This window comes from Coptis chinensis, chromosome 3, assembly GCF_015680905.1.
Source record: "Coptis chinensis isolate HL-2020 chromosome 3, ASM1568090v1, whole genome shotgun sequence".
NCBI classification, from domain to species: domain Eukaryota; kingdom Viridiplantae; phylum Streptophyta; class Magnoliopsida; order Ranunculales; family Ranunculaceae; genus Coptis; species Coptis chinensis.
Window position 1 is genome coordinate 102,826,716 of NC_141458.1, and position 71,938 is coordinate 102,898,653.

A 71,938-nucleotide genomic window follows, 5' to 3' on the forward strand; every position below is an offset into this window, starting at 1 on the left:
AACATATTCTGGAAGTGGCACATGAGGACTTAAGCCAGAGGGATGAGGATCCATTGAGTCGTTTCCGCCAAAGTAAACTACAACCAAGTCAGGTTGTATAGCTGCATCCTTTGGAAAAACTTGATGGACAACTTCGAGAGCACGCCGTGAGTTCCAACCATTGTACCCTCGTAATATTATGTCAGCTTTACGGCTGTAGATGTCTGCAAGATGTGCTCCCCATCCACCATTGCTGTAGCTTATCTGAACAATTGAAGATCCAAATAGCACGAATTGAGGCCTTTTTGGTGCTGCCATCTTTATTGATCGATCTATCCACAGGTGGATAATACAGAAGTCGATGGATTGATACCTGACTGGCGCTACAACTGTTTGTCTCAGTTTTAGATGTTTATATAGCAATTGGAGTATATAAACGGGTTATTTTCTTAGAAGGTTGCTGCAAGTACCGAAGACGTCGTAGACCTCTTCATTTTCTTGGTTTTATCACTAGCATATTAAACAACCCCCGTTCGCAAACTGGAATTGCCTTTAATTTGGTTGTTTCTAACCGAGGATATTCTGATACGGACTAGATCCTGTTTCGGTGGATGTGTGATCCAACAATCTGAAAATCAAAAACAAACTCACATTCTCAATGTTGGATGTGTGATGTTTTTTATTTTTAGACCATTGGATCACATATTATTATTAATAGTTTGCTAATTGTTACTTTATAGCGCATAATTGACGCACCCTAAAAACAAGTTCTCAATTTATTTTATAGTTTTATTTTATTTTCTTTATTTGGTGCAAGTACCGACGTAGACCACTTTATTTTCTTTTTCTTGGTTTTATCACTAGTAAGGGTGGGGATACCCGATTACCCATAACTGAATGTTCTGATTATAGGTCTTAAAAAATTAGATCCATTTAAAATAAATAATAGGCCATTAAAAACCGAACCAATAAATAATCGAAACTGTAAAACCGAATAGTAAACAATCTATAGGTATCCGAACCAAAATTGAAACCGATTATTATGATTTTGATATATAAAATTTAGTATTATATTACATTTAAAATAATCAAATTTATATATTATAATATAAAATATGTTTTTTACGTGTAAAAGTCTATTAAATATATATATAGCATAATAGTGAATGTGTGTTGTTAAATGTATATTTTATAACAATACATTAAACAAGTGTATCATAGATGTTAATAATAATGTCAACGTGTATATTATGAATTAACTAATATATTTTATATTTATTACTTATGTACGCACATATATATTTAAATATGATACACATGCTTGATATATTGTGGTACATGCACTTATTATAAACCAATATGTAGTGTACGTTCATGTTAAAAATTAGTGATTATCGAGATGTAATTGTAAGACGCATGTACTCGCATGTTTGATTTAAAATACGAGTTAATACACACAAATGTATATGTATGCACGTAAAATATATCAAGATAACAAATATATGTGATTATACGTGTACACGATCGAGTTAATGCAAAGAAACAAATATATGTATATACACATAAAAAAATCAAATTTTTTGGAGTTAAATATTTGATTATTTTAATTTCTATATCAAAGCTTGAAATTATCACATGAATGGTAAATGTTTTAGCGTGTATGATTGATATATGTTTATAGATGGGTTATTTAGCTTTTAGCCCCACTTTATATATGGATATTAACATTTGGCTCTCCTAAGTTGCTAAATTTGGTTTTGGCCCCAGTTCTGTTAGTTGAATCAGTCAACTTTAACTCCACCGCATGTATTCTTTAAAATGGCAATTTTACCCTTCTCGTGACTTGCATGTAAAATTGTAACAAAATATTCTATTGTTTCATTTCGATTCGAAATTCCATTACATTTCGATTTCGAAATTCTATTGTTTCTATGGTTACTATTCATCTTCTTCTTGGACCACCTCAAATGGGTGTCAAATGTCAATCACCAGTAGTCGACCTCCTCAAATTGATAACTGGTATCAATGATCCTCTTATATTGTGGATAGTAGAATCTAGAAATAAAAAAACACATTCAACATACAAATTGAAAGATTGTGATTCCACCAACAAAAATGAAAGCTTCTCTCTCCTCAAGTACACAATATTCCGATTTTTTTTATGATCAAGACCCCAATCAATTCTCATTGTTTTGTTGCTGATATGATCTTGGTGATGTGGGAAAGATCTATGATTTTTTGGTATTGAATCATCCGAAGTACACAGCTGAATTTTTTGCTTAACGTAGTTGATGATAATCTCTACACCACCAATTCCATATTGATAGTGTATTATTTAGTGTGAGTTTCGGATATATATTAGTGTGCATAGTTCAAGAGTGTTGATCATTTTGTGTCAAATATTCATTTTGGTGAGGTTGTAATTCTAAACTGTTGAGAAATGTATAGCCTGTATTACTTGGAGAATGAAGATGAATAGTGATCAATTAAGGGAGAGCATGAGTGGTTAGATTGGGTTAGAAGGACGGTCCAGACGAAATCAAGTGTATTTTCCTAGATTAAATTGTATTCGTTCGATTGTTATGATCTTGACCGTTTTGATTAAGGCACGTGTCTGTTACACTTCAGTTAGTGGACCCTTTTCATAATGGCATATTGGTAAATATTGTTAAGGGGTATTTGAGCCATTACGAAAATAAGAGAAGATCAACTCATAGTCAACACAAAATTGACTGATTCAACTAACAGAACTGGGGCAAAAAACGAATTTAGCAACTTAGGAGAGCCAACGCTAATATCCATATATAAAGTGGGGCCAAAAGCTAAATAACCCTTTATAGATTGATGTAAATATGATTGCTAGTACATTACTAATTATACATAAAATATTATTATGTAGGAAAAGAAAAAAAATAAAAACTAAGTTTTAGTGTTTAAATGATTGAAATTGTTTAATAATCATAATACATAATAAATACCCGAATTAGAACCGAAACCGATAAGAAACCGTGGGTTTTGATGGTTTTGAATTGGGTTCTATAATTCTCATACTAAAACCGTTGAGAACCGAAACCGATAAAACCGTAAATAATAAAACCCAAACCAAAATCGTTAAAACCCGACCCAAAATCGAACCGTTGGCACCCATAATCACTAGCATATTAAACAACTCTTTCACAAACTGGAATTGCCTTTGATTTTGTTGTTATTAGAACTTATTACTAGTTTGCTAGTTGTTATTACTTGTTATAGCATCATCAACTCACTGCCTAAAAACTAGTTTTAATGTGACAGGTAGTAATTGTTTGGCAATTTTGGTCACCAACACGCTGCTAAAATCTCATTTCTATTTTAGTCAATTGTTAAATTCACAACCAAAATATTCATAATTTTAACAGTGGGTCGGACGGGACAAAGTTTCCCGTCTCACAACTCACAAATGGGATGGGTCAAGTTTTGTTGTCCAAACTTTTTTCTATTTTTCTTAATAAAAAATTGAATCGACTAGATTTTGTACTGTTGGAGGCCAAAATGAATTGGCGCCAAGGAAATGGAGGGAATAATGAATGGGACAAGCTAGTTTACTCGTGTAAAAAAAAAAAAAAAATTGGGCCGAGACAAGTATTCCCATTCGAAATAGAAACCAATTTTTTTTTAAAAATGCGTTGGTACATAACGGGATTTTAGCAATTTTTATTGATATAAAAAACCAGTGCTATCAGACCTGGCCTGGCCCGGTGGTTTGACCCGGTGAACCAGCGACCCAGTTACCAAACTGGGTTGGGTTACATAGTAAATTTCTTAAGCAGTTGACCCAGGCCAAACCCGATTAACTCGTCCAATTTTCTTGTAAACCGCTTTAACCTGGACGGTTTAGTCCGGCGGCCGATCCATAACTAACTTTAGAAATTATAAAATTTTAATTTATTGGTACTAAGAATCGAACCTTGGGTGACTATTAAACAAGCTAGGATCTCTACCATTACACCACAAACAACTTTTATTGGAACCTTGATTTATTGGAAAATGAAATGGCTCTAAGACCACCTGGGCCACTAATGAAGTTGTGAAAATGTATATACTAAGTGAATTATATAATATTTTCAACTTAAGTATTGACCCACTGGTTGAACCAGTGACCCACTGATCAAACCGGTAACCCAATGACCCAGTTACTTTGCTAGGTCAGTGTCCGGGCTGGGTCTGATAACCATGCAAAAAACTGATGTGCTTCAATTTGTTATAGCAGTGCGTTGATGATGCTCTCAGATTTTGTTGTTAACCCTACTTACTATATTTCAATCCAAGCTAAGTTGAGTACTTGAACATACCTACCTAGACATACATTTAAAAAGTGGCAGCTTATTTGATTCTTCTTGCTTCTGGCTTTGTGGGATACTGTTATGTTTGTCATTCTAAATGCGTGCCATGGAGGGGGTAAAACAAAGGAAAAGGAAAAGGAACTCTGGAGTCTTTGCTGGATTGTGTTGAAAACCCAATGAAGTCTTTCAAAGTTGGATTGCATTATAAATCTAGCAACGCCCAAAGTAATATAAAATTTGAATGAGAAAAGAAAAGCAACTTGTGAGGATTGCTTGGTTCTATAGGAGTAAATAAATCTAGCTGCTCACGCTGTTGGCTATAGGTTACAAATCACTTGGCACATGGGAAATATTGTTGATGAGAAATTGCAAAATTATTCATTTTGTCCTTGTCAACCAGTACACTTCTCTATCACTAATTTTATTCTAATAGCTAGATTAGCGTTGATAGATTTGTTATTATACACGATCAATCCAATTAAAGATAGGCTCTGAGGAAGTGCTATGGCCTATGGGTGACTTTATGACGCACCCCTCATTTTAATATTTTGTAATACGACGATGATATCCAGTTATATGGTTCAGCTCAATAAGTTCAAATTTGACCGGGGGGACTCGTGACTCGTGAGTGACATCAAATCATATAAAATTGGGTAATGCGGGACAATAAGCATCTCCTTTGTTTCAAAAAGACCTCCAAAAAGGTCTGAGTTAAGAACTATTTCCATCATTCCATGCCCTCAAACTGGCAAGGTTGGTGTTAACTGTTAAGTACGAAATTAAACTGTTGCAGATCAAGCCAGACACAACTTTGAGTTGCATGTGAGCTCTGGCGTCCAATTTTCATAAAATTTCTTTAACCATCCACATAAAATTGTTGCGTACTTGTGTGGTAGCAGGGCCCAACTGAGATAGCTGCCTAGCTCTGAGTCCATATTTGGAAGTCACTTTTTCGGTGAATATTGCAATGTTGAAATTAATGGGTTATTGGGTTTAATGATTTCCCACAAGCATGATCTTCATGATGGGGCGGCATTTTCACATCTAGAAGAATTGCGTAATCCACATGTTTTTTTCTCCATATATGAGACTATGAGTTAAGCGTGCATTTTGGCGCGTCATTTTCATTTTGAATAAGATGGCGGCCAAAAACAAAACAAAAACAAGAATGCAAATGAAGCATATCTTGTCGGTGGATCCAAGCAGAAAGGCAAATAACAATGACCCACGTACATTTCAAATTTTAAAACATACAAGAAAGCTAACCACATGATGTCCAAGGGAGGGAATATCCTTATATCCATTCAACTTATATCAAATTTTAGGTTAGGAGTCGTTCGCTTCAAAGAAACTTCTAACACCGGCCGTTTGTCGCAAATATATACGTATTGTAAATTTGTAATCAGGATTATATTACTTCTATTTTTTTTCTTTAACGAAAAAAAAAAATCTATATCTGCATCTGCCATCTTATTTATTGTCGTCCATTTTTGGCACGGAATAAACTTATCCGAGTCCACAATTAAGAAAATAGTAATCAAATTTCGTTTCGTTCACATTCAATGGTCTTTTACTTTTTGCAGTTGGTGCACCTTTGAACGTAAATACTTAGGAGTTAAGAGAATGTGCCTCCACGCGTAGATTTTTCTAGCAACCATTACAGAAAACATGAATAACACCATAATCAAAATAAGAATATAATTTCCACAAGCAAAGCATATCATATTCCTACCTCCCATGTGGAAAACGAGGACAAGGCAAACTAAAAACACACACTTTATTAGAGTTCCCCGATACGCCGCCTCACCTATGTTTTTGAGTAGAAAAGACAAAAGCATTATTTTTTCACATTTTTCCAATTTGTAAAAAACAAGGTCCCGCTCCCCAGATAAGAAAAATCGGACGATTCATTTCTCGGTAACATTTTTAGGGCTTTCCTTTTCAATTCTCCAATTGTTTCTGACTTCAAATGTTTCTGCTTCTCTACTCTTCAGATTAGTACAAAGGTAAGATTCCATTCAAGGGGCGTTTTTTTTTTCCCTGCTTGTTGATTGAATCATGATTTAGGGTCTTTTACTATTGTTTTCTTCTTCTTGCATGTAGTTAAATAGTTCAATTAGTTGAATTAAGGAAGGGAATTGAATTGTTGAGCTGAATTATGATATTTAATTGTGTAAAAAAATGAATCTTTTTAGTATATTTGTACTGAAGTGGTGTTTGTGTTGATTTTTGGTAGAAGAAATGCTGTCCAAGGTAGATACTAAGAAGAAAAGTGGTGGGGATGGGAGATTATTACAAGAAATTGAGGCATTAGGCCAGGCCCTTTATTTAAACAAAACAACTTCATCAAAACGATTAGTTTCTGCTTCTGAAGTTCGGTCTAAATCGGCTGGGAAAGCCCATTTGGCTGAATCAAAGTCGAAATCCAAGTTTGTTAAGGAAGAAACATTGCCCAAGGATAAGAAGTCATCGTCGATATGGAATTGGAAACCTTTGAAAGCTTTGTCTCATATAAGAAATCGTAGGTTTAATTGTAGTTTCTCTCTACAAGTTCATGCAATAGAAGGGTTGCCACAGAGTTTTAATGATATTAGTTTGTGTGTGCATTGGAAGAGGAGGGATGGTATGTTGCATACTAGACCAGCAAAGGCTTATGAAGGATTGGTTGAGTTTGAAGAGACGTTGACGTATAAGTGCTCTATTTATGGTAGTGGAAATGGGCCTCATCATTCAGCTAAGTATGAAGCCAAGCATTGCTTATTGTATGTAGCGATGGTTCATGCTCCTGATCTTGATTTGGGGAAGCATCGGGTTGATCTTACAAGACTGCTTCCTCTTACTTTGGAGGAATTGGTAGAGGAGAAGAGATCAGGAAAGTGGACTACCAGTTTTAAGCTCTCAGGAAGAGCTAAGGGTGGTACTTTACATGTTAGTTTTGAGTTTTCAGTTGTTGGGGATGATGTCGTTGGATCACACAGTAACAGAGATGCTCCTGAACCTGTGAAGTTGATGCAGAATAGAGTAAGTACTGCAAAATCTGTAGGGACTTTTGATAGAAGTAATTCTCGGGGGGTGCTTCGACGTGCTGAAAGCATTTCGGGATATTCTAATCAAAGGTCTCATCCCACATCTCGATCTGTAGATGTGAAGGTACTTCATGAAGTTTTACCAACAGCTAGGTCAGAGCTTTCCAGTTCAATGTCTGTTCTGTACCAAAAGCTTGATGAAGGGGAAGTGGACACTTTCACTTATTCTAAGCCTGAGTTTGAGGTATTTTCTGAACATGTTGAGCCTCTCAAACCGAAACCTGAGGTCGAGGCGTTCTCTGAACAATTTGAACCTTTAAAACAACAGCCTAAGCTTGAGGAATCCACTGAACATGCTGCGCCTCTCAAGCCAAAGATGGAGTATGAAGCAGTTTCTGAGCATGCCAAGCATCTCAAACCAAAGCCCGAGTTCGAGGTATTCTCTGAGCATGTTGAGACAGAAAAACCTAAGCCTGAGACTGAGGGATTCCCTGAGCATGTTGAATCAGAGTCATTGTCTAGGTCTCAGCCTCAGATGGATAACTTAGCTCACGAGTGTGAGGAAGCAGACTTTACTGTGATAGAGAAGGGGATAGAAGTTTCCACAAATGAGTCGGTGAGATTGGGAGTAGGATCTGAAAACACTGGTGATGATACTATCATGCTCACTACTGAGCCCAGTGAACTCAACAACTGTGATTTGGTACATGTTGAAATGGACAACAATGCAGATTGCCAGGTTGAACACTATGCTAACTATGAGGAGGAAGCTTCTATTGATGATCAAAATACCAAAGAGCACCTCCTCAAAGATGAACTTACCATTGAAGAATCTAATTCCACATTTCAGGATTTGTCAGTTTTTGATTCAGCAGAATTTGATTCTCCACAAGCTAGTGCGCAAGAATATTACTTGGATACGAAATCAAATTATAAAGCGAGTAAAGTGGGAAAGTCCCTTAGCTTGGACGCTACTGAATCTGTTGCGAGCGAGTTTTTAAATATGCTCGGGATAGAGCATAGTCCTTTTGGTTTGAGTTCAGATAGTGATCCTGAATCTCCAAGAGAGCGTTTATTGAGACAGTTTGAAAAGGAAGCCCTATCTGGTGGCAACTGCATCTTTGATTATAATATTGGCAGGGAAGAGGTAGCCGAATATGGTTATGATGCTCCAACTGGATCTGAGTGGGGGAACGATTCGGAGGATTTTGAGCTGTCATCACTTGTTCAAGCTGCTGAGGCAGAGCACCACAGAGCAGCAGAGGTGATGAAAAGCAAAACAAGAGCAAAAATGCTGGAAGACTTGGAGTCGGAAGCTTTAATGCGGGAGTGGGGCTTGAATGAGAGGGCCTTTCAGAGATCTCCACCTAACAGTGCCGGTGGATTTGGGAGTCCGATTCACTTTCCTTCTGAAGAGCCACTTGAATTGCCTCCTCTTGCTGATGGTTTGGGTCCCTTTGTTCAGACGAAGGGTGGAGGATTCTTGCGGTCTATGAGTCCCTCGCTTTTCAGCAATGCTAAGCATGGTGAGAACTTGGTCATGCAGGTTTCTAGTCCTGTTGTGGTCCCAGCGGAAATGGGGTCTGGTATTATGGAGATATTACAGCGTTTAGCCTCTGTTGGAATTGAAAAGCTTTCTGTGCAAGCTAATAAGTTAATGCCGTTGGAAGATATTACTGGGAAGACAATGCAGCAGGTAGCTTGGGAAGCTATACCTAGTTTGGAGGCACCTGAGAGGTTTGTAGTTTATCTTTTGTCTTCCACCGTTCCCCAATTGTATCAGCATTGCTTTTTGTTCCTTTAATATGACGAGGTTTTGATCAACTCTTTCTCCCTTTTCCGATTAATTATGTGACACAGGCAGGTTTTAATGCAGCATGAATCAGAGGCTGGGACTGCATCTGGTGGGGCAAGGAAAGGTAAATGCAGTTCGTCTGGAAACAGGTCTGGTCATATGAACTCAAGCTCGATAAGGAATGATTCCGGTTCAGAATATGTATCTGTGGAAGACCTTGCCCCTTTGGCAATGGATAAGATAGAAGCTCTTTCTATAGAAGGTTTGAGAATACAGTCTGGTATGTCTGATGAGGATGCACCTTCAAACATTAGCCCCCAAGAGATTGGAGAAATATCAGCACTTGAAGGAAAGAGAACCCACATAAGTGGATCTCTTGGTCTGGAGGGAGCTGGAGGATTGCAGCTATTAGATATTAAAGATAGTGGCGATGATGTGGATGGATTGATGGGTCTGTCAATAACACTTGATGAGTGGATGAGACTGGACGCAGGAATAGTTGATGAAGAAGATCAAAATAGCGAGCGAACTTCCAAGATCCTTGCAGCTCATCATGCGACTAGCACAGACTTGGTTAGTGGAGGGTGGGAGGGAGAAAAAAGAAAGGGCAAAGGTTCTAATAGGTGTGGTTTGTTAGGGAACAACTTTACAGTGGCATTAATGGTGCAGCTTCGAAATCCCCTACGTAATTATGAGCCAGTTGGGACTCCAATGCTTGCTTTGATTCAGGTAGAAAGAGTGTTTGTCCCTCCCAAACCCAAAATATACTGCACAGTCCCAAGAAGAAGAAATAACGAAGAAGAAGATGATGACACTGAACCATTGGCAGAGGATGCGAAAACTGAGGAAATGAATGAAGAGAAGAAAGAAGAGGAAAGCGTTGCTCAGTTCAAAATCACTGAAGTTCATGTGGCTGGTCTGAAGACTGAGCCAGGAAAAAAGAAACTATGGGGTACTTCAAAACAACAGCAGTCCGGGTCTCGTTGGTTAGCGGCCACTGGTATGGGAAAGAGCAATAAGCATCCATTTATGAAGTCGAAATCTGTTGTGAAATCATCATCCCAGGCAACAGCAGCAACAACAACAACTGTGCAACCTGGTGAGACGTTATGGAGTATCTCTTCTCGTGTTCATGGTACAGGAGCAAAATGGAAAGAGTTGGCTGCATTGAATCCACACATACGGAACCCCAATGTTATTTTCCCAAATGAGAAAATCAGGTTGTGCTGAAGCCGTCTTTTGTTTTGCAGCCTGATTGAGACCTCTGCGACATGAGTACCATCAGTCCATCAGTCCATGTTGAATGACACCCTTAGTACATAGCAAGTGTCTTACTTCCTTGAGTTAGCTTTGCCTGATAGAATTTACCCAAGCTGCTTTGGGTTTGATGGAGCTTCCTTGTACTTAAAAATACAGTCAAATGGTCCATTGATTGCAAATAAAGGGTAAAGGTCCAAAGTTCTTGTTTTGTCATATTGTACATGGATTATGTTCTGAAGAAGATATATAAACTGGCTCTGGTTGTTTTGTTGCAGTTGTAATTTGTAACTGGAAATTTATTTTGTTGTGATTTGTGAATGATTGCAGTTTTCTTGGAATGAATCAATGAACCACTTCCTTTTGGCAGGAAGATTAGTGTTTGACCTATGAATTCTGCCCAATCAAATTTTCCCAGGATGCTTTGAACATTCCAAATGTTTCCAAACTGTAACCTTCAGTTTTTCTGTGCTAGCAGATGAACAAAATTTTTGGCGCCAATCCTTTTGGTACAGACAAATTGGCTTGATGTTAGTTCCTCTGCATGGTTCGGTGAAAACTTTGAATTGGTTCCTTCTCTTTGTTTCTTTTATGCAGTGAGGTTAAGGCTGACGAAATCTGTCATAATGTGTGCTATAAGGCTTGGACGCAAGACCTGGCGATTTCCCCCAGTTGAGGGCTTGGGAAGAAATCTGTGACCTTCTATTGTTGTGGTAGCACACTATAAGACTTGTCGAGGTAGCCTCGATCTCCGGAAGTCTACTGGGTATATATTACGTGATATCATATTTTTTTTATTTGCACCAATGTCCTGTCTCTTTTAATAGTTTAAGAATGTAATGGTCCTTTTATCATAGATCCAACACTTGAACAGAGCACGCAAAACACATTTCAAGTCGTCAGCTATAATGCTGCCAGAGTGAAAGCACAGTAGCACACTTTATCAGGACAACTGGACAAGGACTTCAAATTTGATCTTATGACGGATTCAAGGGTACCCAGTCTTTCAGATTCAGCAAGTACCGTTCAACTGTGCGTGAGATTTTGGAGCATTTCCAGTGTACTTCTACATTCAGCTGTGTTCCTCAACGATAGTTTAAGTTAATTGATGAAAATACTTCATCACTGCTTTGTGTAGTTGATCTTTTATGCTTCACAATACCTATAGCGAAGCGTAACTACAGTTTACAATGAGACAAGTCAAAACAGAGAAAAGCATATTGCTTATATGGACCTGCTTAACTGTGTAAAAGATCAGAGAAAGACTGATTGACTTCCAAGTTTGAACAAAGATTATTCTAAACAAACAGAAAAACAAAAGGCGCAAACTCATATTCTTAATTCCAAGCCTTAAAAGCACATAAACAACATTCCTAAACAAACGAACTGGAACAAAGACACAGAAGATCTAAGCACATATCACTCATGAACCATAATATTCTAAGATCTAAGCAATCTTCACTTCAATAGTCTTGGGCTTCTTTGGCTGAGGTGGTGGAACCTTCTCAACAGTCACATTAAGCACACCATCTCGACAAACAGCAGAAATCTTCTCCGTATCCGCATTATCTGGCAATGCAAACTTCCTCATAAACTTCCCAATCCTCCTTTCCATCCTCAGATACTTAGCCCCTTGTTTCTCTTCTTCCCTCTTTCGCTCACCAGTGACCACAAGCACATTGTCTTCCTCCAACTGAACCTTGATATCACCAGATTTCAGTCCCGGCATGTCGATAACAAACACATAGGAATTCGGGTACTCTTTAATGTCTGCTGGTGTTGCTGCCATTGCCATTGCATCTCGAACGTAAGTGCGTGTTGGTGCATTGGATGACTTCTCGGATTCATCAGACATGTCCATCATTTGGTGAAGAGTTGAGAGGAGTGGGGCCTCAATGAACCTCAAATCCATGTTGCTTTCAAAGAAACGAATGTGACTTTTTTGAGTAGTTGATTTGTTTTGTTATGATTGAAGGATGAGTGAGAGGTATGGTTTATATACAAGTGGAATTTTGGAATAAAAATTTCTAGAAGTTGGAAGAATTTGTTATAGAACTTACTAGAAGCTAGGTCGTTCATTCGTTCTAGATGTTCGGGCCCAGAAGACAATAGAAGGTTCTACATAGTTCTAGTTCATTACTAATGCATTATCCTTTGGGCCGGATCCGTAAGTTGAAACCAACCAAGGGCCAATACACCCTTCAAAATTTCTGGTAAGATCCATCTCGCATCGTCGATATCAGTATCATCAATTTCAACGGTTCTGAGTTTCTTTGTTTGAAGTGACGTTTCTAAAGTTTTAATCACGCAGTTCTTCGTATTATTAGTTTTGGGTTAACTAGTATTATCCCCCACTAGATGAGCCAATTAGGATTATCCCGGAAATTAGAGTCTTTCTCCTAAATACACAAAAAAAAATAGTCAAAGTGGGTTTACCAAAATTTTTTGTGTGTATTTAGGGAGACCCTAATTTCCCATTTAGTGGGGGAAAATCTTAATTGGCTCATCTAGTGGGGGGTAATACTAGTTCACCCTTAGTGTTTTTTTTTTTGGTAACTAAAACTCTTCTTATTCGTTATTTCGAGTTATATTTACAGTTTTAACTATTTGAGTTCCAAAATAGATGGTTGGAGTGACGAAATAAACACTTCATTTCCGATTTCCGAAATAAACAACATTTAGAATATAGAATAAAATGAAAACAAATATATTAAGCTTTACAACAACGCAATCTTAAGCTAAGTGGGTGTTTGGTTCTCATTTTTTTTTTTCAAAAGATTTTTAAAAAAGTATTTAAAAAAAACATTTAGAATATAGAATAAAATGAAAAAAACAAATATATTAAAAAGTGCTTTATCATAAAACAAGTTTTTGGGACCAAAAAAGTGTTTTTGGATGAAAAACTATTTTTTTTAAATAGAAACCAAATACTATTTTTAAATTAAAAACAAGTTTTACCAACACTTTACGCAATCTTAAGCTAAATAGGATCATTTTACAAATTACTAGTGCATATGGGGTACACAAGATGGGTTCAAGAAATCTTGCCAGCAAAACGATCGAGCGTTATTACTTGTTAGAATATGTCAACAACTACGCCACTATTGGTTGGAAACCAAATTTAATTTGTGTATATATATGTGTTGATGCACTTTGTTGGCAGGAGCTTCAACAATGGTTAAACATCTATTAAATTTAATGAAAGAAACATCTAAAATTAGAGTTCAAGCCTTCAAACACAAAGAATGTACAATTATCTTAAAAATAATATTCAATAATCTTGAAAAATCTGGGGGTTGACGAACAGTAATTTTGATGTACGTCCCAGAGGCATTTTGGTAATTCCTCAATTTTTATTTTATTTTATTTTTTTTTTTTTTTGTTTTAAAAAAAAAATAATTTTAGGTCTCTAAACTTTATATAAACTACAGAACAATTCCTATTCTTTATGGTAATTACGGGACAGTCCCCTATATTTTATGATAACTATATATCAGTCACTACACTTTATCTAAATTAGATATTAGTCCCTAGATTTTGTATAAATTACAAAAATAGTTTTATACTTTTCTACCCAAATATAAATTACAAAAAACGTTGTCGTATGAATTGCCAGGGGCACTAGGTTATGCATGCCAAATTTTAAAGATTGCAAAAAACATTTTTTTTTTAATACTCATAGTACAACCCCCCTTGTTTAAAACACAAACTGTATGAGCCCAATTCCTACCCCTTAACATCCAATGTCTCCCTCCTCTCTTCCTCTGCCGCCCCCCTTTTTCCTCCTTCCTTTTTCTTCCCCCCTTTCTTTTGCCCTCCTCTCCCTCCTTTAGGTCAAAATCCCTCGACTTTCTTCTTTCTCTGGGCCCATCTCTATGGCCTCATACCATATGAGGCCCACTCATAACTTTGGGCCCATCTATTGGGCCCAATATCATTCGAGGCCCACTTGTCTCTTTGGGCCTATCTCTTGGGCCCAAGACCCCCGATGCTCACTTGTCTCTCTATCGCTCCTCTTACCTGTGACGTTCATGGTCATGAATATGGCTCACTCAGATGCCCCCTCTCGGGTCCGTTGATGAAGACGCGGACCCGGAAAGACCTTTGACCAGAATAGGCGCCAAAACTCAAACAAATATTCCTAAGACGTGATCTTTCCGGAAAATTTCAGCGTCTCCTCCTCAGTATTTTCCGCGATTTCATAAACATAATAACCTCATATAACCTCGAAAATTTAATAAGGGTACAACCAAACCACCTATAGAGCCTCATATCTCAGTTGTAAACTCAACTACGAAAAATATACTGATTCATAAAACTGGTTACTTAACCACCTCGACGAACGCCAGGAATGACTAGAAATAACGACGCCCATAGCAACAAACATCTACCTTATAACGCCACTCATTCTATCCTTGCAATTCCCGCATCTGCCTATTTGTAACCAAATGACATACGTAAGGGTCCAATATTAAACATATCCCCCAGATCACACCAAACACGTTCCAGCATATGCATGTGGTTGGGAAATAAAACAACAATCCACATCTTGAACATAAAACTCTACGAGGTGGGTATCTACGTAGGGAAGCCACTCGGCACCGCTGCTTCCCTTTCGGGGATCAAGCCATAGGTTGTTCTTCCCTCTCATACTAATACACCAGGCTACCAAACTCAAAATATACTAGGTCCCATACGTATTCAACGCCACAAATAAAATTTAACAATAGCCATGCACAACCTACCCCCTAGCTACAAAAGCCATAAACAATGAGCTGTAAACTCCTGTACATACCGTACCATTAGAATATGAAATGGGATGATTAATAAACCGAAATAAACAACCCATCCTCTACGCCGGCTCCATCCTTTTGGCGGGCGCGGCATAGAGGGGGCGGGTGCTTGCCGATGTTTTTGAGTGAAGGGTCAAGGAGGAGCGGACTGCGCTTGTTAGGATCCATGCTGAGAATGTCGCACTAACTACTCCCTAGATTGCGATGCTTGTTAAAGGTCTCGGAGGAAGCACCGACGTATGCTCGGGACCGCAAATTCGGAACCCCACCTAACACAAAGTGCTGCTGCCTTGGAGATGTTGGTGGCAGCTCATTTTTCCCCCAAGTTGAATTCAAACCTCATCGTCCGCGGTGGACTCACCCCTCCCGCTGCCATGGAGATGTCGAGGGCAACTTAGTTTGCCCGGCAACTCAGCTTGCCCCCGAGTTGACTATGGAGATGTTGGAGGCCGCTGAGTTTGCCCGGGCCACTCAGCTTGCCCCCAAATTGACCATGGAGATGTTGGAGGCCGCTGAGTTTGCCCGGGCCACTCAGCTAGCCCCCAAGTTGACTATGGAGATGTAATTCAGCTTGTACTCGTCTGATCTTGAAAGCTATGTAACTGCACACTAAACAAAAGGCATAAAAGTACCATAGTATATGAAGCTGAGTAACTCTCAAACCATTCTCCCACTTTTTGTCATGAAAGGCAAAGACAAAAATAAGCAAAGTCGGGAACACATCATAAAAATAAATCGAGAAACATGCATTGAGAGGACGCACTATTTCGTGTTGCTTAAGTGCGGAGGCGAACAAGGCCTGAATGGCTGCAAGCTGACAGGAGACATATGAAAGTAACATAGTCTGGCTTCGGACCCTCATTCTGCAAATTGTGGAATAACAAGAGTGCCTCCCTACCAAGACCATGAATTCCATACCCAGCTATCATAGAATTCCATGAGATGATATCATAGAGTTCGGACATCATGTCCACGGAGGGCTCATCCCCCCTCCGCTCTCTAGCTTAGAAGCAGCTCATTTCCATCTCTTCATCTTTCTCTTTTTCTGTAACCTGAAATTTTCATATTAGAGGTTGCACAAATAATACGTGAGTTTTAACGAAGAACATTAATTCAACACAAGCATTTGCATACAAATATACCGGCTATCATATGCTCCAAACGATGTACCATCTGTCTTATCCTGAGGTGTACAACCACGTTTCTCATTCATAGTCCGCGACCTCCTAGAGCGAATAGGTTTGCAGAATACGACAAGGTCTGGGGACAACCCCAATATGTCCCCCCATACATCTCTGCCCAAGATGGGAAGAAAGCTTGCTTGCCCCTAGTGTAACTCTGGTTGACGGCTGAGTCACTACTCGTTTGTCTATTATATACATGATGGCAAAAGAAACGAGTTACCTGCCGCGGTGTATGTCTCTCCACCTTTTTCGTAATCATCTTACCATCCGTATTCGGACGCTTGAAGCTGTTGATCTCTATCCCAACCTATTGTTCTTATCCTTTCTCTACCTCGAACTTCCTCGCCACCTATGTTGTCGAACACTCTTGCTCAAGCTCTGAAATTGATTACAAAGTACTCTGGTTGAAGGTTGACTATATGATAGGATGCCGGCACTGGGTTCATAGTCGCGGATCTGCGGATGGAACTACTGACCGTGGTTTGTATTACATTCTATTTGATAACGCACAGAGCATATCCAACTGCCCAAGCTCTATATTTACATGTGTGTATGCGGATGGCTCCTCCCATCTGCCCTCCTTCGTATGTGCAAGCTTAGCTAAACCTTGTACTAAGTTCCCCCGCTACTTCCTTTTAACAGTACTCTTCATTTGAAAGTTGTTTACAGTTTAATCTCTCTCTTGCTTCCCATCCTTTCACTGTCTCCCAGTATTCCTCCTACTCTTTTCAGTTTCAAGCTACTTTCACAAAGAAGGGGTAAAGCAGCACATCTTTGTTCATAATCACCTCTGCTGCTTGCTACCCCACTACAAACATATCAGTTAATGCGACTAATCAGAGTCCGAGTCCATAGAAAAATAAAGTCTTGATTTAACAGGTTAAGAATCGGAAGGATCGAGTCGAGCTTTGCCTTTTCACCATTTCCTTTTCGGACTTATTATCATTCAATTTTATAAGCAAAGAATCGTTGTTAGCTGAAGACTCCATCTTATCCTCCTCCAATCTAAAGTCATCCCCCTCCAATTCAACCTCAGGCCTCAAAGTTAGAGCATTAGAAGCATTTGTAATTGTTGATTCGCCATTTTCACAGGCACCGCCACCAAGTCTAAGAGAAATCCAGTCCTCACCACGTAAACCATTAGCCACCAAGTTTAAGAGAAATCCAGTCCTCACTATGTAAACCATTAGCCACATCTTGTTGTTCCCTCAAATTAGACTGCACTTGTGCAGCACTAGGACGAGAAGAACTACCCCTTTTCATTGAACAACAGATATCACATTAGTATCATTGAACAGATCTTTCAAAACTTGAGGAAGTTTATAGCCCGAATAGCCACGACTAGTTCAGTAATGAAGATCAGGTAGCTCGTAAATGAGACACTGGGAACCGATACAGAGTGTTAAGTATTCATAAGGGTTGTTTTTGACACCTTTCTTGCCAATTCCAGTTCCTTCCAAAGATAGAAATTTGACCCTCCTGCAAATACTTGCAAAAGCGAACATCTCATTATGCATTCCCCAACAGTCCTGAATAACAATATCACGAATAGCAACGCAAACCAGAAACAAAGCATTGGCACTCTCTTTATCCCTTATCTGACACCGCTGCAAATGCAACGTTTCAATTGTCAGACAAGACCCTAAATGCTCAATTGGTCTAGGACTAGGATCAACTTTCTTACAAGAAATACGCCTCAAAGTCTTTAAATTCCCACAAAACGACAAAGTAGCAATCCACCCAGCATCCATCTATCCTATGATCAATAAATGTAATCTCTTCCAACATATCGCAACACTGCCCAATTGCTCTAATCCCATCATAACTCCATTCACAACCACTCAACTCAATCTTCACCAACTGTTTACACCCATTAGCTAATATAGTCAACCCAATATCTGATATCACCGAACCATAAAACCCGTCCACACATCTAACCAACTTCAATATCTGCAAAATTCTTACACTCCACAATCCCTTTCAACGCTAAATCCGTACAATCCTGTAACTCCAACGAGAAACTTTTCTTAGTGTAGTTGAGTTCACTAGAAACTTGAACACCAACGATAAGTGGTTGGGTTTTCTTCTTTTTGTTATGGTAGGTTTTTTGGACTTGGGTTATCCATTTTTTGGTAGTGGTTTCATTGTCTGAGAAGATTGTTAAGATACAGTTTGGACTGATGGTTACAGTGAATGATTCGTGATCATCTGTGAAGTATGTTTCTGTTTCGTTTGAGCCTGTTTTCTTCATTCTTTTCACTTCGGTTTCCATGGCTATGATTTTGTTTAATTAAAACTTGAGAAAGAAGAAAAAAAGTTTTTGGCAGAGGTGGGATCTGATCAAACGGTGGGGAGAGAGTGAGGAAAGTTGGATGAGAAGGAAGTGGTTGAGGGGAAGACAGGTGATGCAGAGAGCTTCCGCCTCTTTGATGCGATAGAAAATACAAAAGAGGTAATCTTCGCTCCCCACAGACGGCGCCATTGTATGAGCCCAATTCCTACCCCTTAACATCCAATGTCTCCCTCCTCTCCTCCTCTGCCGCCCCCCTTTTTCCTCCTTCCTTTTTCTTCCCCCCTTTCTCTTGCCCTCCTCTCCCTCGTTTAGGTCAAAATCCCTCGGCTTTCTTCTTTCTCTGGGCCCATCTCTATGGCCTCATACCATATGAGGCCCACTCATAACTTTGGGCCCAATATCATTCGAGGCCCACTTGTCTCTTTGGGCCTATCTCTTGGGCCCAAGACCCTCTGATGCTCACTTGTCTCTCTATCGCTCCTCTTATCTGTGACATTCATGGTCATGAATATGGCTCACACACAAACAACAAACTAATTAATGAAATCGAAACTAGTCACTAAATCTTCAGCTAATAACTAAATAAGAAATAAGAGACAATTCAATCGTCATCATGGTTTCAAAGCTATTACATCAATCTCCCTGGCTTGAGATAAACTCAGCCTCAAGTTTGGAGTTACGAAAAATCCATTAATGTCCCAAAGCTCTATATTTTCATATACGTCATATGGATACCATATATATATATATATATATATATACGTCATATGGTTTTGCGGATTATGTATTTTGAAGTGTCGAGAGTCAATTTCACCTAAGTGGTTTTGTTTCGGCATTTAGTGTTGTAAAAGTAATTAGATAAACAAATAGAACAAAATGACAGATGAAGAATGAAACTTCTCCGGCGTCCCTACTCACAGAATTCAATGACTCACAAACGTCCGTAGTGGTTAAGGCTTGAATGAAAGAGATGAGTTTAGGACTCACAAAGTAAATGTCTCATTGATTGGTGTGTTGACCGAGCTCCATGATTGTGCTAGATGATTTACTTCTATAAATGACCATAACTGCTTCGGTTAGGTCGTTGGTACGTTCTGCTAGAGTGGTATGAGCTGATGGAGAACGACCTGGTGTATGAACACGTGTGTAGTGCAGAATGGAAGGTACTTACACAACCCCTTTTATTTAATCCGTTCTTTGAACAGCTGTGATGTAAAAAGGGAAGGGTAAAATAAAGTTTTTAAAGCACGTGTCGGATAGCTTGTAGGTTTAGTTCTGAAAAAAAATGTGCGGGAACTGTTGGACTGGATTCATGGGCCCGAAATTACAGCGATTTGTGGGCGAGTAATGATTGTGTTATGTGGGAACACGAAATGTTTTGTATTCTCTCGAGGTTTTGGTAGCTGAGGGGTTTTGAACGTGCTAAGGTGTTTCTTCTCCTTACTTTTTCAATCTAGAAAAACAAATAGAACGAAAGAAAGGAGGAAAAGAAAAGAAAAAAGCTTTTCCCATCTTTGGTATCAGGTGCGTCTTTTGATCTTGTAAAGTTTGACTTTTTGTTTATTTTAAAACTCGTAATGTCTGCTACTAGTGATAGTTTGAGTGGGAAAGTTGATGTTGATCAGTGGAGAGAGAGAACTTTGAGTGGAGATGATGTTGAAGCTAGGGTTCGTAGTGGAGATAAGGCTACATCGTCTTCTTCAGTGGAGACAATGGCTGAGGAGGTGGATCCTAGGTCACTTTATGCTGGTATGAAGGAGGATTTCGGTTGGGTGAATGCCGACCTGGCCATATACGACCTAGGTGGAGAGAGGAGGTTGTTTAATGATGACTACGTCCCTTAGGATGGAGGAGTGGTGGTTTGTTATGGGTAGCTGAAGGCTGGGATAAAGTTGCCGCTTTCCCGTCTTACTGTTGAGGTTTTGAATTATTGTAGAAAAGCCCCATGTCAGTTCGTAGGGAATAGGTGGAGAGTTTTCCATGTGTTGGATTTGTTGAATGAGCGGGGATACAATATCCGCTTAGGGGATGTGTTAGAGCATTTCTCTGTGAAGAGATTGGTTGCACTGAATTTTAGTTTGCAGGTCGTAAGGGGGAAGTCGTTTTTAATTGTGGGGGTGAGTAATGAGGACTGGGGGCGTAGGCCTTTGTTGGTTGTGGGTGATTACACCCCCTCTGGGTGTGAACTGAGTACCTGCTCTGTAAATTGGGATGGTAGGTAGTTATTTTGTAGGTCGTATGCAAGTATTGTACTTGATGTGTTGTACACTCTGATGTTTTTGTTTATTTTTGTGCAGAGGTTTCCATTTAAGGTCGTTCTCAGCTTAACGTTGTAGAGAAGTTTGCTTGTTTGAGTTGGGAGAAGAAACGAGCTATCTTGGGGGAGGTTGCCCACTACTTTAAGAAGCGTGGAGGGGAGAAAATCAACCGGAAGAAATTAGAGCATAAGAAGAGGGCTCGTAAGCTTGTTTTTGACATATCTGATTCTAGCTCGGCCGGTGAGATAGAGAGGGAGAGTCAGAAAGTACTACCTGTTTCTGGAGTGAGATCGGCTGGAGGAGCTTCTGATAGCCATTCTGCTTTAGTGATGACGTCTGGAGAAGTTGCAGAAAGCTGTTCTGCATCCAAACGCTCTGAGGTTGTGGATGTTGAATGCTCTGGTCATGGTGGTGGGAGTGCTGTTTGTAGTGGTGATGCTCCCACTCAGTTCTGGAGGCCTAATTTGAAAAGGCGCTCTGAAGTGGTTGAGACGGAGGGGTCGAAGAAGTCCTGATCTGAGTTTGAGGAACAATCTAGTATTGATGGAGGTCGTTCTTCTGCAGGTCGAACTCCATTGAAGAGGATGGATCTGAAGGAGCTTGCTGTTGATGTGGGGGTTGCTGATACCCTGGGCAAGAAGAAGGCTAGTGAGACTGAGCCATCTGCCCAAAAGTTGAAAGGGTCAAGGAGTACGATCCCACGTGGCAAGAGTGCTGATGAATTTCTAGATAGGCTTGTCACCTATGAAGACCTAACGAGTGGGTTGAATAAGTTTGTAAAGAATGGGGATTGTAGCTTCAAGAATTATTTAGTTGCTGGAGGGTTGCTGGAGAGTGTTGCTCTGGATGGAGATAGGTTCCAGCTGGAGACTGGGAAGGACTTGGAGATGAATATTAAAGATATGGATCACTCCCTGTGCTTTGCAAGTGCTTATTTTTTTTATTGTATTGTTTTTCATTTTTACTACTTTGTGATTCACTTTTCTTGGTGTCAGGTCTTGGCTATGTATAGGAAGCTGAAAGAGATGGCCCTTATCTCCGACCTGTACAAAAAGGAGTTGGATGCTACCAAGGAGGCCTATGACAAGTTGCTCGCTGTTCAAGATGGGGAACGAGCTGAAATGTCTGGGCTGAGGACCCAGGTCGGCGATCTTGCTGGGAAGGTGGCCTTGCTGCAACCCTCTCTTGATGCTTCGAAGGTGGAGGTGCAGAACTGGATCGGTAAGTCTAAGAATGCGTAGGTCGTTGCTGAAAGGGCTCAAAGGGAATATAACGACCTGGTCGACTTGGTGGAAAATGGTGATACTTACGTGCTGGTGGATGATTACCTGGATCTACAACTTAAGTATAAAACTCTTAAGAGGTTGGTTGAAAGTGGGGCTGCAACAGTTGCTGTGGAAAGCACTGCTGCAGATACTAGTAGACGACCTGATCTACCATCCGACCTTGAAGTTGCTCCAGTCATTCAGCCAACTGAGGAGGTCTCCACAGAAGTTGTGAATGTGAGTGGTGATTCAGCTGGGGACCCTGTTGGTGAAGAGGGTGGCCCGTTAGAGCCTTTGAATGTGGAGAATCTTTCCCATGTCCTCTGACTCTGCCTTCTTTGCTCTTGATTTGTTTGAATGGCAATGAATTATTTTTCATACTTGCTTTAGTTGATACTGATAACTAATACTGATAACTTTGATTTTTTTGATGATGGGGGTGATGAGGTCGTTTTCTCAGGATACCTGGGGGTCTCTAGTATCCAACCAAATTTTGTAAGTAGTAAAGTATTTAAATTACTTACTTATTCTGCCCAGATATTGTCTTTGAATTTGTTGTGGATGTGATTCTTTTATTGCTGTTTGATTCATTGTATGATGACATGTACTGCATAGTGGTAGTCCTAATGACTTGTTGTATTATGGTAGATCATCTAATTGTTTGGCACACGACCTAGTTAGATGATCGTAGCTATCACCTAGGTCGCCTTTTTGTATTTAATTGGGTCGTTCCTTTTGGGGGAACTTCAATTGACTGATAACTAACCTTTAATTGGTAGTTACAGTTGAGCCAAGCTTAACCTTGTTCAAAAGGTTTTAAGTTGACTGTGGGTCCTTTTGGGGTCCCATATGTTTGAATTTTACTAATAATTGCGTGGAATTTACAGTTGAATCATGCTTAACCCTGGCCATGCGTTGGTGTTAAGTTGATTTAGGGTCATTTTGGGGGACCTTGGGTTAGATTGATTGATACTTTTACCACTGTGTGGTAATTGTAGTTGAGTTGTTCTTGACTCCGTCTTTGATGTATGACCTGACATTGTGATGTCCTAGGTTGGATGGCGTAGTGCAAGTTGCGTGATACTCATGTAATGCAAAAGATAACATTTGTATGCACAGTGCTAATAAAGTTTTATTCATATTGACTAATATGTATGGAGAAAACTTTATTGATAAAAATGCTTGAGGAGAGCTGTGTTCCAAGGTCGGGGAAACACATCACTGAGCTGAGTTTTAATCTAGTATGCTCCGTTTCCCACGACTTTGTCAACGATGTAGGGACCTTCCCATGTTGGGTCCAGCTTGGCTGGAGCTAGAGTCTTTTTGAAGACTAAATCACCATCTTGGAAAGCTCTTGGGATGACATTCTTGTTATAAAGATCGTTGGATTGTTTGATGGTATCGAGCTAGGGATATTGCAGCTGTTTCCTTTCGCTCTTCTAGAAGATCAATTTCTTTTACCAAGATGGTGTCATTATCTCCTGATTCGACGATGTCAGAACATGTGGTTGTGATTGTGAGTTCTGATGGTATGACTGCCTCTGTTCCGAAGCAAAATGTGAAAGGAGATTCATTAGTACTGGCTCTGGCTGTTGTTTTATAAGCCCATAGAATGTTCTCGAGTTGCTCTGGCCATTGGTTTTTCTTGCTCTCCAACTTCTTTTGGAGATTTTCCTTGATTGCTTTATTGGTAGCCTCTGCTTGACCATTGCTTTGTGTATATCTAGGTGTAGAAAATGCTTGAATAGTACGCCATTTTTGCAGAAATGCATTGACTTGTGAGCTAACAAATTGAGTTTCGTTGTCCATGACAAAGGTGTGGGGGAGACCAAATCTTGTGATGATATTGGTCCATATGAAGTTGATGACATGGATTTCTTTGACTTGGACTAGTGGGATTGCTTCTACCCATTTGGTGAAGTAATATGTGGCTGCTAGGACGTATTTGAGTCCTGTTTTCTTTTGTGGGATAAATGGTCCCATGATATCTAGCCCCCACATATGAAAGGGCCATGGGCTGGCTATGTTGATTAACTCTCGTGCTAGACTTAGATGGTTGTGCCCAAATGTTTGACATTGGTGGCATTTGAGAATGTATGTCTTTGCCTTGATGTGCATGCCTGGCCAATAATACCCTTGAGCGATTGCTTTGTGAGCCAGAGATCTTGCTCTTGCATGGTTGCCACATTCGCCTTTGTGAATCTCGTCAAACATGAGTTGGCCTTCACATGGAGTTATGCACCTTAGGTGAGGTCCACCTGCGGATTTGCGGAACAATCGTTCATTGATTACGGTGTATTTGGGAGCTTAGAATTTTATGTCACGAGCGTTCTTTTCTTCTGCTGGGAGTTTCCCATGTAGGATAAACTGCAGAAATGGGCCCATCCAAGATTGAATGATCTCTTCTTCGGATGAGGGCTGAAAGTCTGTGAGGCTGTTGACACTTTCTTACTGGTATGCAGGGCTCTCCAGGATGTCAATGTAGACCATGGTTGGACATGTCTCTTGGGTTTTTGAGGCTAGGAAGGCTAGACTATCTGCATGTTTGTTGTCCTCTCGAGGAATGTGTTCCAATGAGAATGTTTTGAACGAGCTGATGATATCATTGACTACCTGGGCGTATTTGGCCAGGTTTACTCTGTTGGTGACATACTCTTTGGTGAGCTGCTTGACGATTAGCTGTGAGTCACTGTGAGCTTTGATCTTCTGGACTTATAGCTATTGTGCCATGCAGAGGCCTATAATTAATGCTTCGTACTCCGCTTCATTGTTGGATGTTGCGAAGTCGATCTTGATTGACTTTTGTAGCTGTGTTCCTTCTAGTGAAGTTAACACAACCCCTAGTCCACTACCGCTGTTGTTGCATGCTCCATCTACATAGAGATGCCATGTGTCTGGGGTGGATGGTTGATGAAATGAAGTAATTAGCTCGGGTTCCCAGTTTACATCTTCGACGGGGAAATCTGCAAAGAAATTAGCAACGACTTGACCTTTGCGAGACGTTCTAGGAACGAAGTCGATGTGATGTTCTCTGAGTTCTTCAACCCATTATTTGACCATGCGGGCTGTTTTGTTGCTAGAACTCAAGACCTGTTTGATGGGTACATTTGTGATGACCTTGATGCTGTGGGACTGGAAGTAAGGTTGGAACTTCCGAGCTAAGTACATAACAAAGCTAACATTGCTTTCTCCATTGGGGAGTAATATTTTTCTGAGTCGACCAATGTCTTGCTGGTGAAGTAGACTGGATTTTTGACTCCTTCATCTTCGCGAAAGAGAACCAAGCTGATAACAAAGTTGGTAGTTGCAAGGTAAAGTCTTAGTGTCTCTCCTTCTGTTGGTTTGGACAGGATGGGAGGAGTTGATAGGTAAGCTTTCAGGTCGTTGAATGTTGTTTGGCATTCGTCCATCCATGTGAATGCTGCTCCCTTCTTCAGTATTTGTAGGAACGGTCTGCACTTGTCAGATGCACGTGAGATGAATATGTTGAAGGTTGAGACCATGCCAGATAACTTGTAGATTTGTTGCTTGGAAGTCGGTTCTGGAATCTCGAGGAGAGCTCGTATTTGTTCTGGATTTGCTTCGATGCGCCTTTGTGAGACGAGGTATCCTAGGAATTTCCCTGAAGCTACCCCGAATACACATTTTGCTGGGTTGAGCTTCATTTTGTTTTGGCGCAGTCCTTCAAAGGCTTCTTGTAAGTGAGAAATGTGATCTTTATCCTTTTCACTTTTGACTACCATGTCATTTATGTAGACTTCCATAGTGTCGCCCAGCAAGTCTTTGAACATCTTTGTAACTAGTCTTTGGTAGGTCGCGCCTGCATTCTTCAAGCCGAATGGTAGGACATTGTAGCAAAACGTTCCTTATTTGGTTATGAAGGACGTCTTTTCCTGGTCTTCTTCTGCAAGTGGTATTTGGTTGTACCCATTGCATGCGTCCATGAATGAAAGGAGTTCATGGCCACAAGTTTGATCTATAAGAATGTCAATTCTTGGTAGGGGGAAGCTGTCCTTGGGGCAGTGCTTGTTGACGTTGGTGAAGTCTATGCAGAGTCGTACCTAGCCGTTCTTCTTGGGAACGACTACGATGTTAGCTAGCCAGGTTGGGTATTCAACTTCTCTGATGAAACCCACATTTTTTTAGCTTTTCTATCTCTTCGTTGATGGTTTTCTGAAATTTGAGAGCCAGGTCGTTGTTTGATAGGCTTTACACTTGGATTGACATTTAATTTGTGGCAAATGACCTGTGGGTCAATTCCAGGTATATCGATATACGACCAAGCAAAAAATATCTTTATTGAGAGATAAAAATTTGACAAGTTGCTCCTTGAGCTTGGGGTCTAAATTAGCCCCGACATAGACAAATTTTGGGCATCATTTGTGCCCAGATTGACTTTTTCTCTAGGTTCAATTTGTGCTTGTTTCCCTTTGAGCTTGTCTGCTGCCGCTGGTGGAGGGATGGAAGCTTGAGGATCTTACTTCTTTGGGACGTCTTTGCTTGCTACGACCTGAGTTTTGGGTGTGGTTGTTGTGCTGACGTTGCTATTGCATCGGTGAGCTTTTAGTTGGTTGCTTCTGAGCACCATGAAGCCTCGGGGTCCGGGGAATCGCAGGGCCTGGTGTAGTGTTGATGGAATTGCTTGGATCTTGTTAATCCATTGACGTCCTAGAATGGCAGTGCGGTCTCCGTTGAACCCATAGAGCGGTGCATTTGACTCTATCATCACCGAGTCTGGCAGGTGCATGTCCTTGTATGTTGATAGAAAAGTATGTCGCACGAGCTGCCTGGATCGATGAAAACTCTTTTGACTGTCCACCCGTTGATTTTTACGTGCACTACCAGGGAATCATTGTGGGGTAGGCACTGCACACCTTGTCTAGATCGTCCTCCGTGAATGTTATGGAGGTTGTTGACTGAGAGCTGGTAGGAGTGATGACTTCAGCCTTATGGGAGAGATGGTAAATCTCCTGAAGTGCTCTTACCCTTCTGCGCTTTTCCCGACCTGATATTTCGTCATTGGAGGTTGATAAGTGCTCAAAAAGTGCTATTTAACCCTCGATTATGCCTCTTGTTTAGCCATCTTAGTGGACTAATAGTGTTTATAGGTTGTGTTTTAAGATTCTACAGGTGAAAAAGAGAGTTTTGTAGAATATTAGAGAAAATGGGGTAAAACGAAGCAATTCGGAGCATCAATGATCACATGGGAGGTCCGTGGACAATCATGGAGAAGGCCAAGGAATCGGAGCTATTAAATATGCGACTTGGACCTATTTTAAAGTCTATTTGGAAGCCCAAGGCCAAAGGATTCGTTGCTTGGACCAAAGCCCGCAAAGAGGATAGAAGGATAGAGCGTTCGGCTTATACGCCCGACGATGATATCGATCGGCGTCGATTTGGTTTGTTGCATTAACGTCTTCGAGAGATCGGCGACGCCGACGCGTTGATTAAGTCCGGGGCGATGGATAATGCGCCCGCACTCGCATGAATCGATTAATCGTGAGCCAATTCCTTCTCGTTTTGAAGATCGAAGTCGGACTCTTCGAAAATTTGAAACCTATTTGTATTAGGAAATAAATGACGGTTTGGAATGCTTCTAGAACTCATTGTAACCCTATAAATAGAGGACCTAAGTGCCTCATGTAAATAGCCAATTCACTTATATTCTTGTCTCCTTAACTTGAGGCAGAGAGAGATTAATAATAAAAGATCGGTTTTAACTAGAATGAGTCTTAATAAATTAGTCTTTCTAGTCTTATGTTCTTTAACTCTTCTTCTTCTCGCTCTTCGTGTTCTTCCTTCTATATGGAAGGCTAATCTTCTCCTTCAAGGGAGGAGATGAAGCCAGCTGTTAAAGGTTTAATGATTCTTCCGGTTTATGGTGTTCTTCAATCGGTGGTTAGTTCTTTATGTTTTTAGTTATTAGTTCCATTGCCCACAAACTGGGGATGGAAGTATAGATTAAGGTTTTTATTTATTACAATTGAATATCATGCTAGTTTAGGGTTTTATTTATTGCAATTGAATATTTGCTAGTAACATGCTTTTATTTATTGCAATTGAATATAATGTTAGAATAGTTTTATTTATTGTAATTGAATATTATATACTATTATTCTCTACTTTTCTTCTAGTTGTGTAGTGTTTTAGAGTAAGGAAAGTATTCCTTGTGTTTGCCTTTTAGATGGTGATTCATCAAATGAATAGCCCAAGCTCACATAAAAGGAAAGAAGATACTAGTAACATGAACATAGGAACAACCTTGAGTAGAGTTAATTGTTAACGATGTTTCATCCAAGAGGGCATCGCACTCGCCGATTACTTTGTAGTCTACTTGGGAGAACAACATGAAGCAAAAAGTCATTGAATCAAAAGCATTACATGGATTTGAATCTCTTGAATCTATCTCTCATATTCTTTTCTCCTTATTTCCAATTATTAGCTTTAGTATAAGTTTAGTTAGTTTAGTTTAGTTTAGCATTAGAATCTACAATCTCTACAATATTAGTTTTAATCCCTCAACCCCTTTCCAAATTCCATATCCCTTCATATAAACATACACTTAAAAGTGGAACGATACCCTACTCATCCTTTACTTATTGAGGGATAATTAGGTTTTGATACGCTTCTCTTTTGTTCAACGACCATCATCATCTATCTACATCATCCATATAATATCTACATACACACAAAAAGAGGCTAGGTCAATGATCGAATGCCCGTGACGGTTGAAGAACGCCTTACGATAAATCGAAAACCCGTGACGCATTGATTAAGTCCGGGACGATGGATAATGCGTCCGACGCATGAATCGGGTTTCAAATAATCGTAGCCAATTCCTTCTTCGCTTTGAAGACGAAGTCGGACTCTGAAAGAAACCTATTTGTATTAGGAAACAAATGACGGTTTGGAATGCTTTTAGAACTCATTGTAACCCCTATAAATAGAGGACCTAAGTGCCTCATGTAAATTGGCCAATTCACTTATATTCTTGTCTCCAGGCTTTTAACTTGTTAGATTAATAATAAAAGATCGGTTTTAACTAGTCGAAAGTCTTAATAAATTAGTCTTTCTAGTCTTATGTTCTTCAACTCTTCTTCTTCTCGCTCTTCGTGTTCTTCCTTCTTTATGGAAGGCTAATCTTCTCCTTCAAGGGAGGAGATGAAGCCCTTTTTAGGTTTAATTATTCTTCGGTTTATGGTGTTCTTTAATTCCAAGTTTCTTTATGTTTTAGTTATTAGTTCCATTGCCCACACCGGGGATGGAAGTATAGATTAAGGTTTTTATTTATTACAATTGAATATCATGCTAGTTTAGGGTTTTATTTATTGCAATTGAATATTTGCTAGTAACATGCTTTTATTTATTGCAATTGAATATAATGCTTTAGAGTAGAGTTTTATTTATTGTAATTGAATATTATACTATTATTCTATACTTTTCTTCTAGTCAAAAAGTGTAGTGTTTTAGAGTAAGGAAGTATTCCTTGTGTTTGCCTTAGATGGTGATTCATTGAATAGTCCCCAAGCTCACATAAAAGGAAAGAAGATACTAGTAACATGAACATAGGAACAATCTTGAGTAAGAGTTATTTGTTAACGAAATGTTTCTGTTTCATCCAAGAGGGCATCGCACTCGCTCGATTGTCCGATTGTAGAAATCTACTGAGAACAACATGAAGCAAAAGGTCATTGAATCAAAAGCATTGGTGGATTTGAATATCTTGAATCTATCTCTCTCATATTCTCTCCTTATTTCCAATTCTTAGTTTTAGTATAAGTTTAGTTAGTTTAGTTTAGTTTAACATTAGAATCTAAAATATCTACAATTATAGTTTTTAATCCCCTCGGATCCCATTCTTTCCAAATTCTGCCCTTCATATAAACATACACTTAAAAAAGAAGGAACGATACCCTACTCATCCTTTACTTATTGAGGGATAATTAGGTTTTGATACGCTTCTTTTTGTTCAACGACCATCATCTATCTACATCATCCATATACCACATCTAAACACACAAAAAGAGGCATCAGTAATCATGTTTATTACTTTTTCCTCGTCATTGTCGGAGGAGTGCTGCCTCCTGTTGTGTCTCGAACGACTTGGAGATTTAGATCGTCGGACCGCTCGCGCTCCCGCTTCATTATCTCATGTTTTTCGACCTGGCAGGTCGCTCGTGGCTGCAGCTCCACTAAACAACTTATAGCGTTTGACATCCAGTTTATGCTTGAGGTCGCTTTCTGGTAGGAACTCTTTCAATTTGCCCTCCAAGACTTAGTGCTTGAGGCTCTAATATTCATTGGTGTCATGGTGGTAGAGCTTGTGAAAATGGTAGTATGGACGTTCTGGTATGGCGATCACCTTATTGATATTGGGTTTAAAGTACGGTGTTGTATAGATCTTCTTCAGGATCTGGCTCGGTGTCCTGGAGAAGTTGGAGAATTCTCTTTTTGTGTAAGATGGCTTGTTGGAGCTAGGGCCCTTGTTGTTGTTGTTGTTGGTGCTGCCCGGGTAGTGTTTGTTTTCTCTGGGTTCTCGCTTACTGCGAGAACTTCTTTGCCTTTGTGCTATGCCCACCACTCTTCATACTTGATGTACTTGTCAATTCTGTGATATACAGGTCGTCTAGGCGATCTGGTTTGTTGCATATCAGAGATCCTGCCAGGTCGGAGTCATCTAGGAGAGCGTTGGTGAATGCAGAAGTTCCAAAGCTATCCTTTAAGCCTGGCTCCATTGAGAGGAGCTCCTTCTTGAAACGTCCTATGAACTCGCGGATCGTCTCGCCATGTGCTTGTTTTAGTTGAAACAAGGAGTCCAGGTCGGTTTGTTTCTTCATGTTGTGGATGAACTCTGTTGTGAACGTCTCAGCTAATTTGTCAAAATTGCTGATTGAGCCCGGGTGAGCGTGTAGAACCATTCTAAAACTCCGTCCTTCAGGTTGGCTGGAAAGAGTTTGCACTTCAGGTAGTCGTATTCTGGAGCGCTGTAGAGTGTGAGAGTCTGGCTGAAATGAGCTACGTGCTGGCCTAGACACGAGCTACCGTCGTACAACGGGAATGTTTGTTGGATGAACTCTGAAGGCGGTTGTTTGTGACTGATCTCCGTTGTGAATGGTGACGCCTTGTATGTCTGGAGTATCTTTTGAGCGATCTAGATCGCGCTTGTCTTGTCGTTTGACTTCTCCAACTTTTGTGCAAAGTCTTCTAACCTTTGGTTGATGGTAGTGGTGAGGGTTGCGATGGCGTTGTTCTCTACTGCATTTGGAGTGTCGTTGTTGGCGTTGGAGGTGGTCTGTTCGCGCATCGTCTGGTTTTCTTGCTGCAAGGTGATGAAAGCTTCTTGGAGTGTCTTCATCTGTTCTGCTAGCATCTGAAGTGAAGGGTCCATGGTGGTTTTTATGACTAGCTTCGTGGGCTTTAGAAAAGAGTGTGTGTTCTTTTCTTAAGGAAACGAACCGGCAGACGGCGCCAATGTAGATGTTTGGTGTTTATTGGACAACGATCTGACGATTTATGTGATAGGGAATGGCTACACTAATCTCGGGATAAGAGTTGCTTACGTATCAAGTTTCTTGGGATAAACTTGAATCAAGCCTTATGTAGTTCATCTCTCTCTATTTATAGATATTTGAGCTGCCCTTCCTTATTTGCTTCAGGCCGTTATCAAGTGTAGATCCATATTTTGTGCTATCTTGATGATTTGACATTACTCCTACTGTTACAAAGTAAATATCTCATTGATTGGCGTGTTGACTGAGCTCCAGGATTGCGCTAGATGATTTGCTTCCATAAATGGCCGTAACTGCTCCGGTTGGGTAGTTGGTACGTTATGCTAGAGTGGTACGAGCTGATGGAGAACGACCTGGTGTATGGACACGTGTGTGTAGTACAGAATGGAGGGTACTTATAGTGCCTATTGGTTCAGGTGCTTGCATGCGCAAACTTTGACTGAGATGTGGTGCTTGAGATGTCACGGAGTCTTGGTTTTCTCACAGCCTCACAGGAATGGAGTTAGAGATTCTACTGGAGGCCCACGTTCAGGCTGGTCCATATTATTACATAAAGCCAGTTAACTGGCACGCGTCTATACGTGGCCACATCTGCGGTATGTTGGTTTAGGCTGGGCAGCACAAAAATCCAACTTTCGGTCAGTGGCAATCTCATAATTGTTTGCAAAATTGAGGGCATTGTACAAAATTAAGGGAGAGGTGTCTGAATTTCACTGTACAAATTGATAGTTTTACCCTTCCCTCGCCTATGTTATTACATAATACCCTTTTGAACGTGATTGTAATAATTAAAACCATATAGGGGTATAATTGGAAAAAACTACTATTCCTATAAAAAAAGAAAGTAGAAGCCACGGTTCACCGAATCATCCTTTTTAAAGTAGTAAGATGAATATCTCTGCATTGTATTAACTACTTCTGAAGTGCTTTCCTGGAGATTTCTGTAATCCATGCGTATTTGGGCATTGCTTATAGTTCACGCCATGCTATCTAGATTCCAAATATTTTAGTTCAGTCCATGTATTTAATCAATGAATGTTATTCTTACAGAAGAACAATGGCTTATTTTTGTGATGGACCAAACTCATGAGAATAGGTTAACTTGTACTTAATTAGTTATGGATTAAGGGATTTGAACAAATGTAATATGATATTAAGTTTTCAACAAACTGGCAGTCAAGGCTTTTAACTAACCGTTGTTCTTCTTCTTTGAAGGTAAGGTTTTGCTTTGTGGATTCCATCTGTTTATGCAATTTCTGCAATTAGCATGCCGTAATTACTGAAGAAATAGATAGTGATCCTAGGGTTTACAGGGTGCACAAATAAATATGCTTTGCAATCAGCAAAGCTTGTAAATTGAAATCATTAGACCTCTATGGAATCAAATATAGGAGTCCAGGCTTTTACAGCAATTCAAACAAATAGTACCTATCAGAGCAAGCTGTAGAGCCAAGTATGCAGCAGCGGTCACAAATATGTCCCAAAGCTCTTATGTCATATGACAATATGATAAAGTTTCGTGTTAGCGACTTCAAGAAGTCTTCCACTTCCATAAGGCACCTGGGATGCTTGTCCAAGACCGTTCTAAAAATTCAGTTAATATTGATTCAGTATTTCGCCAAGCTCGGGAGTTGGGGGCCATGGAAGGACCAGCTGCTGATGTTCATCCATCTTCAATCTTCAAGCTCAAGAAGCTTTACTGGAACTGGTAGATTACTATTAGGGGAGCCAGCACCATCAGTTGCTGTCACTCCTGAGCCGCCTCAGTCTGTTGTCCACAACAACTTTGTTGATACTGCATGTGTAAATGTGAACAGAGCCAGTTTCTAATGCAAACTTTAAGAACAAAGTTTCCTCACAAACTTTAAAAATTCACAAAGAATTCTCTCTAATGGACTCAATCTTCGTGAATAACACAGTTCATTCACAAAATGTCAAAAGAAATTCAAACTTGTATGTTTGTTAGAAAATAACAATTAATACCGTGACCGTTAATAAGATGTATACTACACATTTTCTAAAGCTAAGTACCATAAGTTTAGACCACTAAACCTTGTACTCATCGACATGAATCCACGTTGAAGACGACCACTGGTTGCCCTTGATCACAGGGCATCCACCTGTAGTATAGTCATAACATAAATGTAGGTACATAGTACATAATTAGGAGAGAGGAAACTCATTTCACAACATGATTGAAAACTTGAAGACTGCACATACCATAAATGTAGGGAGACAGTTATTCTAAATTCTACTTACCAATGCAAACTTGATGGATATCTAGATTAGAATAAGGTCAATTGCTCTAGAACAACAAATCATCTCTCATCTTTGGCTTAACAGAAAGGCCACATCAGATATATAATTTGTTCCACCAAGGAACAAAACTGAAGTATAATGAAGTATATACAAATGTGATCACACCAATACCAAGACTTGCACAACCAATGTGATTTAATCATCTACCACACTTGACAATAAATGAAGCAAAAAGCTTCTATTTGTTTATAATATAAAAATCAGTTATAGATTATAAAAACAATTAATGTGGAAAAGTAGACATTCAAAGCAGACCTTCATCCCATTCAAGGCCAAGCCAAGAAAGATCTTGTAGCACTGCATTATCAGATTCGATAATAAAGAAGTGAGTCCCTGTGTATATTTATATTGATCCATCAACAGGCTATAATGACAGATTACTAGCCCTTTAAAACTTTATGACTGGTATATCCTAAAACAGGCATATTGCTGAGCATTCACACATATTAAGCACTCTTATCTCATGTTTCGACAATTATTAGGGAGTCGATCAAACTCAACACAATGTCTATGGGTATCAAGATTGTGTACCTAGCAAATAACTAATGTAACATCAAAAGAAGCAAAAGAAACATCCACTAAACAACTATATATAAACCTTTCGTCAAAACTCACCTTATATAAGACAATGTTTCGAAGTTTGCTTTACACTCAACTATATATACACATACACCAGCACTTACAATTTTCCATTTGCCAGAAACGACACCTTAGTGTAAATCCACGACATGATAAGGAACCAATAAGATGAATAACGAGAAAATACATTCCGAAATGTCATAATTGATAACTTATCCTTTATTAATTAGGTAGTTGGGAATCAAACAATGTAGTATCAGTAAAAGCAAGGAATGCCCCCTACGCATAAAGATGATTCACAGAAAAAAGAAAAGAAAAGTTTGTTGGGCTTCATACCTCCAAGTTACATGCGTTGCAGATCACACTCCAATAAATGAGATTCTACATTGATAGTCCCGACTAATGTAGTAGTACCTCACAAAGTTTAACTATCATATTGTAAATCCCTTCATACAATATTTAATGGATAGAAATGTCACCAAGTGCTTGGCATCTTCCTAACCTATATTAAACATGTGGCATGTTATATTGAGCAGACACACAATCACTATGAAAAAACCAATAACTAAAGCCAACATAATCTCAATAAACACACTCATAATAGAATTTAAAACCCATCGAAAATTTCTAAAAACTTCTGAGCCCAAAGAGTTGCAATTTCAATATTCTTAAATATCTTTCTAGTGATAGTTCAAAGTGCATATAGGAATTGCTTTCATTAGCAACCAAAACCCCCTTAGCACAATCATGTTGTCAGCCATCTAAGAAGAAGAAAATAGATAGAGAATATAAACAAATAAAAATATCGCAAAAAAAGACATAACAACAAATGTACACTAAATGATCAATTTTTTTGAAAGCAATAAACTGGATTGAACATTAACAATAACAATATATAAACATAATTATTGGCAAATAACTCGAGAATATAAAACTAGATTGTCCGTTGCAGTAAAAAGTGTGGATAGAAAGAAAGAAAAAGCTAGTAGTTATAGACATGACAGAAACCATTCTCCAAAACAGTGACACAATCAGGACCAAGAAATAAAAATCATTATGTTTCAATGCCATGTGCATGAGGAACATACTTGAAATTTGATTCACTTGGGTACAGGAACTTACTTGACACTTCACAGAATCATAACACCCTTGCAATAGACAATTTACGGGAAAATTGAAAGCAACACTTAACAGTAATTAAACATTAAAAAAAATAGGTAATGATGGACCAAATGTGGTGCTCTCTCTATTCAACCTCTTCCTACGACTGTTTAATAGAGATTAGTCCTCTTACATACTTAGAATTGCTCTGGTAATAAAATTCAGGAACTATGCCAGTCTAATAGAAAATGAGGACTAACATGCAGCGATGAAACAATACTAAACCCAAATAAACCAAGCAGTAAAGTACAAAAGCATTCATAGTAGATGAAGCATTGTCATTAGAATAATAGGTACGAAAAAATAAACACGCAAAGGAAGATATAAGTCATTGTCTACTAAATCTATTACTCCGAAGGTCATGCTCTTTCATAGATTAAATTGACGTTTACTTCACATGCTTCTCCTAATAAATATATGGGCTAGTATTACCCCCCCCCCCCCCAGATAGGGAAATTAGGGTCTCCCCCCTAAACACACAAACATAAAGTCAACTTGGGTTGACCGTGTTTTTTTTGTATTTGGTTTTTTTGTAAATATTCATATTCATTAACCCTAAATATATTTCTTGAATCAGATAAAATCATGGTGTTAAGCAATGCAAGTACCCAGTTTAAATAATGCACTTACAACAATTATAATTAATATCTAAAAGGAGTATATTAATAGCCAAAAAAAAAAAACCAGTGGCAACCTTCTATGTTGTAACAGTGAATTGCAAGGCATGGATGTGAAACACTTAGTTTAATTCCTTTAGAGACATGGTTTGAATGTCAACCAATTAAATTGGGAAGGTACAAACCTACGCAATTTTCACTTTTTTTTTTTTTGAGGATCGACCTCATATTCATGTTTTTTCTACTATGATTCAAAGAAAAGTAATACTAATTGAACTGATTGAATAGTAAAATAATTGAATTGAAACTAATTGAAGACATAAGTAAAAAACACAAATGAAAAGGAGTAAAACACTCACTTTTCTTTGATGATGATGATGATGATGATGAATTGAAATAGAGAAAGGCTTCATTGGATCGTTGTTAATGGTACTGACATTCTAGTTTTTTTTTTATCATTTTTATGCTCTTCCCTGTACCTCCGTAATATGAGATGCTTCTTCATATTCTAAAATGAAAATCAGACAAATGATTTAATGGAATATTTGGCCCATGAATTTGAATTAGATTGTATATATAAAATACACCACTAATAGTCTGGTGACTTGTGGAAGAGCTCAAAGATGTCCTTCACCCATTTATGGTACAAAATCTACACCAGTTACTTTATTTAAGATTGAAAATGTATATCCTAACCTATATAATTAACCTATATGATAATCACAAAGCATAGGAGCCAAGACAGTGAAAAGGGCAAGGGATACTACTTACGTCAATCAAAGGGATTTCAACCGTTTGCTTGGTTGCTGGTTTAATAGTAACCAAAGAAGTTGCATGCATTAGCTAACACTAGATAATGATGGTATTCAACCACGATGGATATGGAATGTGACATTAGTTTCTCACTTTTAGTGCTCTTTTAACAACCAATTCTATATAATTATAAGGCTATTAACATTACATTATATATATTGAGGCTAAGTTATGTTGTAATCACTTGTTCACACGTCTAAAGAACGCGCTAAACACATACCGATTAACTCTTTTAGAATACAATGACTACATAAAAAATTGATGTATCTATATCAAAGTTTTGAGTACTCCTTTGAACGTGCAATGTTCAAGCCATCTTTTCAAGCTCAACCTGCCATACTTAAATATAACAACCTATCTAATTATCAACAATGATCAAATTACCAAATAGAACAATTTTCTGCTATTCCCTTAAGTTTATGTATTTACATCATGGAATACCATAGGTACACATACACAACACTATTTTCAGAAAATCAGAAAATTACCTTTCAATTTTTTTACATTGATCATGAGTGAAGAGGTTTCAAGTCATATAGCTTCCCTCGCCATCAACGTGCATATAAATGTAATTGACCATTTGCTGAAAGATTTAATCAAGTAGTGAACAGAAGGAATGGAACAACTTCATGCATTCAAGTAATAGCTTAGGCTCGGTATTATTTTAACATACGAAATTTAAAAATTATAAAAGAACCAAAATATATATTCACTACTACATAAAGGCACATTAGCCACGGTTGGTCAATTGGTATAAACCTCTAGTTTTGGAGAAGCAAATACCACTGATTTTGTAAAACAGTAGTATATAATATGACATATACCACGATACTATCAAATATAGCCTAATTTAGTTTTTGGTATACATATATCTGACTGTTTCTTAGAAAATGGTGGCTTATATTTTTCCCAAAATTACAACTACCGTGACCAAAGCAGTTCTCGAAAAAATAGGAGAAAAAGATGAAAAACACGAAAAGAAAAAGACAAAAGAAAAAGGGGAAAACCCGTACTTCTCAATTTCTCATCTCCCACTTCTATCCCTCCCCAATTTCTGCCACTAGGGTTCATGAGTTGAGCGAAATCAGTCGAGAGACTGCAAGATTGCTAATTTTTCATGTAAGCAAGTTCTTCTTGTTGTTGATTTCTCAAACTTTGTTGAGTAAATTGCAAGGTTGCTCTTTTCTTTCAATTTTGTTGCAGTTTTTAATAATTTTTCTGCAATAACCAAGGTTCAAGAAGTTGGAGAAATTTCGATGTGAAACTTCTCCCAGTAGCTGCAATTGTTTCCGTTAGAAGAAATCATGAAACTTACGTAGTTGCTCTCAAAATCAAGCACCACCACCTGCCCCAACACACCCACCACGTAATATCAACGGCCCAGCAGAAAAACTTCTTGACTTGTTGCGGCGTGCTCTAATTGATCTTGTAACAATTATTAGTCATTTCATCACTAAGCTCAGCTGATCGGTTATGAATAAATGCATTTTCTTCAAGTCTTAAAAGGTATTGAACCTGTTGCAATTTTCTTTCTATAATTGTTGCAATTTGCAATTTTGTATTTGCAACTTTAATAATTTTTCTTTTCAATGTCCTAATATGTATTTGGACTCCAAAATTTTGGGTATTTTTAGTGTAAAAATTAAAATCAGGCATTGTAATATATTCATAAGTTTTCCTTCGCCATTGTTCTTCACCTGTTTTTCAATTATATATTTAGGAATTTGTTGAATGGTGTAAAATAATAATCGATTGCTGATTGATGCGTTCCTGATTGATGCATTACATTATTTTTTTTCTTGTTTAATCAATCAGGGGTTGTTAGGAAAGTCACCCATAGTTTCCTTTTATTTGATTCACCTATAATTTGTGATCATTAGCCTCGTGCCACTAGTCGAAAGGCGCAAAAATTGGACAAGCTAAATTGCGCATGCTTGGGTTACACTTTGACATGGATCTTAGTGTTTGTTGTAATGTCTAAGGGACTTGGTTATCTGATCATTCTGATCGATGAGTTATTTTGGTTATCTTATTTCTGAATATTTACTTGGAAGTAATGACTCAGATTATTTATTTGGTCGTTGATCTTTATTATTGAATGAAGTTCATTGAATTGCATAGTCATATTACAATTTGGAACTATTATCAAGTTCAAGCACTATCAAGTCCGTGCATTGTAAAGCAAGAAAATACCTTGTTTTTGCAAATTAATGACTATGGGAGTATTGGGAAGAGTCTTTGCCAATTTTGCTTTCTTATTACAGGTACCTTTTTATCTATCTTTTATTTTAAAATGGCTTTTTATACTGGTGATGCTTTGATGGTAATATAGTTTAAGCACTAAACCATCGAACTGAAGTATGGACTGTACTTTGTTTGGACATGTTAAAGTCCCTCCTAGGTATGTTAATGCGTGTTCGTTAAAGTGCATAAGTGATTATAGGTTTGGACATGGTAACACCCATTTCTTGTTTTGCAAAGAAACAAAGCAACATAAAGATTTCAAGCAAGAGTTTCCAAACCAAATTTCAAGGTTATACTCTTGTTACTTGAGTGAATATATAAGTGCCTTTAAACCATGAGCAAGGCTATCCACTATTAGTTTGATACAGGTGAACAATATGATACTTACATGCATATATACCTTATGGTAATTCCATCTAGTTTAATATTTTGTTGGTCTAATAATGGTCTCATGTACATCACCTTGTGGGTCTGTCCTTACACTAGTTTTCATATAGCTAGTAGTGACTGTTAATTGCTAGTGTGTTTTGGATGGACTAGAACTTTGGTCATTGGCCAGTCAATTAGGTGGCAGTAGAAGGTCCATGGTTGTACTCTAGTTGATATGGGTGTTTGGTTCATAGTTATCTTTTCATACGAATATTATGGCTACGTTGTTGAGATATAATACTGTAATTTAGTGGTGCATGCCAAAATTCAGTTGCCACAGTTAGGTTAATGTTTAGAAAGGGCAAGGGTGAACAATGTGAGTCTATTTGCAAAGTGTTCGACTCTCCAAATCTACCCGAGTTCGAAGCTATATCCGCAGACCTGTATTATTCATCCTAAAATTCATATGCTCGTCATCATGTGTATGTGACCTGATTTCTGAAATAGAAACTTGAGAAGTTGTTATGTGATATGAAGTTAGAGAATTTGATATATACAATTAGAGTTTAGTTAATTTACTTAATTTTATTCATGTTATTTGAGTATTTGAAGGCTTATATTAAATGTTGCTTTGCTGAAATTGGAGTTAGGCAGTTTGTTATATATCGTAAGGGAGTTCTCTTGTTTGGTTAAATTATATATTTTAGCTTATGAATTGGTGTTTGGTGCTGAATAATGATAGTACTATTTAAGTTCTCTGCTGATATGTTTTCCTATAAGCCCTTATAAATTTCTTGCCGATACATGTATATAGGATTGGTTTGATGAAATTATAATTGATGCTATGTATAATATAGTTTCATGTACCTGTAGGACTGTGCCGAGGCTTTGGCTATGATACAAAAATGTCAAGTCTAGATATATGAACCGAAACGTGGCTTGGTTTCAAGTGTTTCTCCCTTATGCTTGGGAAATGGATTCTCAAGGACTGGTAAGTGGTTACTCTTTTACAATTTATTCAATAACACAAAAGGTTATGATTTGTAGTGTTACTATCACTACAATAAATTACACTTATTGTTATTAAGAAATTGACCATTCCATAAGGTGTTGACCATGATTTTCTTAAATTCTATTTGAAACCAGTTGTTTGACTCGATATTCTTAGGTTCAAGCCGGTCATGGTGTCTTAGCGCTATTTGGACCACTTCCAGTTAAGGTTTGGGGTTTTATCTGACCATAATTTGCATATTGTTGCAAGGATCAAGGTGTTGTCAAAGTCTTTTGATATGATGTATAGATGAAACAAATAAATATATTACTCTTTTGATGTTTTAGATGGAACAAGAATATTTGGATGGTTCTTTTTTTTTATTCTTTATTGAATCAAAATAGTAATTAGCAATGCATTACCACTTGTTGGATGTCTATTACTTTTTTGTTAGTTGAATTGCAATATGTTTTTTAAATTAAGTGTGGAATGTTATATGACACAACTATTTGTGATAGACAGGTTGTTTGAAAATCATTTTACAAGTTGTCTGAAAAATGAATCAATCGGGGATTTATATTTTTTATTTCCAGAAAAACGTATTAACCACGGTTTTAGAAAAACAGAGGTATAAAGAGACAATGTAAACCATGTTTTTTTTAAACCGTGGTAATTGTAAACACTATTTCCCATGGTTTTGGATATCCTAATGTTATGGTTTTGACAAAAATCGTGGTAAATATTAGGACTTTAATACCATGGTTTTGTTAGGATTATTAGTCCACGGTAGCTGTTACCACGGTTCTAAAACAGTGGTTAAAAGCTTTTTATGAGCTTTTCTGTAGTAGTGATTCTCCACTAAAAACTGCATAGTTCAAAAAGACACCCTAACCTAACCTAGATACAAAAATTTCATTATTGTCGTCCAAATATGTAATGAGGAAGCTAATCTTATCCAAAGTCTGAAAAATGTCTTCGTATTCAATTAAGAGCATTATCTATAGTTCTAGATAGCTATGCAATACATGAATTATTGTTCACTCACATAAGAAGCATTGGAGATTCACACCTTCAATGCGTTCCATTCGAGAAACTTCAGCTTGGAACTCAAACTTCTTTGCGCTTCCTCAAAATTGACTATGCTCACCATCAATATCTAGTTTAGGGGGTTTCAGGAGGTCTCATTATCACGTACTCCAATGATCGGCCCTGAAAAGCTAACTTTATTCTTCTAAAGGATTAAAATGGTAATAGTAGACAACAGTTGACAATAAACCCTTGACTTCCATGTACTAAGAGTCATAGTTTTCTAGTCTGTTGTCCTTTATTGCAAAAGTTTCTATTTGGGTTAATTAAGGTTTCTCATGATAACACCACACTAAGTAGCTTAAGAAAAAGAAAAAATAATAATAATATAAGAATTACAAAAGTCTGCATACCCCTACCATTTGGAGTAACCATAGGATTAGTGGTAAACTTCTTAAACTGTAAGTGTAAGCACCCCATTATATTTGGCGCTAGACATACTTACTACAACCAAATCCACACCTAGTTTATCAGAATGGATGAAAAGAGGCATGCATGAACTCGGTGAGTACCCAAAACAAAGTATTTAACACTAAATCGAGTGCGCTAAATAAATAAACTTTAAAGGTTATCTTGGTAAGAATTACATGAACTTGATCGCCAACATAGTGATTCAAACTTCAATATGAAAATGACTTATTTATTCAAACCAATGATAAAAAGAATGGTTGACTAGTAAACAAAAATAATGATAACAAATATATCAGAAAAATTCCACCACCTCTTAACATTAAGAGCTCTCTCTAGATAACATCTTGGATTCCTAAATGCCATGCTTATCACCTTCTGAACAAAAATTGTATGGTAATGATAGTAGGTCTTGCTTAGCATGGTTACCTTATTAACTACGTACCAATGCTATATCAAGGCAATATAGAAAACTCTAATTAAAGTGACTCTTGAGTTTGACGAATGGTCACACTTAGGATTATTTCAATGTATGTATCTATATAATTTAGTTATATATGAGCTAGTTAATCAATTGAAACCAAAGGTCAAAACAGATTATGCTTCATGAATCATATATTGGTTTAATGTAGCACATGACTTTTCTTATGCGTATATCAATTAAACCAATCAATTTGGTCTTATATATGTTTCATTTTGTGCAAGACTTGTTAACACCAACAAATATTGCAATATACAAATATTTAGACCAAAACAGAGCCAAAAGGATATTTCAGAATTATTATACCAACAATTTTTGTGATGTTTAGACCAAAAGAGAAAACATATATTATAACTTTATGTTTAAAATAAGGAGATTAGAGAGGGACAGGATTTTACCTGTGAACCAATGTTTTTTGTTTCTTAGATCAGTAAAGAACCTTCCTTTAAACCTTATTCCAAAATATAACGATAACACCGCTAGCTATATAGCAATTTCCTTACAACACATGTGCTGTGCTATTTGAGATCACAAGATACAGGTAATGCATCCGATTTGATTTGGATAGAAAAGATTCAGAAGGAGACATGAGAGAGAAAGAAGAATTGTGGTGAAAGGGTTTTTTCGTTATTGTTTTTCTCTTAGCTAGCAGTGGCTAGTAACAATTTATGTTTTGTTAGTGAATTGACAAAGGGTTGTTTTGTTAAAATTTCCACCTTTTTATTGTTTACCAAGCTATCAAGCTTTTTTTTTTTTTGGTAAATGTCGGGTGGGGTTTTGAGTTTTGACAAAATGTTTATTTCTCTTTTTCTTTTATTTCAAATTGTTATGCGAACAGTTCCCAAAATTGAGTGTGAGTTTGTTTTTTTTTTCTACCGAATCATTGTAAAAGCTGAGGTATTCATCTAAGAGAAAAAAAAGGTTGACGTGTTTCACTGGTAGCATTCTTGTCTTTGGTGACTATAAGACTTTAATTATATAGAGGTTCAAGTTACTCACAAAGAGTTAACTAACCAATGTGGAACTAAAACAATAATATTGTAATTAAATATCTTTGGTTGATGGCTATAAGACTTTAATTATATAGAGGTTCAAGTTACTCACAAAGAGTTAACTAACCAATGTGACGAGACTAAAACAATAATATAGACTGGAAAACTGGTTTCCAAGAGTTTTCCAACCAATGCAAAACAACAGCTTATTTATGCAATTCAATACTGGTTTCACAATTTAAACTATTTTGCCCTTTAGATTCATCAAAAGCCAAGAACCAGACAATCACAAAACTAAATTTTTAGTTTGGTACACGGCAAAACTATTCACCTTACAACTTAAAACAAAAGAATTCAATTAAGCGAACCACAAGATAGACTTCTACATTGGAAGCTTGCAAGATTTCCATTATGCTCGGTGTAAAGGTGCGTTTTGGGTGTTTCCTTTACATACACAGGAAAAGGGAGAACGGATTAGATTATGGTTGAGACCGAGTTCGTCGAGGCGCGAACTGCCTACTTATCTTCTCTAGATTCTGGGGGGAGAGAATAATCAGGTCTGGCATAGTTCATAGGAGGGGTATTTATAGATGTTGAGAGTGAATCCTCACTCACCACGTGTAAAGTGTATCACAAACGTGGGGTGTAGATTAGGGAGGCGCGTGAGAACTGTTTCTATAGGTCTGCTATAATGATGGGGATTAGTAGTCTGAGCAAGTAGCTTGCGGCAGTGGTCAGTAGCTGGTGGCAGTGATTTGTGCATGTGCATCTCTATTCATGATTGCTTCTAGAAGGTAAGTTGAGTCACGTTATAGCCTGATTCGTGTGCTGGCGCGAACTGTGTTGGAGCGTTCTCTTAGCTTGTAGACGCGATCTGGTTCCACAGTTCGGTGTGGTATTTCCATCATGCTGAGTACGCGCCTGATATTCCTGAAAGAGGATATCACTCCCTTATATAGCCCCCTCTCAGTAGGGCGTGCCGGTCATGGAAACGACTTGTTGAGAGAAAACAGTAGCGCGTGTGGAGATTTGTTAGATGTGGAAATATCCAACGAGTTGGGGAGAACGATCTGTGTTATCCTGTGAGCTGGTGGGTGTAGATGTTTGACGCGTGTTTGGCATGTGAGAGGATCTTAGCAGTTGTAGAGAAAACGTGCCACCCTATTTTTTTGGGATTTGAAAAGACAGGACAATTTGTTCGGAATCGTGTGCAGCTAGGGTTAGGGTGTAATCATGATGCCTTGGAAATTGGAGGGGTGGTTGTTCAAAGATTACGCTGGCTCTTTGGAACGTCATTTTGCTAGCTTCGCCTTGTAAAAAACACTTCACTACAGCAACAACTTTCAGGTTAGTTTTCTGCCATTGTTGAACTCCTGCTTCTTGCTTCGTGCTTAGTCTTTGTTCTATAGTTGTTAGGACGTTCGATTAGTTACTAGTGGCTAGAACTGTTAGGGCTAAAGGAGAGATGTCTGACTCAGATGATACGTGATCTCATGAGGTTCGCGAAGTTTCTCTTGGTTGGGATGATGAAGAGGAAGAGAAAGATGAGTCAGTGTGTGGGGTGAGTGAGGGTGGTGATGAAGATGAGGCAGTTGAGGAGGCTGGAAGTGGGGAAGATGAGGCTCGATCTGCATCTGTGGTTGCTGAAGTGAGCACTTCAGGTCGCTATGAGAGGTCGTCTTCTAGTGGGCTGCCGTCTAGGGCTGTGGACAGACACGCTTTGAGGGCGTTCCCCTATTTAAGGGAAAAATATGGGATAACCATAAGCAGTCTGGAGATTCATGAGCCCAATCAGAATGCTCTGGTCTATAGTGATAGGTATACCCTACCGAACTATGGGGTTATCATCTGTGAGGGGCATCTGAGGGCGTATATGACGATACTATTCTCGAAGCTGGTTTGTGAGCTCTTGAACCGCTGTGGCAAAATGCCTGTTCAGTTTGTGGGTAACACGTGGCGGTTGTTCAAGGTGTTTGACCTATTGAACGCCAGCGGTGAATACCGAATAGAGGTCGCTGATATTATTGAGCATTTCTCATTAAAGCGATCTCGGTTGCTTAACTTTAGCTTGCAAACCCGAGCTAAGCTGTCGAGCATTCTGGATGGTGTGAGTAACGAGTCTTGGGATAAAAGACCATTGCTGCTTGTTGGAAACTACTGTGTCGAGTGGGTTTAGTGTGGAAAATAAAATATGCGACTTTACTGGTGGGTACTAGTACACTCTCTAAGAATATTGATCTTGCATTGGTTGATTTTGTACTGATATTACTATTGCTTTGTTTGTGCAGATCTCGCAAAAGGAGACGAGCCGAAAGGTGATTGAGAATTTCGCTAGGTTGACTCAAGCTGAGAAACAAGCGAAGCTTCCAGAAGTTGCACATTTCTTTAAAGCAAGGACCAAAATATCGCCGATATATCCGATATATATCGGTATTTTGGTATACCGACATCGATATTTTCGACATATATCCACCAAATATAGAACTTTTTTTTCCCGATATATATCGGAATTTCTAATATAAAATTTTATATCGCCGATATAATTGATATATTCGATATTTACGATATATATCGGTTGACTTTTTGACCATTTTTTAATATAAATCCGATATTTCCAATATATTTCCGATATTTCTGATATTATATTTCCGATATATCTGATATTTTTGATATTTTAAATAGTTTGGACTGGTCACAAAAAAAATAGATATATCCGATATATATCGGTTTTTGGGTACACCGATATATTCATCGATATCGATATTTTGGGCCTTGCTTTAAAGAACGGGGAGGACCTACGATTAGAGAGAAGAGAGAAGTGCAAAAGGGCAGGGCGCGGGGTAAGGTGAGTGGGAAAACATCGAGAAAGTCTGTGATGGATAAACGTAAGAGTGATCTGGTGACGAGGGAAGATAAGAACCGAGGCTACATTGGGGTGAAGCGACCCGCCGGAGGTGCTGGTGTGTCTGAGTCTAGAGTTGGGAAGGGTCAAGAGGACGCTCTGTTCAATTTGGACGATGTTCTCTTTGAAATCCCTGAGCCTCGCTTTCCAACGAGGAAGGGTAACGACCTAGAGTCTCGACCTTCCAAGATTGCAAGGGTAGCCGAGACCGCACTGGGGGGTGGTGAAGGGCGAATCGGGGGAAGGGCGGCTCGTAGCTTGAGGGCGAGGTCGATGCCCGACTTCAGCGTTCTGGGTGAGGAGGCCACGGAGGACGCTCCGACCAGGGTTGCTGGAGATACTTCCGGCAAGTTGAAGGGAAAGGCTGGTATGAAAGAGACTGGTAAAGGGCACTCTAGTGCTGGGAAAGACGAGCTAGAGCGCAACCTGATGTATGTAGATGAAGTGACTGGTAAAAAGCGCTATGTGAGGAGGTCTGATTGTAGCTACAAGTCCGCACCGATAGCTACTTGTTTGCTGGAGGGGATGACGCTGGACGGTGATAGGAAAGACTTGGATTCGAAGGAGCTGGAGTCGAATCTGAGGGGGATGGATAAGGCGATGTCCACGGTGAGTAACTCTTGTGCTATTACTTGTCTGCCTTATTGTGTTGTATGCTGTTGTTTGATGCTAACGTGATATACCGTCGGCGAAGTTGTCGCAAACGTGATTCTTTGGGTATCGAAATTGAAGACGGTACGCCCGATCGTTGAGCTAGAAAAAATGGAGGTTGAGTTGCTGAGGAACGAGCTCTCGACTCTTCGAGTAGTGGCGCAGTTGGAGTCGGAGAAGAAAGAGCTGGAGGCTATGAAGACGGAACTGATAACGATGTCGTTGGAGAAGACGTCAGCTGTCAATGAGGCGGTCGGGCTGAGGCATGAGGTGGACGACCTGAAGAAGAAGGTAGCGACTGCAAATGCTTATGCTGAAAGGTGTAAAACTACCGCGCTGCAGGCGAAGGACGCTTATCTTACTATCCGTGCTGAGATAGAGGAGTTGGAGAAGAAATATTATGATCTTCAAGAGGAGCAGGAATGCGGGGCTCTAGGCGGTCATGGGGGTGAGCCGCTAGAAGATCGAAGTATTGTTCCCCCGCAATTGGCTTCCTTCGCTCATCGACGGTGATTGAACGACCTCGATATCACCTAAACCGGATCTGACCGTGACTAATGCAGCTGGAGCGACCTCTGGTGACCCGGGCTCGTTGCAAGTTTTGAATGCTCTTGTCAGTGAAAGTTTTGACCGTGTTGTTTAAAAGTGGTCGTATAAGTCGGTGTTTGTATGTGGCCTTTGGCTTGAAACAATAGAGTTGGTTTCCTGGGTAACCTGGGCAATTCTTCTTTCTTTAAGTTTGGGACAACAATGAATTAATTGGCTTCCTTGAATGTATTGGGGAGTTCAAGTAGTGATGACTGAGGGCTAACTGGGCTGGATTTCCTGAGTAGACTCAGCAGCTCGGTTAGTCAGCGAACTGAGGCTGAACTGTAGTCGTTAGTTTGCTCATTTGCATGTATGGGAAACATGCTGCTAACCTTGTTTTATTCTCCTTGTGTAATATATGTCTGATGCATTGTATGAACGTGTGCCTGTTGTTACGACTGGTTGTGAGAGTGATATAGGTTACTCGACCTGTGCATCTGTTGACCTGTCTTGCATGTTAGTTGATTTAAGCGTTGCAGATTGCGTTTATCCTGAGGACGCTTGGAGCGTTCTATAAGCTGTAGTCACTTGAGTTACAGTGCGTGCTTGGCACGTGTATTAATATGAGCGGTCGGGAGATATGAAATGATAGCTGCCAGGTGGCCTGCCATTTGGCGTCTCGATGGCATTATGACTTGCCTTGGGAAGAGACGTTTCTTCGGCATAAATAGAACTGTTTCAAGAATCTGAAGAGTTATTTGCTCGTCTCCTTCCACGAGTTTGCTCTACTTTCTTAGACGGTGTAGGCTTCCTTTCCTCGACTGATCATCTCGTATGTGGTTGTGTTGCTTGGTTCGTTGTTTGTCCTAGTAAACTTTGTTTGCGTGGTGGCTTGCTGATGCTTGATTGTGTTTGTAGATTTGAAAATGGCTAGACATGGTGCCAAAGGTGCTGGTGGTAGTGAGGGGGCGAGGGAAACGTCTCCCCTCATGATGGAGGAGATGGCCTTCCGACCTCACCCTCTTGGGAACCACGGTAAGCGTAAAGCTAATGATTCTGACTATAGGAAAAGCAAGCGTTCGAAGGTGGCGGGAGGTGGGCGACCTGGGGGTCGTGTTTAGGTCTCCGAGTTGCGGAGGGGGCGACCATCGGGAGCAAGATCGTCATGCTGCGTCTGGCAGCTTGTCCCTGCGTCGTGGTGATGTGGGGAGCGACTTCTACTACGTTGGTCGTACAGGGAAGAAGCGCATGGTGAAGCGTTCTGATTGTAGCTTCCACTCGACCTCTATAGTGAGCTGCCTCCTAGAAGGGATAGTTCTCGATGGTGATAAGGCCGAGCTGGAGAGTGAAAGTTTGGAGATGACCCTGAAGACCACTGACGCGGCTTGTTGTTTGGTAAGTGTTCTACTTGTATCGTTTATTGTAGCTTGAATGAGGACGGTTAAACATTAATGTCCTTCGTGCAGTTTTTGGCGGGGTATGATAGGTTGAAGCGTATAGTTCAGTGTCCTGGTAGTGGTGATGGTGGCATGGCCGAGCTGGCTAGGATGCATGCTGCTTGGGAGGTCGATAAGAAGAAGCTGACATCCCTGAGGAACAAGCATCATGAGACGTTGAAGGAGAAGGCTGTACTGGTGAACTCGATGATGGACCTGCAAAAGCAGCTGGCGTCCATGATTGAGTACGCCAAGCAGTGTCAAATGGTGGCTCGTAAGGCGCAAAAAGAGTATGATCGAACTTGTGAAGATCACTCTGTGTTGGAGGAGTTGTAAGTGGAGCTACTGGAGAAGCATGACCAGGAAGTTGAAGATGCCGCCGCCCTTGTTGTTGCCCGTGATGCGAGTCATCTCCCCTCTACCAGTGCCGCGCCAAGGGATAAGCATGTTGTTACGGATGCAGGACGCTGATTTTCTGAACTTCTCTTTGTAAGCATTGAAAATGACTGTTTTGTTTGTTTGTGTTATAATTTTGCCTCTCTGTAAGAGAGTTAACAATAGAGCTGGTTTCTCAGGCTTGCCCGAAAGCAGTCGCCTTTGGTTTAGATACTTGACGAGCTGGTTTCCACGAAAGTGGCAGCTCGATGTTTTTCAACACTTGTAAGAATTACCGATCTAGATTTCCTGGGTAAACCCAGCAGATCGGTGAATGCGTGAATTAGTTTCGGGCTTTGGGCTGGCGGTACTTTTGACGAATATGTATGGAATTCATGCTTTTGCTTATGCTTGATTTCTTGTAGCTAGTGTTCCGTTTATGATGGTTGTTGTATATTGTGGATATGGAGCCTGAGATTTAGTTTAAGAAAGTGTTATGCTTGTGAAGTATTACTGAAGAGAGCGATCTCACTGCGCTAAACCTAGAAGTATAGGTTCTCGACTTAGCGAGATTTGGAGAGGCTATGAGCCTGTAAGCTCCTAAGAGCGTTCTGCTCACGAAGAGTGTATTTAGCCTCCGCGCGCATCGCCATCGAGTGCGCTTTGCTTTCCTTGGCGTGTTTAGCCTTTGAAAGGCGCTCAGCGCTCGAGTTACGCTTTCGGGAAAAGCGTATTTAGCCTCTGAAGGCGTACTGCTCATTGAGAGCGTTCTCGCGAGTTGATCCTAAGTATAAGTCCTCAACTTAGCGAGATTTGGAGAGGCGATGAGCACGTAAGCTCGAGCCGCTCGCCATGAAGAGTGTATTTAGCCTCTCGCGTGTATCGCTCACCGAGAGCGCTACGCCGCGCTAAGAGCGTATTTAGCCTCTGAAGGCGTACTGCTCATTGAGAGCGTTCTCGCGGAGTTGATCCTAGAAGTATAGGTCCTCAACTTAGCGAGATTTGGAGAGGCGATGAGCCTGTAAGCTCCTGAGAGCGTTCTGCTCATGAGGAGCGTATTTAGCCTCTGAAGGCGTACTGCTCACTGAGAGCGTTGGATGATGTGGGAGGGCTGGAAGTGCGCCCGTACTGGTGGTGCATTTGGTGCAAGTGTAGCTCTATCGTAAATGTAATTGAACAGGGTGGTTGATAATACAAATAAAATTAAACTACCTGAATTGACAAGGATTAAAAAACATGATTGTGTACAAGATTGCATCTTTATTGATAAAATCTCTTTAACAAATAAGTGTTCCACGGGCGTGGTAGCTGTTTCCATTCTTGCGTCTTGATCCAGTAAGCCTCGTTGCCAACAATGTACGGTCCTTCCCATGTTGGTGCTAGTTTGGAGTCATTCTGAGTCTTTTTCAGAACTAGATCACCAGGTTGAAAGGATCGAAGATGTACTCGTTTGTTGTAGGATCTCTTTAGAGTCTGTTGATACGATGCCACTCTGATAGCCACCAGGTCGCGGCGTTCCTCCAACAAATTGACCTCACGAGCTAGGACGAGTCGATGCGTCCTGATTCGACGAGTACGTTCTGATCTAGTCGTGGTGACTGTCAGCGGTGGGAATAACGGCTTCGGTGCCATAGCATAGGGAGAAAGGTGACTCGCCAGTGCTGGAGCGAGCTGTGGTGCGATGAGCCCACAGGATGTTCTCTAGTTGGTTTGGCCATTAGCTCTTGTTCTTTTCAATCTTTTTCTTCAAGTTCTCTAAGATTGCTTTATTATTGGCCTCTGCCTGGCCATTGCTCTGAGCGTACTGGGGAGTAGAGAATGCATGAACTATCTTCCACTTGGCTAGAAATTCCTTTACTGTTTTGCCCTTGAACTGGGAACCATTATCCATCACCAGGGTGTGCGGCAAACCAAACCTAGTGATAATGTGAGTCCAGATGAAGTTTCTGACATATGACTCTTTGACATGCGCTAACGGAATTGCTTCGACCCACTTTGTGAAATAATCGGTTGCAGCGAAGACAAAGCAAAAATTGGTGCTTTTCTGTGGGATGAATGGTCCCATGATGTCCATGCCCCACATGTGAAATGGCCAAGGGCTCACAATGCTAATCAGCTCACAAGCTGGTTGGATGATGTTGTGGCCAAAAGTTTGGCATTTGACGCACTTTAGGACATATGCTTTGGCGACGATCCCCATGTGGGGCCAAAAGTATCCTTGGGAGATCGCTTTGTGGGCCAAAGAGCGCCCTCCAGCATGGTTGCCACACTCTCCTTCATGAATTTCTGCAAAAATTAACTGACCTTGTTCTGGGCTTATGCACCTCAAAAGAGGTCCGCCAGCGGATTTGCGGAATAACTTGTTATTAACTAAGCAATAACTGTGAGCCATATATGAAACCTGTATGGATTTGGCACGCTCTTCTGGGAGTGTACTGTGTTGAAGGTACTTTATGATGGGCTGCATCCACGTCTGCCTCATCTGAGTCTCAGAGAGTGGGCATAGGTCGCTGATTTTTAAAACAGAGTCCTTTTGGTATGCAGGTCGGTCAACTACTTCAATCAATAGTTGTCTCGGGGTGCAGCTTGGTGTTTGAGTAGCCAAGTAAGCTAAACTATCTGTGTGACGGTTCTCATCACGCAAAAAATGGTGTATGGTGGCTCTCTTGAAATAAGGGAGTAACTGATTAACAATTTGAAGGTATTTAGAAAGGTTACCTTCATGGGTAGTGTACTCTTTAGCAATCTGGCTAACGACCAGCTGCGAGTCACTAAAGACCTGCAAATCTTGTACACCGAGCTGTAGCGCCATTCTGAGCCCCATGATTAATGCTTCGTACTCCGCCTTGTTGTTGGAGGTTGCAAAGTCGATGCGAACGGATTTCTTCATCATTGCTCCATCCGGCGATACTAAGACAACTCCTATTCTACTCCCTCCGGGGTGGGTTGCTAGAGCCATCCACAAAGAGAGACCAGACGGTCTTGTCGCTTTGCTTTGAGGGTAAGATGTCTGCCTCTGGTTCCCAATGTAGGTCGTCGACAGGAAAGTCGGCAAGGAAGTCTGCCACGACCTGTCCTTTCTGCGAGGTGCGTGGGACGAACTCGATGTGATATTCCCCGAGTTCTTCAGCCCATATAGCCATGCGAGTTGTCTTGTTTTCCTTATGGAAGATCTTCTTCAACGGGAGGTCGGTGAGTACTTTGATAGGGTGCGCTTGGAAGCAACTTTCTTGCAGAGTATAACAATGCGAGTACTGCTCTTTCGATGTAAGAGTAGTTCTTTTCGGCCGAGGTTAGCATCTTACTTGTAAAGTAGATAGGTTTCTCGGAGTTGTGATCCTCTTTGAAGAGAACCGAATTGATAGCAAAGTCGGAGATTGCAAGATAAAGCCCCAACATTTCGCCATCTGTTGGTTTAGCTAGGACAGGAGGTGTTGTGAGATACTCTTTGAGGGTGGAGAATGCTTGGTGACATTGATAATTCCATGAGAACTGCTCGCCTTTTTTGAGAAGTTGTAGGAATGGTCGGCACTTGTCTGATGCTCTGGATATGAACCGGTTGAGTGTCGCGACCATGCCTGACAACTTCTGTATCTGTTTCTTTGTCTGCGGGTCGGGCATATCCAAGAACGCCCTGATTTGGTCTGGGTTAGCTTCGATTCCACATTGTGAGACTTGATAGCCCAGAAATTTCCCAGAGGATGCTCCAAACAAGCATTTCTCAGGATTGAGCTTCATTCAAGTGTGAAGTAACCTAGAGAACGCTTGTTCAAGGTGAGTGAGATGGTCACCTACTTTCTTGCTCTTGACAACCATGTCATCAATATAGACTTCCATGGTATCCCCTAACATGTCCTGGAACATGTCAGTTACTAGTCGTTGATACATCGCTCCAGCGTTCTTGAGGCCAAATGGGAGGACGTTGTAGCAATAAATGCCTTGCTCTGTAATAAAGGATGTTTTCTCCTGATCTTCCTCCACAAGTGGTATTTGGTTGTACCCACTGTATGCATCCATGAAGGAGAGTAGCTCGTGGCCACAAGTCTGGTCCACCAGTCGGTCGATTCTGGGTAAGGAAAAGCTGTCTTTTGGTGTTTCTTGGTTGACATTGGTGAAGTCAACACAAAGGCAAACCGTGTCATTCTTCTTTGGAACTACCACTATGTTAGCGATCCAATCGGGGTAGTCGACTTTTCGGATGAAACCGACTTGCTTGAGCTTGTCGACCTCGTCATTGATTGCTTTCTGAAACCGTAATGATAGTCTCCTAGGTCGCTGTCGAACTGGTCGAGCATTAGGATTAACATTTAATGTATGGCATGCAACACTAGGATCTATACCTGGCACATCAATATACGACCAAGAAAAAACATCTTTATTCATGGATAAAAAGTTTACAAGCTGGGCTTTGAGTGTGGGGTCGAGGTTAGCCCCTACATAGACGAACTTAGGATCATCGTCTGTTCCTAAGTTCACTTTCTGCCTTTCTTCCACTGGGACAGTGGCATGTGGTGGGTGAACGTCCTGTGGGGGACTGTTCTCTATAGTTGCTTTATCGGTCTGATGAGTAATGGGAGTTGCTGTAGGAACCGAAGCGTCTTCTGTGGGTACGACAACAGGGTCAGAGATGACTTCTGTGGTCATAACAACAGAGGCTGGAGTACTTGTCTGAAGTTGTATTGGTTGTATGTGATCTGGAGGGGCGACCTCTGGGGTCTGAACAAGTGGAGTATGAACTGCAGGAGCGACCTCTGGGATCGTGATGAGTGGATCTGTAAGTCTGTAACTGCTTTAGCGACCTTCGGGGTCTAGGTGGATGGATAGACCCTCTTGCTAGAGCCCCTACCGCTCTGAGTTGGTGTGTTGCCTCTGACTTCAACAACTAAGTCTGTTGAGACACCAACTCTAATTGCTAGACCATTCACTAGACAGACAGCTAGAGCTCTACGCGCATCACACACATATGTGGTTTAAGAGTTTATTTTAAGTAAATTATTATTTAAAGAATATTGTTGAATATTGTTTCCTAGTTATAGTAGGAAACTGTTAGGGTTTGGACCTATATAAGGGTCGTAGGATTGTTCTTTAATTTTATTAATTGAATTCATATTATAGAAAAAGGTAGTTTTAGTCTATAATCAAGGACGAGCCCTCACATGTCCTACACCTCCGCAAAGTATTGGAAATATTGCAGACACACAAACTATTTGTCAACGCATCTAAGTATTCGTTCGGAAAACCCTCTATTGCCTATCTTGGGCACATTGTAGATGCAACTGGTGTCTCCATTGACAATGAAAAGATTAACGCAGTGACTTCGTGGCCACTTCCGTCCAACATCAAAGAATTATGTGGGTTCCTCGGTCAAACAGAGGTCACAAATAGAATTTTCGAATGCTACCTAAGATGTTTCGCGGGTGACAGACTGTCTACTTGGGTTACATTTCTTCCATGGGCAGAATGGTGGTATAATTCTACCTATCAGGCTACAATCAAGATGACTCCGTTTGAAGCAGTTTATAACAGAACTCCACCTTCGATTCTACAGCACATACCAGGCACAATCGCTGTTCATGCAATAGACGTAAACCTACATAGCAGAGATGAGACCTTGAGGATTCTAAAGAAAAATATGATTGTAGCTCAAGAGCGTATGAAGATTTTGGCAGACACCAAGCGAACAGAACGAGAGTTTGCGTTAGATGACTGGGTCTACTTAAGAATACAGAAGTATCGACAAATAACTGCTGCCTCTCAAGCATATACTAAACTATCTCCAAAGTTTCACGGACCATTTAAAATTATCCAGAAAATTGGAGCAGTGGCATACAAATTACAGTTACCATAAGGTTGTAAGATTCATCCAGTTTTTCATGTCTCTTTATTAAAGAGGTCCTTGGGGGCAAATCAACCTGTTTCAGATGACCTACCAGTTCATCCAGACAGTACAACTTGGATTCCACACCAAGTTTAGAGACGAGGTTCACTAATGAAGGTACAACGGAGTGGTTAGTGCAATGGGAAGGATTTTCATCAGACGAGGCTACTTGGGAAGATTATTCACAACTGCTGCAGCGTTTTCCTCAGCTTAAGCCTTGAGGTCAAGCCTTGTTTGATGGGCGCGGGGATGTTGATACACCAACTTTAACTGCCAGACCATTCACCAGACAGATAGCTAGAGCTCTACGCGCATCACACACATATGTGGTCTAAGAGTTTATTTTAAGTAAATTATTATTTAAAGAATATTGTTGAATATTGTTTCCTAGTTATAGTAGGAAACTGTTAGGGTTTGGACCTATATAAGGGTCGTAGGATTGTTCTTTAATTCTATTAATTGAATTCATATTATAGAAAAAGGTAGTTTTAGTCTCTAATCAAAAGACTATTGGTAGCTGATCTCTAATCAAAGGATCAATTCGATCTAATATTTAGACTCAAGAACTGAGTCTCATCAAAGTCTCCGGCCATGGTGTAGCTGGTGGGCTCGTGTCTTATGCTAACAGGGGGTTCGGCTGTTGTATTCGCTGAGAGGATTTGATTACAATGATAAGCCTCGAGTTGGTTCCTGCGAAGCTCCATCATGCCCCTGCGCCTGGAAAGTGAAGGACTTGATGTAGTGTAGATGGTATGGCCTGCATTTGATGAATCCAACACCATCCTAGGATGGCGTTGTAGGACAACTTGATGTCTAAGACGCTGAAACGCGTATTGAAGCTGACTTTATCCTCTCTTGATCCCACTGAAACTGAGAGTATAATATCACCGATTGGGTCGGCTCTGGAGCCATTTAACCCATAAAGAGGAGCAATAGGATCCATGAAGACTGACTTGGGGAAGTTCATCTCCTGGACTGTGTGGTAAAACAAAATGTCACATGAGCTACTAGGGTCGATTAGTTTACGCTTCACTGTCCAGTCACTGATCTTGACGTGGACTACAAGTGCATCGTTGTGGGGGAGACAAACTTTGTTGAGGCCGGTTGATGTGAATATGATGTCTCTGGTGCTGCTTGTGAGGAGAAATGGTAAACTTCTTGAAGGGTACACCCACGCCTTCTTTTTTCTCTGGACGAACTAACTAAGTCGTCAGGGAAGGTGATCATATGAATAGTTCTTTCATTGTCGCGATCTAATGAGTGCATGCAGCGCTCGTGACGAGAACGATCTCTGGGACGTCCTCTGCTGCAAGATCGAGTTTGATCGTTGTGGCGATCAAGGCGGGGTGGAGTTCGGCTGCGCAGCCTGCTAGCCATCAGTTTATAGCGCAGATCGCCATAAGGTATGTTGGTGTACTGCTTGATGTGTCCAGCTTCGATGAGATCTTGAAGGTAATGTTTTAGCCCCCAGCATGCATCGGTCTCATGACATTTTGCTCGATGAAAGGCACAGTATGGCTTGTCATGTCGATCTGCTAGTTGCCGCACATCAGGTCGGTAGTATGTAGCTCGCTTGATCTTTTCCAGTATGTAACTGGGAGATCGTGTGAAGGCCGTGAACTCACAATCATTGTTCATCTGGTTTCCTGGCTTCCGTTCGTGTTGTTGTGGCTGCTGTCGAGGTTACTTTTTTGAAGCTGAGGGGTCATCGGAGATTGCTGCGACCTCTTCTTCTTCTGGTAGGCCTTGGCGGCTCAGCTCCTCTTGTAGCTTAATGTACTTGTCCACACGAGCATATAGCTCGGACAACGTTTCGGGGCGTTCCTTCATCAACGATCTGGAAAGTGCCGCGTTGCGCACGCGACAGGCGTTGGAGAATGCCAAGGTGGCAAATGATTCTTTCAGGCCGGCTTCCATGCATAGTAGTTCTGCTTTGAATCGCCCGTAAAACCCCGAATGGTTTCGTCTTCTCCCAGTGAGAGCTGGAACAATGAATCGAGATCAGTTTTTTTACGTCGGTTGTGGACGTACTGACTAGCGAACAAGTCGGTGAGTTGCTCGAAAGTCTTTATTGAGTCAGACTCAAGTGAAAAGAACCAATCGAGTGTGCCATCTTTGAGACTGGCGGGAAACAGACGACAATGAAGGTGGTCATACTTAGGTGCGCTGTAGAGTGCCAAGCTTTGTATGTAGCGGGCTACATGCTGGCCAGGACACGCGCTGCCATCGTACATTGGAAAGCGTGGCTATATGAAATCTGGAGGAGAAGCTCTGCTTAGTACTTCGGCAGTAAATGGAGACGTGCGGTATGTTTTGAGCAGTTTTTGGACAATCTGGGTGGTGTCTTTCTTGACAGCACTCTGGTCGATCCGTTGTGACAACTCGTTAATCTGTTGATTAACTTTGTTGATACCGTCCTCTGCTAGGAGAGGAGGTGGAGTTTGAGTGTCGACTTGCGTGCGCAGCTGAACGTTCTCCTGCCTGAGCAGGGTGATTTGCTCGTTCATCGTTCCTAGCTGACCAGCTAAACTATGGATTTGAGCTTCGAGGCTTGCCATGCTTCGTGGGCTTGAGACTTTTGGTTTCTGGAGTTTGGATTTGTTAGGTGGTTTCTCAAGAAATCGAGACCACAGATGGCGCCAATGTAAAGGTGCGTTTTGGGTGTTTCCTTTACATACACAGGAAAAGGGAGAACGGATTAGATTATGGTTGAGACCGAGTTCGTCGAGGAGCAAACTGCCTACGTATCTTCTCTAGATTCTGGGGGGAGAGAAGAATTAGGTCTGGCGTAGTTCATAGGAGGGGTATTTATAGATGTTGAGAGTGAATCCTTACTCACCACGTGTAAAATGCATCACAAACGTGGGGTATAGATTAGGGAGGCGTGCGAGAACTGTTTCTATAGGTCTGTTGTGATGATGGGGATTAGTAGTCTGAGCAAGTAGCTTGCGGCAGTGGTCAGTAGCTGGTGCGAGTGATTTGTGCATGTGCATCTTTGTTCATGATTGCTTCTAGAAGGTAAGCTGAGTCACGTTATAACCTGATTCGCGTGCTGGCGCAGAACTGTGCTAGAGCGTTCTCTTAGCTTGTAGACGCGATCTGGTTCCACAGGTCGGTGTGGTATTTCCATCATGCTGAGTACACGCCTGATATTTCTGAAAGAGGATATCACTCCCTTACACTCGGTAGGCAAAAACGAAAAACCAATACGGTTAACAGGAACATTACGATACAAGTAACAATAAAGATCTTGATTGTGTGAAAGCACGGAATGGTTGTCCAATGATTCAGTGATTCACGGAAAACTAATTAAGAGAGTTAAGTTGGCATCTGTTCATCTGTTGGTATTTGTCTTCTTTAACCAGGGCTCGATGCAGTGCTTATGATACGTAGGAGCAAGGCATTACTGTAAGGTAGACTCCTATCAAATACTCATCGAAGCAAACTGCGCATTGGTCTATTTTTGAGTCTCTTTTGTCAAACTTTTTGGTCTTCAATGCTTCAACAAAAGATGGCGCTGCGGGTACTAGTTTGTTTCCATTGGCTTCATCAATCAATTCCAAAAGAGACTGCTGAAGCTGATCATGTTGCTCGTCACATATTAATGTCCTTGTAACTTCTATTTGAATGTCAATGCCAAGTTCTCTAGGTTTTATTCCCTCAACAGCGTTTGCAGCTTTTTCACAAATCCATGATATATATTTCTGGGTTTCGAAAAATACCTCAATGGGATAAGACTGAAGAACAGAGCCGAGATGAGGAATGCGTTGAGCAACATTCGTTTTACGCAAGAAGCTGAATCGGAGTCTCTCTGAATATGTATCAAAAGGGCCCTGGACCAATTTGACGATCATCAATGGTAGTGCATTGGTCTACTTTGGTTATGCCCACTTTGATGATCACACATGAATCATTCACGTTCTCTACAGGATCCTCTTCGCGCCAACCACGCCATATTTTACAACCTTTCCCCTATATTGCCTATAATGCTCAACGGGCAGGTGAGCACTGAGCAGTAGACATGATGTTTTTTTTTAATCCTTTTCTCTATACAATCAATAAAAATTTGGAGAGACCAGAAGAAATATATTAATTGAAGGAATCAGGTATTCAGAAGATTAATTAAAAGTTAACGTTTGTCTTGATGAATTATGAAACCAAAAGTTTTTTGAGTGGGGCGCAAGTGTATTGTTGCTAGCAAATTGGAGTTTCTAATTTAATTTGTAAGGAGAGAGAAAATCGTATTTATGGGACGACAACGAGTGACCACCACGCATATTGTTTTACGCTACAAAGTTCGTGAAAGTACCTTTGTTATTAGCGCGTTATGATGCCGACATTTTGGTCCGGTGTATAGGACTATAGGCCTTAAAAAACCATAATGGAAATATCTTTCGAAATATATCGGGGAAAATATCGATATCAGGCATTCAGATCCCAGTCCATCTCCGGGTTTCAGCTTGGCTGTTGGCTGTCTGACTCTTTAGAATCTTTCTCGAAGAACGAGAGAGTGTCTTAACAGTCTGTAAGTTCCGTTTAATCTAAATTCCATTAACTCGTTTTTTGTACAACATGTTCCATCGTTTTGTTTGTACAAGTCTAAAAATTACTAGTCAGATCGACCTGTTGTTAAGAATGGCGACAGCCCAATTACATGATTATTTGCTTCTTCCTAACCAATCACCACTCTTTAGATTCCTCTAACTCAAACTTTCAACACCTCAAACCCACCCAGGTTCCACACTAGATTACCTGACAAGTAAATTAAACCTGACTCAGTTCTCTCTCTTTATCCTTCGGTATTACCCAACCCCACATTCCAAAAATCATCGCGACCGAACCACAACTTCTCCTAGCCTCTCCCGAGAAAAGGTTAAAACCCAAGCTTGATAATTACAATAGTATATTGGCATTTCAGACCCAATCTTGGTAAACTCTTCTCCCAAGAAACAAATTTCTTGTCGAGAAGTTTAGAGAAGCATATTAATTTCCTTAGAACCATTGCCCCCACAGACGATTACGTTGCCGTCGCCCGTCAGCTAGGTGATAACGTGAAGGAGTGCTCCCATGCAGGACCGAACTACATACCTCCACTTTACAAGACTCGTGTTCTAGACAACTAAGCTATAGGGGTGTAAGTACCCTCCGTTCCACACTACAGTGCACATGTCCACATACCAGGTTGTCCTCCCACAGCTCGTCCCATATCATTAGGTCAAACCCACGACCCAATACTCAGGTCGGCCACAACATCAGTTACAGCCATTTATGGAAGCAAATCAACTAGCGCAATCTTGGAGCTCAATCAACGCCACAATCAAAGAGATATTAACTTTGTAACAGCAGAGTAATGACAAATCATCACGATAGCACACAAGATAGATCTACACTTCATAACGGTCCAAGACAAATATAGAAGTTCAGTTCAAAGATCTATAAATAGAAAGAGATGAACTACGTAAGACTTGATTCAAGTTTATCCCAAGAAACTTGATACGTAGGCAACTTTTATCCCAAAAAGAGTGCAGTCATTCCCTATCACCCAAATCATCAGGTCGTTGTCCAGTATATACTAACAACTACATTGGTGCCGTCTGCCGGGACATTCTCTTGAGAAAAGACACATACCATTTTCTCAAGCCCACGAAGCTGCTCACAAACAAGCCACCATGGAGGCACAATTACAAGCATTAGCAGATCAGATGAAGACGCTTCAGGAGTCGTTCGTAGTACTTCAATAAGAGAACCAGACAATGCGCGAGCACACCACCTCAAACACCAACAATGGCCCTCCAGACACAGTGGAGAACAACGCCGTCACAGCCTTCACCAACACCACCAATCAAAAGCTGGAAGACGGTAGCTCGTGTCCAGGCCGGCACGTAGCTCGCTTCAACTAGACTCTCGCACTCTACATCGCGCCAGAATACAACTACCTTAAGTGCAAACTCTTTCCAGCTAGCCTGAAGGACGGAGCCATACCAGAACGTCCATACTGCCATTTCCACAAGCTCCACCACCATGACACCAATGATTGTTGGAGCCTTAAACACTACCTCCAAGACTTAGTGGAAGAAAGCAAATTGAAAGAGTTCCTGCCAGAAAGCGACCTAAGGCACAAGTTGGATGCTAAATTCCATAGAAGCAGGAGCCGCAACAACGAACGACCTGCCAACAACGTATAGGAGCGAAACGACCGGCGATCTAAATCTCCGTGTCGGTCGAGGCCTGTAGAGACAAAGACTCCTCCGACCACGATGAGGATAAAGTAATCAACATGATTACAGACACATCAAACAATTAAACCTCAGGTCGGGAGAAGCGCAGAAGAGTAGGAGCGCTTCAAGAAATCTACCACCTCTCACACAAAGCTGAGGTGATTAATCCCACCAGCCCTCAAACAACAACAACAATTTCATTCACCGAAGAGGATCTAGACAAGGTGTGCCTACCCCACAATGATGCCTTGGTAGTATACATCAAAATCAACGAGTGGACAGTCAAAAGAGTCCTCATCAATCCAGGCAGCTCGTGCGACATACTTTTCTATCAAACTTACAAGGACATGCACCTGCCAGACTCGGTGATGATATAATCAAATGCACCGCTCTATGGGTTCAATGGAGATCGTACAGATGCCATTGGAGATGTCATCCTGCCAGTCTCCATTGGAGAAAAGGAAGACATGGTCAAAACCTCAACACGATTCAGCGTAATCAATGTCAAGTCGTCCTTACATTGCCATTCTAGGATGTCGATGGATTCACAAGATCTAAGCAATTCTATCAACCTTATACCAGGTCTTGCGATTTCCCGGTCCCCGGGGCATCATGGAGCTCAGAAGAAACAAACTAGAAGCCCACCGGTGCAATCACGTCAGCACAACGACCTAACCCAAGCCTTAGGTCGTCGAAGACAAAGTCGTCCCAAAGAAGCAAGATCCTCAAACGTCCAACCCTACAACAACTGCAACTGACAAGCTCAAAGGGAAACAAGCTCAAATAGAACCAGGAGAAAAAGTTAATCTGGGCTCAGATGAAGACCCAAAATTGGTTTATGTAGGGGCTGATTTAGACCCCAAGCTCAAGGAGCAACTTGTCAAATTTTTATCTCTCAATAAAGATGTTTTTGCTTGGTCGTATATCGATATGTCAGGAATTGACCCTCAAGTCGCTTGCCACAAGTTAAATATAGATCCAACAGTCAAGCCTATCAAACAACGACCTAGGAAACTAGCACTCAAATTTCAAAAAGCCATCAATGAAGAGATAGAAAAGCTCAAGAATGTTGAATTCATCAGAAAAGTCGAGTACCCGACCTGGCTAGCTAACATTGTGGCCGTTCCAAAGAAGAATGGTCAGGTACGACTTTGTATAGATTTCACCAACGTCAACAAGCACTGCCCAAAGGACAGCTTCCCCCTACCAAGGATCGACATACTAGTAGATCAAACGTGCGGCCACGAGCTGTTATCATTCATGGATGCATATAGTGGATACAACCAAATACCACTTGCAGTGCATAAGAAAACCAGGAAAAGACATCTTTCGTAATCGAGCAAGGAATGTTTTGTTACAACGTCCTTACCATTCGGCTTAAAGAACGCCGGTAGCGACCTACCAAAGACTGGTCACCAAAATATTCAAAGATTTGTTAGGAGACACTATGGAGGTCTACATAGACGGCATGGTGGTCAAAAGTGAAAAGGCGGGTGATCACATCTCCCACCTACAAGAAGCCTTTGAACGACTTCGCCAAAACAAGATGAAGCTTAACCGAGCAAAATGCGTATTTGGAGTAGCCTCGGGAAAATTCTTAGGTTACCTCATTTCACAAAGGCGCATTGAAGCAAATCCATAACAAATACGAGCTTTCCTTGAGATGCCAGCACCAACTACAAAGCAACAAATTCACAAGTTATCAGGCATGGTTTCAGCACTTAACATATTCATCTCACAAGCATCTGACAAATGCATACCATTCCTGCAAATACTCAAAAAAGGCGCAACATTCACATGGATAGACGAGTGCCATAAAGCCTTCACCGACCTGAAAGCTTACTTATCAATGCCACCCGTCCTGTCCAAACCAGAGGAAGGAGAAACACTAGGGCTTTACCTTGTAACAACCGACTTTGCAATCAGCTCAGTTCTTTTTCACGAACACGGAGGAGTCAAAAAGTCAGTCTACTTCACCGGCAAGACGTTGGCAGATTCAGAAAAGCACTATTCTCCGATGGAGAAAACGATGCTTTCATTACTCTACTCAGCTCAGAAGTTCCGACCTTACTTCCAATCTCACATTATTAAGGTAATCACCGATGTACCCATCAAGCAAGTATTGAGTTCCAATAACAAAACCGCTAGAATGGCCAAGTGGGTTGAAGAGCTTGGAGAGCACCACATAGAGTTCGTTCCTGATTTCCTTGCGGACTTCCCCGTCGAAGACACCAATTAGGAACTCGATCCCATCACCTTCACTCCATCAGCCAGCCACCCCAGACACATGGTACCTCTACGTAGATGGAGCGTGCAACAACAGCGGCAGTGGATTGGGGGTTGTGTTAACATCACCAGAAGGCACCCAGCTACAAAAATCAATCAAGATCGATTTTGCAACGTCCAACAACGAAGCGGAATACGAAGCATTTATCACAGGCCTCCGCATGGCACAACAGCTACAAGTCCTAAAGCTTAAAGCTTACAACGACTCCCAGCTAATCGTCAAACAGATCACCAAAGAATATGTCAAGAATGGAGCAAACCTGGCAAAGTACACTTAGGTCGTCAATGGCCTCATCAGATCGTTCAAAACATTCTCATTGGAGCACATTCCCAGGGAAGATAATAAACATGTAGACATTCTAGCTTTCTTAGCCTCAAAGACACAAGAGATTTTCCTCAGCACAATCTACATTGACATCCTGGAAAGACCCACATACCAAAAAGAAAGTGTCAACAGCCTCACCGACTTTCAGCCCTCATCCGAAGAAGAAATCACTCAATCTTAGATAAGCCCATTCTTGAAATACATTTTACAGGGTGAGCTACAGGCTGAGGCAAAGAATGCTCGTGCAATACAATTCCGAGCCCCAAGATACACAGTAATCAACGAACGATTATTCCGCAAATATGCAGGAGAGCCCTACCTAAGGTGCATAACTCCACGCGAAGGCCAACTCATTTTCAACGAAATCCACAAAGGTGAATGCGGCAACCATGCAGGAGCAAAATCTCTGGCACATAAAGCAATAGCCCAAGGGTATTATCGGCTAGGCATGCATATAGATGCAAAAATGTACGCTCTTAAATGCCTCCAATGTCAAACATTTGGCCACAACCACCTAAGTCCAGCAAGGAAACTGATAAATATTGCAAGCCCATGGCCTTTCCATATGTGGGGGCTAGACATTATGGGACCATTCATCCCACAAAAGAAAACAGGTTTCAAATATGTCCTAGCAGCCACAGATTACTTCACCAAGTGGGTTGAGGCAATCCCACTAGTCCAAGTCAAGGAAGTCAACATCATCAACTTCATATGGACCAATATCATCACAAGATTTAGTCTACCCAACACCCTTGTCATGGACAACGGAACCCAATTTGCTGGCACACAAGTCAAGGCTTTTCTACAAAAATGACGCATCACTTAAGCATTTTCTACACCTAGATATGCACAAAGCAATGGCCAGGCAGAGGCCACAAACAAAGCAATCAAAGAAAATCTCCAAAAGAAATTGGAAAGCAAGAAAAGACAATGGCCAGAACAACTCGAGAACATTCTATGGGCGTAACAACAACTAGAGTTAGCACCAACGAGTCTCCTTTCACACTTTTCTTCAGAATAGAAGCCGTAATACCATCAGAGCTCACAGTCATAACCACACGCTCAGACATCATCGAATCAGGAGATAATGACAACATCTTAGCCAAAGAAGTCGATCTCCTAGAAGAGCGAAGAGAAACAGCTGCAATATCCCTAGCTCGGTACCACTAGGCAATCTAATGATCATACATCAAAAGGTCGTCCCAAGCTCCTTCCAAGCTGGCGACCTAGTCTTCAAAAAGACTTTAGCACCAACCAAACTTGACCCAACTTGGGAGGGACCATATATAGTGGACAGAGTTGTTGGAAACGGAGCGTACTGGATCAAAACTCAGCTCGGTGACATGCTTCCCCGACCTTGGAATATAGCTCTCCTAAAATGATTTTATCAATAAGTTTTTCTCCAGATATATACAGGTCGATATGAACAAAATTTTATCAACATTTCGAGCACAGATGTCATTTTTTGCATTACATGAGTACTATGCACATTGCACTACGTAACCCGACCTAGGACATCACAATGTCAGGTCGGACATCAAAGAAGGAGCCAAGAACGACTCAAATACAACAACCACACGGTGGTTAGATATCAATCAAATCAATCCAAGGCCCCCCAAAAGGACCCTAAATCAACTTAACAACAATGTTAAGTATGATTTAACTGTAATTGTCACTTAAAGGCCAATTATCAGACAAATAGAAACCAAGGTCCCCTAAAAGGACCATAAATCAACTTAGCACAAAGGTTAAGTATGATTCAACTGTAATTGCCACTCAAAGGCCAATTATCAAACAAATACAATCCAAGGGATCCCCAAAAGGACCCCAAGTCAACTTACAATCTTGAAATGGTTTAAGTTAAACTCAACTATAATGGCCATTCAAAGGCTAATTATAGCAGGTTCCCCCAAAAGGAATGACTTACACGCACCTAAACATGGCAAAGCCTAGGTGTCAACTACACAAATCTACCAGATCTTACACAAAAGCTCTACGACCTATTACAATCAGACGACCTACCCAAGTTCAGCAGTTCATCAATGCTACCACTATACAACACATGTCTTCCAACAACAAACAAAGACAACAGAAGCAATCACATGCATATAAACCTCGATCACAATCTCAACAAGTAATTTATATATTTCTACTTAAATAACAAATTTGGTTAGGTACTTGAAGCCCCCAGGTTATCCTGGGAAAATGACCTCAAATATCTCCAACAACAAAAATATATTGTATCAGAATCAAAACCAGAACAGTGTTAACATTGTTCAAAGAATCACCAACACAAATCCAAACATACCACAAGACCAAGATTACTCAATATGGGAAACTTGCTTAACATTCAAAGGATCCACCAACTCGCCGCCCTGTACAACACTAGAACTGCTAATCGGATCATCACCAACAATCAACAAATCTTCGACAACATCACCAAGAGAGGTAGCTGGAGCAGCACCTAGGTCAGATGGCAGGTCAGATCGTCTACTAGCATCTGCACCAGTATCTTCAGCAGACACCATTGCATCCCCACGTTCAACTGACATCTTAAGGAGCTCATACTTACGATCTAACTCCATAAAATCATCCATCAAACGTAAGTATCACCACCCTCCACCAAATCAACCAGGTTGTTATATTCAGTCTCAGCTCGTTCAGCAATGGCCCGCGCCTTTTTGCACTCGGCGACTCCATCATCAACCTCCAAAAATTTTTGCAGAGTCAAGAGAGGGTTGCAACAGAGCCACTTTCCCACCCAGCTCTTGCACCTGAGTCCTCAGCCCTCTCAACCTGTTGCTCGGCCACCAGCTTGCCATAAGCCTTCTTGCTGGCATCCAACTCCTTCTTGTACAAATCGGAGATAGATGCCATCTCCCTTAACTTCTTGTACATGGCCAGAGCCTGACAAATAACAAATTAAGATTAGATCGGATCAATATTGACAAAGCCCAAAGAAAACAAGCTCAGGACTGAAGAACACTCACATAGCACAACGACCGATCCATCTCCTTTAGGTTCACCTCCAGACTCTTACCATCCAGCTTACACCTATCTCCATCAAGAACAACACTCTCCAATAACCCTCCAGAATTACCAATGTGGACTTGAAACTGCAGTCCCCATTCTTCATAAACTTCCTCAGCCACTAATAGGGTCCTCATACATGACGAGCCTGCTCAGAATGTCATCTCCACTCTTATCGCTTAGGGTCGCACTCCCTGACCCCTTGCACTGCTGAGCAGTAGGCTCACCATCACCAACCTTCTTCTTACCACGGCCCTCCGGCTATCCCAAATCACAATACCAAAATCAATCAGATTCATCTTCTTCAAAGGTACCCGACCTGAAGAAGTGTGACCTTCCACAGTACTAGGTCGTTCCTCAGACTCAGCTTGGGACCTCTTAGCCCCCTCTGTCTCAACCACTTTAGAGCGCCTCTTCAGATTAGGCCTCCGGAACGAAGTGGGAGCATCACCATCTCCACCAAAGACTTTCCAAGATTATCAACGGCAAGATCACCAAGACTTCCAAAGACTCGGCTTTAACGGTTAGATACAGAACGATCTGCATCACCAGAGGAGAAACACTTGGATACAGAACGATCCGTATCACCAGAGGAGAAGCGGTTGGACGCAGAACGTCCTCCATCCCCCAGCCCAAAACGTTGGGATGCCAAATGATCCACATCACCCACCTCAGAGTGTCTGGATGCAGAACGGCTTTCAGCAGCCACACCACCCGTCCTAGCTGCCCCAGAACGGCTATCACCAGCCCCTCCAGCCCTTCTCACTCCAGAAACAGGTGCTTTCTTTTGGCTCTCCCTCTCTATGGCAGAATCCGAGCTAGAATCAGAGAGAACAACGACAACCTTGCGAGCCTTCTTTTTTTGCTCCAACTTCTTACGGTTAATCTTCTCTCCTCCACACCTCTTAAAGTAATAAGCAACCTCCCCCAACAAAGCTCGGTCTATAGCACCGGTCTTAGTACGACCACGAATAGAAACCTCTGCAAAAACAAAACAAATAAGTCAGAATGTCCAAATCATAATATACCATACACACAGTACCACCTAAAACCAACGACCTACCAGCAAACTGTACAACACGACTTGCCAACTCTAAACGAGGAGGGCAATATCTACCCACAACAAAAAACGGCCTACGACTCCATTCCTCCTTACTCACCCCCACGATAACAGGAGATTTCCCTTTACCGACCTGAAAACTGAAATTCATAGCACTTAACCTCCTCACAACAAAGTGCTCCAACACATTTGTTAAACAGATATTATAACCCCTATCATTCAACAGATCCAACACATAGAAGATCCTCCAACTATTTCCTACGAACTGACAAGGGGTTTTTCCCAAATAATTTAGCACCTCCACAGTAAGACAGGATAGAGGCAACCTCATCCCAGCCTTCAACTGTCCATAGCAAACAACTATTCCTCCACCCCAAGGAACGTAGTCACTATTAAACAAATTCCTCTCCCCCCTCAGGTCGGCCTCCACCCAACCAAACTCCTCCCTCAGAGAAGCATAACAATCTTCCGACCTAGGCCTCCTCATCCTCAGCTCTCGTCTCCAACGATGAAGACGACAAAGCCTCAGCACCACTACAAACCCTATCATCAACCTCTTCACCACTTACTGTTCTCTCTCTCCATTCATCAATTTCAACTTCACCACTCAAGCTATCACTGGTAGCAGATATTACGAGTTCTAGAATAAACAGAAGATCAAAGTTTGCAAGATCAAAAGACGCACCTGATACCGAAGATGAGAAAAGTTTTTTCTCTTTCTTTTCTTTTTTCTTTCGCTCTGTTTTTTTCTTCTTTTCCTAGATGGAGAAATGAGAAAGAGAAACCCTTAACAAGTCAAAACCCTTCAACTGCCAAAACCTCGAGAGACTAGAAAAATGTTTCGTGTTTCCAAACGCCTAAATCATTACTCGACCACAAATCACTGTAATTTCGGGCCCACAAATCCAGCCCAAAAGTTCCCGTACATTTTCCAAAAACCTAATTTCAAAACAAACAGCTATCAGACACGTGCTTTCAAGCTTTACTTTTTAACCGTTCTTTTTCCACGCAACAGGTGTCCAAAGAACGAACAAAAAATAAAGGGGGTTGTGTAAGTACCCTCTGTTCCACACTACAGTGCACGTGTCCACATACCAGGTCGTCTTCCCACAACTTGTCCCATATCATTAGGTCGAACCCACGACCCAACACTCAAGTCATGGGTTCGACCTGAGTCACGACCCAACACTCAGGTCGGCCACAACATCAGTTACAACCATTTATGGAAGCAAATCAACTAGCGCAATCTTGGAGCTTAATCAACGCCACAATCAAGGAGACATTAACTTTGTAACAACAGAGTAATGATGAATCATCAAGATAGCACACAAGGTGGATCTACACTTCATAACGGTCCAAGGCAAATATGGAAGGTCAACTCAAATATCTATAAATAGAGATAGGTGAACTACGCAAGGCTTGATTCAAGTTTACCCCAAGAAACTTGATACGTAGGCAACTCTTATCCCAAGAAGAGTGCAGCCATTCCCTATCACCCAAATCATCAGGTTGTTGTCCAGTAAACACTAACATCTACAAGGGGCAACACTAAAATCATCATCCAGTGACAAGTATACGAACAAAATCAATAACACCGCACCACCGAGTTTCATAACCATTTGTTTCTTCTAAATTCTGATCTTCCTTAGGCTGAGTCAAATGGCTCCCTATTCCTGCAAAAGTGGAGTCCAAACAGGCGGATTTGACTCCCTATCTCAATTTTACTCTATATATAGAGTAATATTGAGGAATAGAGAGTGTGTTCTGCGCGAGTTAAATTGGCGTTGAATGAAGAGAGTGCGTTCTGCGCGAGTTGAATTGGCATTGAATGAAGAAAGTACGTTCTGCGCGAGTTGAATTGGCGTTGAATGAATAGAATGCGTTCTGCGCGAGTTAAATTGGCGCTGAATGAAGAAAGTGTGTTCTGCGCGAGTTGAATTGGCGTTGAATGAAGAAAGTGTATTCTGCGGTGAGTTGAATTGGCGCTGAATGAACAAAACCAAATTATTTAAATTTTAAAGTGTTTGACTTGGTCTAAGTGTGTAAAGTGTTTGTTGCAAACCATCAGATCCAATTTCGTACTCGTTATCCTTAAAACAACGTTTTTTCTCAGTTTTGCAGATACAGGGTTTGGACCATTGGACTCAGCCTTACTATTAACGCCCCATTTTGGTTCCTTGTTGTTCCAACATTTGCCCCATTTTGGTTCCTTTACAATGTTGTTTACCAAAAATCATTTGCATCCTTACATTTTACGGCATAAATATGCTATTTTGAACCACTTCAAAGGGTTAACCAAATAAACAAGTCAAACCAAATTCCACCCTTATGTCGCCACTCCAAGGGAACCAAATACAAGTCAAACCAACAGTGTCCTGGACTCCTGGCAGCCAATCAGAATATTGCAACTTAACCCATTGACCCAACCCCCGCTCCAAGTGGTTAAACTTTGGGCCCATAGAATTTGATTTTCGCCGATTTTAGTTTTTGTGTCGTAGCACCTATAAAATTCAAATTGGCCTTCCCTCGTTACTCGTTAGCACCGTTTCAGATGGCCTTCATCCCACTGATCCACTCATTTTGACCAATCTGAAAGTTCCAATTAATACTTTCTTTTATCTGAAATATGTTTTATCATTTTGTTTCTAGAAATCTAATCACTAGAGTCAGAACTGTGCCTAGTTCAATAGTCCAATTTCACCTTTGGTTCTTCATAACCAATCACCACTACTCATTAGGTTCCTATCCACTCAAAACTCCGTCATCTCAAACCCAAATTTGACAATAGATTACCTCACAAACTCATGTGGCTTATCCCCAGAATCAGCTCTCAGAGCTTCCAAAAGAATTGTTCTCAACAAATGCACCACCCAACCTGACTCAGTTGTCTCCCTCTTCAAATCCTATGGTTTCACTGATGCCCACATCCAAAACTCGTCTCTGCCCACCCTCTAGTTCTCCGAGCCTCTCCAGAGAAAACCTTGAAACCAAAGCTTGAATATTTCAGTAAGATTGGCATTTCAGGACCCGATCTTGGTAAACTCCTCTCTAAGGACCCGTTATTTTTGGTGGCAAGCTTAGAGAAGCATATAGTCCCTTCCATCAATTTCCTTAGAAACTTTGGGGCAACAAACAGTGACGTCGCTGTCATTCTTAACCGTTTAAAGTGGCCCAGTAAAGGCAGTATGGGAACAAACATAGCAATCCTGCTAGATCATGGCGTGCCCAAATCCAACATCTTGAAATTGATGATGAAGAAGCCTCAAACTCTATCATATGGACCCAACAAGCTAAGTGAGATGGTATTACAACTTAAGAAAATGGGTTTTACTCCTTCAAGTATGGCGTTCATTAACGGATTAAGTGTGCTATGGGGGATGAAGAAGCCGCTGTGGGACGTGAAGTTGGAGGCTTTTAGGAGTTTTGGTTTCTCAGAAGATGAGGTTCTTTCAATGTTCAAGAAGCATCCCTCCATTATGGCCATTTCAGTGAAGAAGATCAATATAGC

The 71,938-nt window shown here is 40.7% G+C and overlaps 2 protein-coding genes, 2 long non-coding RNA genes and 3 pseudogenes across 10 annotated transcripts in view; 3 read left to right on the top strand and 4 right to left on the bottom strand.

The window, feature by feature from the left end:
- LOC147512328 (GDSL esterase/lipase WDL1 pseudogene) overlaps nt 1-684 on the bottom strand; it is a 1,302-nt pseudogene extending 618 nt beyond the window's left edge. Inside the window, exon 1 of the transcript XR_015214886.1 lies at nt 1-684. This exon is cut by the window's left edge and continues 618 nt beyond it. The product of XR_015214886.1 is annotated as a GDSL esterase/lipase WDL1 pseudogene (transcript).
- A 5,333-nt stretch (nt 685-6,017) lies between these two features.
- Nucleotides 6,018-10,656, top strand: LOC147512329 (EEIG1/EHBP1 protein amino-terminal domain protein). Of its 2 annotated transcripts, none has more exons than XM_086595308.1 (3): nt 6,018-6,307; nt 6,541-9,064; nt 9,188-10,656. In XM_086595308.1, the coding sequence occupies exons 2-3, from the start codon at nt 6,543-6,545 to the stop codon at nt 10,350-10,352; spliced, it is 3,687 nt and encodes a 1,228-aa protein (XP_086451434.1). In that variant the 5' UTR covers nt 6,018-6,307; nt 6,541-6,542; the 3' UTR covers nt 10,353-10,656. The 2 variants fall into 2 exon arrangements, with proteins under 2 accessions (XP_086451434.1, XP_086451433.1); XM_086595307.1 differs by having other exon boundaries at nt 6,019-6,307; nt 6,538-9,064.
- Nucleotides 10,657-11,713: 1,057 nt separating this feature from the next.
- LOC147512330 (17.3 kDa class II heat shock protein-like) lies at nt 11,714-12,362 on the bottom strand. The gene has a single exon (XM_086595309.1). The coding sequence runs from the start codon at nt 12,289-12,291 to the stop codon at nt 11,827-11,829; it is 465 nt and encodes a 154-aa protein (XP_086451435.1). The 5' UTR covers nt 12,292-12,362; the 3' UTR covers nt 11,714-11,826.
- Nucleotides 12,363-17,702: 5,340 nt separating this feature from the next.
- Nucleotides 17,703-18,628, bottom strand: LOC147512331 (F-box protein At5g51380 pseudogene; annotated as a pseudogene).
- A 14,378-nt stretch (nt 18,629-33,006) lies between these two features.
- LOC147512332 (uncharacterized) lies at nt 33,007-36,048 on the bottom strand. 2 transcript variants are annotated; one of them, XR_015217183.1, is made up of 3 exons: nt 34,916-36,048; nt 33,734-33,801; nt 33,007-33,476 (listed from the first exon to the last, which is right to left on the bottom strand). It is a non-coding gene; the product is annotated as an uncharacterized LOC147512332 (long non-coding RNA). The 2 variants fall into 2 exon arrangements; XR_015217182.1 differs by lacking the exon at nt 34,916-36,048 and adding an exon at nt 33,941-34,900.
- A 2,039-nt stretch (nt 36,049-38,087) lies between these two features.
- On the top strand, nt 38,088-41,231 carry LOC147512333 (uncharacterized). 3 transcript variants are annotated; one of them, XR_015217185.1, is made up of 5 exons: nt 38,088-38,289; nt 38,403-38,676; nt 39,292-39,434; nt 40,657-40,774; nt 40,952-41,231. It is a non-coding gene; the product is annotated as an uncharacterized LOC147512333 (long non-coding RNA). The 3 variants fall into 3 exon arrangements; XR_015217186.1 differs by lacking the exon at nt 39,292-39,434 and having other exon boundaries at nt 40,930-41,231; XR_015217184.1 differs by lacking the exon at nt 39,292-39,434 and having other exon boundaries at nt 40,952-41,226.
- Nucleotides 41,232-69,737: 28,506 nt separating this feature from the next.
- LOC147512334 (uncharacterized) overlaps nt 69,738-71,938 on the top strand; it is a 5,601-nt pseudogene continuing 3,400 nt past the window's right edge. The window contains exons 1-2 of the transcript XR_015216076.1: nt 69,738-69,803; nt 71,113-71,938. The exon at nt 71,113-71,938 is cut by the window's right edge and continues 467 nt beyond it. The product of XR_015216076.1 is annotated as an uncharacterized LOC147512334 (transcript). The remainder of the gene's footprint in view (nt 69,804-71,112) is intronic.

Coding starts and splice junctions, on each gene's coding strand:
- LOC147512329 (XM_086595308.1), top strand. CDS start 6,543: ATGCTGTCCAAGGTAGATACTAAGAAGAAAAGTGGTGGGGATGGGAGA. Junction 9,065..9,187: donor AGTTTGGAGGCACCTGAGAG/GTTTGTAGTTTA, acceptor TATGTGACACAG/GCAGGTTTTAATGCAGCATG.
- LOC147512330 (XM_086595309.1), bottom strand. CDS start 12,291: ATGGATTTGAGGTTCATTGAGGCCCCACTCCTCTCAACTCTTCACCAA.